This window comes from Coturnix japonica, chromosome 2 (genome assembly GCF_001577835.2).
Source record: "Coturnix japonica isolate 7356 chromosome 2, Coturnix japonica 2.1, whole genome shotgun sequence".
Taxonomy (NCBI): Eukaryota; Metazoa; Chordata; class Aves; order Galliformes; family Phasianidae; genus Coturnix; species Coturnix japonica.
Window position 1 is genome coordinate 68,707,596 of NC_029517.1, and position 72,089 is coordinate 68,779,684.

Genomic DNA, 72,089 nt, shown 5'->3' on the forward strand with positions numbered 1-72,089 from the left:
TTTCTTATCACTTTTTAAGTGACTTGCTCATGACAGACAGGAATGCAGTCCCTTCCAGAGAAGCACTGGCTCACAGCGCAGAGGCTTGCATTGATACCCTGTTGCCTGTTCCTTTCTGAGCACCCTGCACTGAAGAGCTAAATGTAGCTTATCCCAAAATACACTCTTTTCTTTTCCTAAACAACTTGATGTTCATTCAAATAAAAATAAAAATAAAAATCCTTGTTTCTCAAAGCCAGAAAAGCATGTGAGGGTTCCTCTCCCCACTTATCCCTCCCAGTTTACCTAGAATATGAATGTAATTGCTTAATATTGGTATACAACTTGAAATTCTGATGTTTGAAAATGGCAAGTGACCTCGTTAAGCATTTTTGAGTATGTCAGTGGAAAGAGGGTCTCTCAATGATATTTCAGCTATCTTCAAGATGTCCCCTCTCTCCCTACTCCCTGGAAAGATGCATGTACACTGATGGTGAAATAACAAGTGACTAAGTGCACTGACAGAAGAATTACAAACCCAGAATGCTTACCGATGGCAAAGCAGTCTTGTGTCATTTTGTGGGTGTCTAATTGGCCCGGTGCAAAATACCAAATTAAGCCTTGAATATTCAGATTAGAAGACTAAAATAGCCTCTCCCTGAAGTTTATTCTGTTCTCTGGTATTTTTGTCCTATTTTCAACCTTTATAGAGGTGACACATCCCCACTCAGCGTTACTGGCTGCGTATTGTCAGTCTGGAGTACTGGCGCTCCATCTGTGAGCTCCAGCTAGCAGCAGGTATTGTAAATCATAGAGATTCATGACAAGGCTGTGAAGTTTTCTGAAGGACAAATCACAGTATCTGTATAGAACATTACTGAATCTAGTAACCATAAGCAGCTCCTTGGTTTGTGAAATGCTGCTGTGATAACACTGTTGGGTGATGCTTTAAATTGTTGTGAAGTAAATACATAGAAAGCCCAACAAACCTTTTTATATATTTTGCAGCTCATCTTCCCCACACATTTACTCTCACAGTAAAACATTCTTGTTGCCTCCAAAAGAACTGAAATGGAGCACATGGCTTTTCGCTCACTCTTCCAATATTTTCCATCTCTTTCTTAAGAGAAAACAAGCAGCCCCACACTGCTGCAGGCTGTCACTGGTTCAGAGCAGAGGGATAAGACCCCTTTTAGGTCCAGCACCTAAATTAGCCATGGCCCAGAGGGTTTCCAGGCAGATTTGCTTTGTGGTGATACCCTCAGGATATCCTTAGAGATTCAATTTGCATAGTTCGAAGGTAGAATCATAGAATCACGAGGTTGGAAAGGACCTACAAGATCATCTAGTCCAATCGTCCTCTCATTACCATTGCTACCTCAAGCCACTAAACCATATCTTGGATGTGTCATCTGTCCATGGGCCATTGATTTGTCACGGCTAATTTGAATATATTGGGGGTCCTTTTGGCTCCCAGTGGCTTTTGGGAGTTCAAGCTCAAGGCTGAGGTTAAGGTTGACAGGCTGGATGAAAAAGGTTTAGCAAAGGGAATTGCCCATCAGGATGGGTGGCTGCTAGCCGAAAGCATTTTCATAATAGGGTGTAGGCTTATGGTAGATCGTTGCTTGGCAGTTAAGCTCAGTGAGATCCAGTTTGGTTGACAAGAGCACTAAAGTGATGATGGTCAGGGCTTCCTCCGTGTACTCTGTATGAGCCTCCCTGTACATCCTCTGCTGATGCAAGCCTGAATACATCTTTGATGCACCTACACATGCTTGGCTTCATCCTCTGTGTTTGCAGTTCTTCAAATGAAGTCTTGAGAGAGAGGAGCAGTGAAGTTATTCCTAGAAATCCTGCTGCAGTCATGCTTGTTTCCCCTTAGCTGGCAGACTCATCCTCACTTCCTCTTCGTGCCAACGTTAACATATCTTTTGGCTGTTAAAGAGAGTTTTTTGGCTTGTTTGGAGAATACCCCCTTCACTGCATACCGCTCTCTGTGCTCTGAACAAACCTACAGCTACCGAGGGCCTCACTGTAAAGGCTTTCCATCTGATACACCTCTGTCCCAGCAGGAGCCTCAGCCCAGGGCAGCACAGCATGGCAGGGGAGAACAAATATACAGTAAAGGGTTTCTGGGCTGTTCCTGAAGCCTGTGCAACATGGGGTACTCTGAGAAATGAAGCAACTTTTAGTTTTCATGGACTGCTAAAGTGGTGCTGGTTTGTAGCCTGGGATGAGAGACATGAGAGGAGGCATGTGTGTGTCCTCATGCACCAGATTTCTCTTGCTTGGGCTGCAGTGCCTTATTGTGAAAGACTTGAATGTGAAGTATGTTTGTGTCCTTGGCATGCCTGCTTTCGGAAAGAGAAGATGAGAATCCTTTGTGTGTGGCCCCACTGCAGATGTTCTGGAACCTCAGGTGTGACCCACACATCAGCCTCACCACCACAGCACACTTCTGGCACCAAAATGCAGGCAGTGACTCCTGCTGCTTCCTTCCTCCTGCCCTCTACACTGGAGAAACTTTCTCCCACCACTCTGGCTGCAGCCAACCAGCTCACCACTGCACTCCATCAGAGGGGCTGTTCCCATTGGTGCCACCTTTGGTCCACTTACGACAGCACTTAATTGCATGGTGGAGTCAAACTGTGATTGAGTGGGACTTGAGTGATGCTTTAAGAGGGGGAACACACAGCCTGAGACCTGGATCTCATTTACAGGCTGTATCTGCTCTGTTACACCAAGAAGGGCCTGCAGCTGAAGCAGGACTTCTCTCTCTCTCTAACTTTGAAGGATGGATGCAAGGAGTGAAAATGAGGCTGACCACCTTCTCAGAGCAGCAGTTTGGATTTTGTTGGTTCTGTGTGTTGGTGCCTTTGTGAGGTAGTGAGCCCAGAAGGGCAGGGTGACCTGTTCAGCTGTACAGGGCCAGTGTCTGCCCCAGGACCTCATCCCAGCTGAGGTGCTGGCTCTGGGCCCACAGACATAATGCTTGAGGGATAAAGATGTGCCTTTTGGGTAATGCTGAACAGGATGGGAGTCCCAAGAGAGGATGGTATTTGGTTTACTGCAGTGAAGGGCAATACAGAGTAACCCTTTTCCTTATTCCTGTTTCCACAGAGCTTTCACAGTGGATTTATGTCGTTGACTTCCTTTTCCTATTAGTGGGGATTTCACACTCCTTGGAGTTCAGTGTGTGTGTCAAGGACCAAAGACATAGCATGAGAAACGGGGTCTTCCTTACAGATCCTTGCTGAGACTCTGTCTGGCTCCCTTGTCAGCCTTGTCCATAAGTAATAATCATGCTTTCCTCCAGTCTGAGTAGCTTCAGGTTGTTTAGGACTGACCGCTGGCAACAGGTGAGGCTCTAGTTTAGTCCATGTTATGCTTCAGCATCTGGTATCAGAAATGTGATATGATCTAAACCGAAATATTTTCCTCTACAGAGAGGGGTGAGCCCCAAACAGCTTTCCAGTTAGGCTGTTTGCTTCTAGGAGTTTTTGTTCTTAGTTTCAGCAGGCAAGCTGAACAAAAGTGACTAAGGATCAGAGACTTCAAACATCTTCAGTTGGAGAAAGTGTGCGGTTCCACCTCTGAAGCAACGTTTCCTAAAATAACAGCCTCTGGAACCTCTGCAATCTGTTTCCCTGTCTCCCAGAACTGAGAAGTCTTTCAGCATTGTGAAGCAAGCTGCAAAATAACAGCCAGAACAAGAGAGCCTCAGTCTCTAGCATGCTATCTGGGGACCTATTGGGCTATTATTAGTAGGGGATACCGAATTCATTTTGTAAATATTTGAAAAGCCTTGCCAAGCAGCGTTGCAAAGACACATGGTTTTCTATGAGCCATATAGTCACTCAGTCTGGACAAAACACAACGAAAAAGAGCAGTTTGTGCACACCATCCTGTTTTGTTCTCTACGTGAGGAGATGTGCTTATGCACCTCTCGGGCCAACGCTGAAAATCCCGCCCCAAACTTTTGACAGAGGGGATTCTTTCTCGGGTGGAAAAGGAGTTGAGAGGCTTCCGAGCCCCCACTTTGGGACGTGGAGGTCCCAGCACATCTGCCCGAGCTGCTGAGGTGCCACGCGGGATTCCCCCGCAGCCTCCTCCCGCACACTCCAAGCGCAAGGGACCTGCAATCTCTATGTGCACCGCTAGAGGGAGGGAAACTACACGGAATTAGAACCTCCCCCGTCCGTCTGTCCGACCCTCCGCTGTAGGCACGACAGTAAATATTCTCCCAGTATTGTTTTTAATGAGGTTAACAATGGGCAAGGTTGGTTGTTTATCGCAGTTTGTGTGCGTCCGTGAAAGAGCTGAGAGCTGCGCTGCTCTGCAGAAGGGGGCACCCCGGGCGGGCGGCGGGGGCCTCCGGGCCATCGACGGGTTCTGTTAACTCCGTTTGGGTAACGTCTGTGGGAAGTGAATTGCGATAATAGGCTTAGGAGCTCCTTCCCTTCCCTTCCCTTCCCTTCCCTTCCCTTCCCTTCCCTTCCCTTCCCTTCCCTTCCCTTCCCGTTCCCTTCCCTCCCTTCCCTTCCCTTCCCTTCCCTTCCCTTCCCTTCCCTTCCCTTCCCTTCCCCTCTTTCTTAAAACGAAAGAAGAACATTTAACAAAAGGAAAAATATATTTTAATGAAAGCAAATGGTAATGGAAACTTTAACTTATGGAGGGCTTCATCTCCTTTCTGATCCTGCACAGAAATTTTGAAATTCAATTAAGAAAAACTTGATGACATTTCCAACCTTTCTTTTTTCTTTTTTTTTTTTTCCTTTTTTCTTTTTTTTTTTTTTCTTTTTTTCTTTTTAAACACAAAAGGGAGTCAATACTGATCAAAAACGAACGTGACCGTGGCTTGTTTATTGCTTGAGTCTGAGGAGAATAAATACAAAGAGACAGCAGTGAATCCAAAGTGAAAAGGAACATGCATTTTTATTTGTTTTGCTATTTTAAGTATAAGCTGTTATATATTGTTGGTAAGAGGAGAAACAAAAATCTATATATTTTATTTTACTTTGATGAAAGAAAGCAAGAATGGTGCAGAACTCTGGACAACCTAGAAAGATGAAATCACAGTGACAGTTCCCTAACACGTGGCTTGGAGGAAATTGTCCTTGTAACTGTCTGGGTTTTCATAAGGAAGGGAAGAGGACAGAGCAAAGTAGCAATGAAGATCCCTTCCCCATTTTGATGGTAAAAGAAGTGTGCACATCCCATGTGTGCTAAACCTGGCTTCTCCCAGCTGTGGAAGCCAAGAAGGGGGGTCTGGGCAGACTGGGACCCCTGGTGTGGGACTCGGAGGTGCTGGGCCATGCTTTGGGCTCAGCCTTCCTCAGGCCTGCTCCTGCTGTGGCATGTGTGAGGAGAAGGTAATGTTCTTCATGGGAAGCTGGCCCCAGCCTTATCACTGATGGCTGGGCAGAGAGGATGGGCTCAAAGGAGAGGATGAGTGCCTGTGAGGATGGTGCACCAAAAAGCTCTTGCTGGCAGCAGAGCAGCTGGCCTCTGCTGCTTGTTCAGATTGGCTGGCCCAGGAGGATCCTAATTACAGCACAACTGCTGTCTCCATAATCACTGTGGCAGGAGCCATGTGGGCCAGAAGGCACTGAAAAGGACCTGGATGCAGCAGCAGAAGATATTAGGGCTGCTGTTGTCTGTCCTAGCCACTGAGTAGCACAAAGCCTACCAGATGTCAGGGAGGAAGAAGTGGGTCATCCTCCAAGTCGGCTTGTGCAAATAATGTAATTGGCTGCCTGTGTGAGCAATGGAATTGTTCAGAGAGTCTCAGTGATATTCTGTTGAGGTGTTTGTAGGAAAAGTGCTTGAAATGTGGTGGAGGGCTGTTGCTGTGTCAGATGTTCCCTGTGCGCCAGTAAGGACAGCCACTCACCCACCCGCACCCGCTGCCGACAGATGGAATCATCCTCAGCGAAAGAATGGAAATGAGGTGAATTTGGGCCCGGCAGTTATCAAGAAGAGCTGTGATGAGCCATGAGAAAATAATGTTTTAGGATGCAAATGTTACTTTTTTTGAATTCCTGGTACGGTCCCAAAGTCAGCTTCTGCAGATACAGCTTGAAATCCAAACAGTAAGCTCAGGCAACAAGCATGCAGAGGGGATACATCAAAACAGATGTAATCTTTGTAGCATGGGCTGTTTGTTGGCAACCGAAGGTTTCTGCTGATGCCCATTGTGTTTAGGACCTGGGGTCAGAGGTGCTCCTGCTCTTCCCTTTGCCAGACAAAAGCATCAGTGGTGACACAGTGCTCTTTACAGAAAAGCTCCCGCAAAGAAGGATGGAAATGTTGAGCTGTGTCTTATTTCTGGAGCACCAGTCTTTGCCAAAAGCCTTGTGCTTGGCCACAGACATGAATAAAAGGAGCAAGGCACAGGTAAAATGCTATGTCGTCGTCCTCCCACTCACCTCCCCCCTGCCCTCCGCCTTTCTGTCACATGTGAGATTTCAGTAGCATGCAGCCTTGCTGGGAGCTGGGGCAATAATTGGGATCTGAAACACTGCTGAATGACTCACACACACTTTATCTATGTCTGTCCACACTGTTGTGGCTTTTCTTGCTGGTGACAACGTGGCGGAGAAGGACAGGGTGAGAGAGCAAGATAGCGTGGATGCGGGGGGCCATGCCAAGGTGACGAGCTGTTTTGCATTGGCATCTGATGGTGCTAATCAGTAACGATGTATTTCAGAAGGTGTCTTTGATAACCACCCTTTAATAATTTAACCCTCCTCATATTTTTGGTTATATAATTTGTGTGGGGATTACAACCCGAATCTGCTTAGGTGCCTCTGGTTTCTGACACAGCAGCAGCCTTTGAATCAGCGAGTGTCTGCTCTTGCTGCTTAATCTCTGAGGCAGCCAATTTGGGGACAGAAGGAGTTTTTACTTTATCTGCTCCAAACACACTTGTACTTTATTCCTTTGTATTAGGAAAACAGGAAAAAAAAAAAAAAAAGAAAAAAAAGGCAGAAAAAAAAAAGCAAAAAAGCAAAAAAGCTGTGTGTGTGAGCACGTGTGTGTGTTTATATAGCATGGGAGACAGAGACAAAACTGAACAAGTGTGGGAGGGTGAGAACCTTTATTGTGCAACAAACTGATGGCACCAAATATGCTGCATTTGTTGTGAGTTAAAAGGTTTATACAAAGATTTTCTTAGTAGTGTCTAAGATCTTAATAGGGTAATTAATCTTTCTAAGTGTTAGTGCCAGATTATGGGATCAGCTATTACCCCTGGCTACAGAGTACTCCTTTGTGTGTTGCTATGAACAGGATGAAGTGATGAGACTACTCCATTTGCCAAACAAAGATATGGTTGCTGCTAGCTTGTTTATGTTTGAAATGCATTTTCTGGTGTAGAAAGAGCAGAAGAAACCACTTCCTTGGGAATTTTGGTGCCCTTTAAAATGAGCCTTATTAAGAGAAGAAGGAAATGAAGCTTTGCAGAGCTTTATAGAAAAGTGCATATATACTTTAAGAGACGTAATAGTGAGTTGCTTGGTTTGACTTTTTTTTCTAATTCCAAAGCAGGCAAATAAATACATAGCTAATGTAATTGCAAGAAGCAGCTGTAGGAATAGATAAAAAGAGGTCTATACTTAAAAACTTTTGTGTGGAATGCAGAAGCCAAACACTTTATTTGAGGAATTAAAATTCAGCCTGTACTGCAATAGGATAGGGTGGGACATAGAGGACGTGGGAGAATTTTCCTAAGAAACAGCCTTTGCTTGAGCCTGTTTATTCAAAAGGGTGAGTCAAATCTATTGGTTGTTTTATTTAATAGATAAGTAAAACTCAGTGATGTTGGGGTGCAGAGTGGGAGTGAGAGAGATGAAAAAGCATGATATCACCCAGTGTCTATCAAGGTTAAAACAACTGGATCATCCTGAAGAAATGGCTGCTTGGCCAGTCTGACATTTCCCATACTACTGAATTAGTAACCTCTGCTCAAGGTCAGCATAAACTACTCCATCCATGTCATTTAGTTTCTGGTCTAGCGAAGACTGTCATTTTCTTAAGTGACGATAGAAAAGAAAACTCTGAGTGTAAACTGTAACGTATACTATAGGTGACTTGAACCTTGGATTGCTCTTGTGCTGACCCCAAAGCAGTCACCTACAAGTGACAGCTCGCATATGGGCAAGTATGCTCTGCATCTAACAGTGCTAGAGAAGCTGTCTGTCACGGAGATCAAACTGCCCAGGCTGCCATGTCAAGTTAGCTTTTCCTCGAGGCACTGAGAGAGCACACAACAGGGCAGAGGACAGCTTTGCTGTGTGGCTGGAGAGTACGGGAATTTTGCAGAAAAGCAATGAAAAGAACTGTCACAGAGGCTGGGGAGAAGGGGACTCTCACCTTGCAGATACCTGCTGATGGTGGCTGTGGCCTAATGCAAGATCTCCAGTAGGACCATTCCCTGTAGAAGGGGAAGCCCCTGCCTCAGGACAGGGGAAAGACCTGGCACTTCCATCTTTCTCTAGCCGCCATGGGTCCTGGCCTTCTGGGCTGTAGTTTATGGCTAAATAAAGATGTGGGAGTAAATAGTTGCAGGCCCTGCAGTTGCAGGCCTCTCTTCAGTCTCAGGGAGGAGCTTCTATTTATACAAGACTTGAGGAAGCAAGGGAGAACCCTGAAATTGTGTGAAACCACCAGAGTAGACTCCTAATACTCTGATCTGGCATAAAGTATGGATGGATGTTGGATCAAAGAAGTGGTCAGCTAGATCCAGCAGGTTTATTCTGCTTGTTTATATGGGAGAGGTAATTGATTCCTTCCACTGGACTGCAACATTGAGCCTGCCCATTATGGTAGTATTCATCCTGCATAGCTATGGGTGGTGGTTGTTGAAAGCCCATCTGCTGCACTGTCATCACTCTTTCTGTAGGTCACCTGTGTATTCCTCCTGGAAGCTGAATGTTTGTCTAAAAGCCACAGCAAGCTCTTGGCTATGTCCTGCTGTCGTAACACTTAGGCAGCCTCCTCTTCCATTTATGTTAAAGGGGCTTCTCACAATGTGATGCCACAGAGGTGTGCTTAACTTCTAGTATTAGGCATCTTCATTGCTTGTATCACATCTATAGCTTTCTGCATGAGCTTAAGCTCTTGTCAGTTTTTGGGATTTGTAATTTGATTTACAATTCTGTTTGATTCTGGAAATGATATTACAATGTAAAATGCTAAAAAATCTTTAAATATCATTGCAGTTACCTTATTACAAATAAACTCTGAATGCTATGAGAGAAAAAAGCCCTACCAATGAAGAGTTGAGATCACCCAGTTATAGCAGAGGACTTTCCAAGTGGAAAATTCAAATTCAGGAAGTATAGAATCAAGGTACATGCCAATAAAACATTAACTCTTTTCCCTTGGAGCTAATAACACACTGGGAATTACCAACCTCCATTCCAGCTGTAGTTGCTGTATGAGCTGGACCTGGAGAACGGTGGGAGGATTAGATTGAGTTTGGCAGAGTTTGGAGTACAGTGTGGAATAATCTGGGGTTAGGAGAGAGGAGATGCTGACTGTACATACCTGGGTGTTTACATGCAAGCCCAAAGGAAAATGCTACCTTAATCCCAGGGAGAACTTGGGAATTTCACTTCAGCACTGAGATGCAGCAAGTCTCATTGTCAAAGATTGGAGGACAAAAATTTAGCAACGGGGATTTAATGGCAGCCAGGCATGAGATACTGTTGACTTAATAGGGTTAACACTGGGTTGAGGTGATGTGCTGCTGTAGGCTATGTAGCTGAGTAGGTGTGTATGGCTTCTGTTTGGCAAAGCACGCCAACAGTACAGCTGTTGTTAGCAAAAGGAAGGCTTTGGATGCTATCCTGCAATGTACCTAAGCCTCTCCCTTCCCTTGCATCTACAACGTGTGCTATTGGGAAACTGAGCTCAGGGGACAGTTATAAAGCTGAATTTTCTTATTTCCAGTAAATTGCTTATCCAGAATGGTATATATTACTAGATAGCCCAGGCTTTCTGATAGCAAATGTATTTGACAGTGAATTTCCTAGGTTTGTTCAATAGGAATAGAAATAGTGATAGCATTTTGTTGTTGCTGAAAATAGTGATGACTTAAGCAGTGGAAGTTAACATGTAGTTTGTTACCTGAGATATCTGTTTCACTAAAAAAAGGAAATAGGATGTTTTGTGAAAAAGTGACTGTGCTCTTCCTTGTTTAAAAATGATAATCTTTTTACTTATTCTTTTTCAGTGGAATATGAATTACTGACATGTTTTGAAATATTTGTAAGCCAGCAGAAGAGGAAGGGAGTTCAAACTTTTGTCTCCATTTTGTTTTCCCTTGGGATCGTAACAGTTTGAAGTGCTGCCTAGCACATGATAAAGAGCTGGGTATTTGGCTCTGAGCACATACTCGGAGTCCTACTGGAGCTCAGGCTTCTTAAGGTGAGAACAGTTTGGACTGTCCTGAGTGCACTGGAAACTCCTGGACATCCCCCAACCATGCGAGGGCTGCAGTAGTCTCTGGAAAGCAAAAAAGGCTTCATAGGAGCTAAACTGGCCCTCCACTACAACAAACGCATCCAAATACCACTTTGTAACCTCACTTTTCGGCATCTCTATAACTTTAGGGAAATGTTGCAATGAAACCTTAACGCTATTTCAAGAAGCAGCTAAAAAAAACCAAACCACCCCAGGAGAGAAGTGACTTGTTAATAAGTCATGGGACTTTGGTACGCCTCAGGCAACATTTTCAAACTATTGCTCTCCAGATCAGTCGCTATAATTATACCACTTCCCAAACAGAGAAGAACAATGTTGGAAATTCATCTAATGTGTTATCACAGGTCTGATTCTTGGAGCAGAACAAATGGGTTATTGAAATGTAATAGTGAAATAGGTGTGACTACAGAATAGTGGGTCAAAGCAGATTCTCATATGAGTAATTAATTCCCACTATCCTACTTGTTCTATCTCATTCTTAGGTATTTAATTACACAGTTTTCCTTTCCTCCTGTCCCAACATATATCACAAGGCTTTTTTTTTTTTTTTTTCCTTTCTCAGCCTTGCAAACAGTAAAGCTTGAGAGTTTTATTGGAGTTACTGTCCCAAAAATAAAACTTAGAAAGGTCTGAGCAATAGTAGGGCCAAGCTTTGTAATTACTGCTCTGTCTGGAGGGCTCTGTCTGGACAGGATGTCCTTATGCTGGGTGCTGTGCCACATATTTTAAGGCAAGAATTTACAAACAGCAGAGCACTGAAGAAAATAACTATTCTGTGAACAGCATATAGCTCTTTGTATGAAGCTAAACACAGTGTTTGAAATGGGTTTGGTTCAGTTGCAGCACTGTGTTGCCTGGATATGGTCCATACCTGTGGATAAGAGGCCTTCTTTTTTTTTTTTCTTTTTTTTTTTTCCCTGAAGATATGTGCTGGCTAGTGCAGTAAATATATATACCATTTTTGTTTTGTTTTGTTTTGCTTTTGCAACACTACTTCTGTGTTACTAGCCTGGAAAAATAAGACTTTGAGTATTTTCTTCTAAAAACATTCTCTGCATGTTTAGGTGCTTGTAATGTTCCTGTCATTTTAGTCTTCAAACGCCTACTATTCCAGCAACTCAGCTGATAGCACTACAGAAAGTAAATCTCTCTTAAGCATTTCCCTTCCTCTGGCTAATAGCTAATCTAATAATAGTTTGACTCCTACCACCACAATAGCTCTCTGTATAAAGATGGGTAGCAGGAGAAGGCTACAGGTTTCATCTTGTCAGTGGTGTTCCAGAGCTACATGAAAGCAGTGTGATGGTGCTGGGTCAGGGCTCTGCCTGGCTTGCTTATCACTGTACAGAGACTTAAATTTTTAAATATTTATCATAATTGACATTAAAAAGACCAGGACAAACAAACAACCTTCCTCCAACAATGTGTTAACCTTGCCATCCTCTGTTAGTTTTTGGCTTTTTCTTTCTTTTTCTTTTTTTTTTTCTTTTTCTTTTTTTTCCTTTTTCTGTTAGTTTTCCTCATTAGTGTTTCTGCATGAGTTTTATATATTTATTTATTTTGAACTCTTACATTAGCCCTAAATGATCTTCCTATTAGTACAGGAAGCTGGCAGCAGACAGTCTGCAGCCTTTGGATAGCCAACTAATTAAGGGAAAAGCAGGTGTGGATGGATCTACTGAGTCTACAACTAAGTGCCAAAAATTTAAGTTATTGGTCTGTGAGTGGTAGCAGGTGGAGCGCTGTTTTATGCCCTCAATAGAGAGAAAAAGAAAGGTCGGAAGAAATTATTTTTTCTCCTTCATGATTTAAAAGCTCTTCGGAAATACAATGTGTTCATTCATTAATAGGAAAAAAAAAGTCATTGTCTTGTATGGGGTTAGTCTTGAAGACAAATAACGGCAGTGCAGGGGCTCTTACTTTCACTGACCTGGACTGGGAGATGTGTGGTCTGCACGGAAATTATTCATATTCTTAGGCTGGTGCTCGGAAACATAACTCACAAGTGACTACAGATGCTGGCGTCTATTGTTCCTTTGCGGTTCTGTTTATTTATAAACTTTCCCTGCCTTCCATCAAATGCTCAAAATGTTCTAATCTGCAAAAAGCCTCTTCCCTTAGTGCTAAACAAAAACACAGTCAACTGAACAAAGTATTATGCAAGGGAGATTGTGTCTAAGAATATATTCTCTTCTTGCACTGATTTCTCCTCCTCCCCAGTTTCTGTACTTGCTTTCTTCCTTTGTACTGGATTTAGTAATTTATTCAAACACTTCTAACCAGGGGGCATTTTTCACCAGGGTGCAGTGGCAAGAGACCGCAAAAGCATTTCACAACACATACAAAATACATTAAAGCACTTTCAGCGTGGTATAGTATGTGATAGGATAATGTTAGAATAAAAACATGTAGAACAGCCACCTAATTACTCAATTGGTTTCATTAATTTTGATCTAGAAGTTGTCTTCATGGATATGTATTAATCTTTTATGTGCAGTGTATAAATTTAAATGCAAGCAATAAATGAATGCTTATAGAAAAGCTTGCATATGTCACTCTGGGAAAGGGATGATGAGAACAAAAACCTGGCATTCAAAACCTACCATTGTTTACACTGTAAAACTCTTGGAGTGCCTGACCAAACCAATGGGTGTTGTTCTGGGGTAGTGAGGAAGAAGGGTTTTCAGGTTAGATTGATCATTGTGAATCACATCATCTTTTACCCCTGAGTCTCATTCTCAGGGCACTCAAACACAATGTGACAGTGCACATGAAACCTCTGCCCACTGAGCTATAGGATTCTCTGTTTGATAACTTGTCTTTTGCCCCTGGCTCCCCTTTGTAAAAGTAATGAGAAATTCACCAGAGCAGGGACTGGGACCAGATACCCAGCCATCCTAGCAAAGTATACTAATTAGTTTGTCTCTCTCTCTCTTAATGAATTTATACATATTGAGAAGTAGAACAGCTCCAATAGGAGAAATGTAAGAATTCTTTTTTCTCTCAAAGAACCCAGCAGCCTACATGATAGTTACATGATAGAGGAACAAGAGATCAGTTATGGACATAATTTTATTGAGGTGGTTTTTAGAGTGCTTGGGCCCTACTTCCTTTCCCATTTCATCCTGAGCAACACTTACATTTGATCACATTAAAAAAATCCATCCTGCTGGAGAAAGATGGCTGACAAGCAGATAGTAAAGGTAATATTCAACTTTAAAACTTCGGATCTGACAAGACTGGGTCCTGCTTCTATGTGTAGCATAATTTGGCACAATTTGTGGGTTGATGTTGCAGCAATTTAGGATCTTGATACTTACTGTTAATGAGTCTCTGAATAACTACATCTGTATAAATTAGTCCACAAATTGCCTGCTGCAAAAATAAACAGTTTTGATTTCCTGTGTGAGCAGTATGGCAAGCATTCACCGTGCACGTGTAGTTTTACTTAGCACTGAAGGTGTTTACCTGAGGGAAAAGTGATCATGAGGAGGTATATGTATAGTGGAACAGTGGGGTTCTGCCTGCACCTTGCTACATGGAAGTGGCACTGGGCAAGGCAGCATGGTGGAGTAAGTCTGCAGTTCTGGAGAATAAAAAGCTCCACGTCTTTAGTGCTGCCACCTTGTTTTAGTCTGGATGTTTCCCTCTTCAGCCTGAAATAATAAAGTGTGCATCCAAACTAACGTTCAAGGCTTTACTTGTGTTTTGGTAGCATGGGGCTTGAGTCCCATGGTACCTGATGCTCTGAAAGACTGAAGTAGGAAATGTTATCCTCTCAGCATGTTTCTCAGCTCAAGACTGAGGAGATTTAATAACATTTGGAAAGCAGGCAGTGGAACCAGCAATGAGGACTTTGTTTTGTATAGGCCAGATATTTTGTGCAGTCATAGGATGACTCTTATGCTTCTTTTCTGTATCTGTATTCTCCAAGTTTGGTAATTTCAGTTCTTTGTGAGTTACCCATGCATCTTCCCACCCATGTGTTAGCTCTGAGAAGGACTTGACTGTTTTTTGATGGAAACACTTACACTCCTATGCCATGACTTCAGCTGAAGATATGTGGGAATACAAAGCAATTCAATTCTCAGTCCTCATGAACTGGATGGTGCATTTAGCTGGGGCACTGTGTTTTAATATAGAGTATGGTTGTATCATGTTAGTCTCCCTGAAATGTCTCTGTATTATGCACTGTGTTATTTCCAAGAGTTGCAAGGAGTTGCCTGCCTGCTGGTGTTAGACATGTGACCTTATTGAAATCTCTCTCTCAGTATCTAGAGGCTGTGATGTGTCACACTGATGCACATTTTCACCTTAACACTCACTCAACAGCAAGCAGCTCTCTGATGTGACAGTGCACATAGATCCAAGGAGATGGATGCCTGTGTAATGTTACTTTAGTTTGCCTCGCTGGTCTGATAAAATGAAAATCCTGCCACAAAGTCATTGTGTGAGTAGTTTATAATGGAATGCAGGATTATGAACTTCAGCACTTATTCCACTCAGGATACACAGATCCTCTGGGTACCCTGCTGCATTTATTCTGGAGTTGACTGACAGCAAAGAATGTACCTGTAGAAGATGAGTTGTGTGTTACATTTGGTCACAAGCAATGGAGTCTGCAGGAGGGTGGGACTGTAGTGTGAAGGAAGGAAAAACTCAGGGTCTGTTTGAGGATCAAGTATGGCCAGGGCACATTGTCAAAGCAGTAATTCTAAAAACTCTTAATGATTTGCAGAATCATTTTGGTGGTTTCTTTGGATTGGAGATGCCTTCAAAAGCACCTGGCAGATCTTTCTGTAGTTGATCTTATTCCATTATGGGTGGCATTTGCTAGGCAAACAGATGTGAGATGTTTATGCAGCCAACTGCTCTGTCTCCTGCTGTGAGGCATGAACCTTGCTCACTGGCACCCAGCGCCATGGCTCCTCATAATGTCTCAGTACACTAAATGCAGCCAATCAGCCTGATTCAGGATTTACTCGATGGCTGCCAGCCTGGGGAGCACATGAGCCTGGCTGCAGGGTGCACTTGTTAGGATCCAAAGACAGAAGACCAACTGTCTCTCTTATGCTGTGGGAGAAAAAAGGGAAAAGATGTGGGGAAAGCATGGAATGACTTAATGAGCAGACTAATTAGTGACAAAACATAATCTGACCAGGAGAAAACAAGGAGGATTGATTTTTTTATTATTATTTTTTCCCCTAGAGGATATATTGCTCTGAAAGATTATTTCACAATAAAACAATTTAAAACTGTACTCTGCACTCATGGGTGTACATATACACACATGCAGGCATATAGCCCCACAGATTGTGTTTATGTTTCTGAACCAGGCAGTTTGATTCCACAGAGTGACATGCAAGCTTGTATGGGCTGGTAGCTTTCATACTGCACAAGAACATTTTACATAAGTTAACTTTTTTCAGTAAGGCTAATGCCTCTGTGCTCTCATTCTGGTCAGAGGCTCTGGTGAGAGATAGGAGCTCATTCCAGGTACAGACTAGAACAGCTCAAGCAAATTCTTTTTTCTGATGATTTTCTTAATGGGAGAGCTGCTGTCTCCCTTTTGAGGCCATAACAAGGGACAAGGCTGCTGTGAGCCTTAGTGAATACCCTTGATAGAGAAAAGTGAACTAGGAGGAGTCAATATTTAAAAAAAAAAGAGAAGTGTTTTGAGAGTTAGGATAATAAATTTCTCTTGGTGTTGAAAGCAGACACCTGGCTGCTAGCAAGAGCAGAGGGCTCTCAGCTGAGGGCTCTCAGCTGCCCAGCCAGCAGCATGGTCTGTGGGCACTGTGGTGAGAACAGGGAGCCTGGGGATGCTCTGCGCTTGCTTCCCAGTTATCTGCTCTAAGCTTTGGCTCTGTTTCATGCCTCTTCATGGAAATGACTACCCGTTCTGGGAGGAGCTCTGACTCTTTCTCAAACGATAATGCAATCCAGACATCAATTGGCAGAAATACCATGAGACTTCTTATTCTTGTGTATTTCCAGTGCGAATGAACTCAAAATATCCTGAGAAAGGCAACCATGGCATTTTTTTTTCTGATGAACTGACAGTGACCTGACAGTTTATTGTGGTTTCTTCTCCAAAAGATGGCTATGTAGGAAAGAAACTGCGAGATCACTTTCCCATCCTTAGCTTGTTTTCTGGCAGTACTGATACTAAAAACTTATTTTTCACAATTTTAATAATTTTAATAATATTTTATTAAAATATATTATTAAAATAATATTTTAATAATTGGTACTCCATCAAAATAGTTACAATTAAACACTCTCTTTGAGCATATGCAGATGTTAATTTAAAACCAGCTACCTCTGAATAACATGTAATACACATCTTGGGAGGCTTGCTGCTCCAGATAGGAGGGGACAAACAGAACTAACATGTTTTATGCAAACAAATTCAGAGTGCTACCTTCCTCCCTCAGTGTATGGCCAGCCTAAGATGACCTGTGCTCTCCAGCGACATCACCTGCATTTACTGCCTAGAGCTAAGCAGTGTGAAGAGATGCCATGATTATGTTTGTACCTTAAGACCTCTTTCTCTGCCTTCCTGTTTACTTGAGTCATAATTAGGGAATCCTGGTGTGACCTGATTGAGAGAGGGAAGGAAGGTGTTTCATGGGCTTTGATAGTTTTGTTTCCTTGTGTGAAGCGAACTACTGAAGTGGCACAAGGTCTGTTTGAAAAAAGACTCTGAGGATGGGCTGGAGTTACATGCTGTGTTTTCTAAATCCTCTGTTAGCTGAACAAAGTGAGTGCCTGACTTAGTGAGCACTGTTCTAGTGACTGTTACAGTGACACAGAGAGACCTTGACAAAGATCGTGGTCTGGTTAGAACAGTTTGGGGCTCATCTAATTTGCCTAGATAAACTTCAGCAATAAAGAGATTCTCTCTTCTGAAAGTATTGTAACCCACCTAGGAGATCTGGGTAAAGAAAACAAGACAACATTATTTCTTTGTGTCTTTTCAACATAGTGATGGATGGATACAGCAAGACAGGTGCAAGCGATTTAGGTGAAGTCTCATAGAACTGCAGAGGAGCCAAGAACAAAGCTTGTTCTTAAGCCTTACAGTGCAGCCTTATCAGAGAGCTCCTTGTTTTTGATTCTCAAACTGGATTGGGAATATTTCACACCACATATATCCATATTCTGAGGGGGAAGATGTAAGTGATGGGTGTCCAAACTTTTGGTTTGCCTAGGCTGCAGTGAAGAGGGCCACATATAAAATAAATATGTCTTTCTGAAAGTAATGCCTCATGTTTATTTCCATAGAAACTCCGATAGATACAGGGAGCACAATAACACTATTTGACAGCAAATTCTCAGCTACAATACACTACTTTTCAACATAGTTATCACCATTAGCTATGTGGCTATCACCACTGCTGAAATGCACCATGCACTGCCCCACTGTGCTCACATCCACTGTTTGGTCTTCATTAATATTTAGCAAGCATTAGTGAATGTCAGTGGGTGTAATATTTTCCTCTTGGAGGAATTCAGTGACATGCCTGTTTCATATGCACTTCTGTGTCAGATGCCATTCTGTCAGACTACCCTTCTGCTGCCCTCTGTCACACAGCAACAACATGTAACAGAATATTGGTGGGAAAGTTCATCCTCTGCTGCCGTACCACCAACATCCACTTCTGATGATGTGGGTCAACATAATAACATGGGGGGCATTACTTTTGGAGCAGCCCTCCAACATAATGTAGAGAATGCATATAGGCAACGAAATTTACTTCTTTTTTTTTTTTTTTTTTAAATATTTTCATTAAAACATAAAAAAATGAGAGCAACAGAACCATAAAACTAATGGGATTTGTGACTTAGTGAAACTAATACATTTGGATGGGCTTGGCCAGGATGTGAATTGGATATGTCTGGTGAAAGTTATAAGACAATATCTGCTGCTTCTTTTCTAGTTGCATCCTTTTTGGTGGCTGTATTTTTTGGCCACTTGCTCTAAACTGGTCCTTGTTTGGTGGACAAAGGGAAGGCGACCAATGTCATCCTCCTAGACTTGTGCAAGGCCTTTGACATGGTCCCCCATCACATCCTTATCTCTGAATTGAAGAGATGTGGATTTGAGGGGTAGATTTTTTGGTGGATAAGGAATTGGTTGGTAGGTCATAGACAGAGGGTTGTTGTGAATGGTGCTATGTCCAGGTGGAGGCTGGTAACGATTTGTGTCCCCTAGGGGTCTGTCTTGGGGATGGTACTCTTCAACATCTTCATCAGTGACATCAATGACAGGCTTGAGTGCACCCTTGGCAAGTTTGCACTAAGCTGAGTGGTAAGGTTGACACATTAGAAGGAAGTGAAGCCATCCAGAGGGACCTCAACAAACTCAAAAGGTGGGCCTGTGCAAACCTCATGAGGTTCAACATAGCAAAGTGCAAGGTTTTGCATTTGGGTCGGAGTAACCTTAGATATGTATACAGACTTGGAGAATAACTCCTTGAGAACAGCCCTGCAGAGAAGGACCTGGTAGTCCTGGTGCATGAAAAACTGAACGTGAGCCAGCGGTGTGCTCTTGCAGCTTGGAAGGCCAATGGTATCCTGGGCTCCATCAGAAGAGGGGTGGCCAGCAGGGGCAAGAAGGTGATAGCCCCTCTCTACTCAACCCTTATGAGGCCTCATATGAAGTACTGTACTGCATCCAGGTCTGGGACTCCCACTACAGTAAAGATATGGAGCTGTTGGAGAGGGTCCAGAGGAGGGCCACAAAGATGATCAGAGGTCTGGAGCAGCTCCCCTACAGAGACAGGCTGAGGGAGCTGGGCTTGTTCAGCCTGGAGAAGAGAAGGCTGCGAGGAAGGGATTGTAAACAAGAAGGGAATCAACTTTTTACTTGAGTAGATAGTGATAGGACGAGGGTGAATGGTTTTAAGCTTAAGAGGGGAAGGTTTAGATTAGATGTCAGGGGGAAGTTTTTTAGAGAGAGTGGTGAGATGTTGGACAGGATGTCTTAGAAGGACTCTGGTTGCCCCATCTTTGGAGGTGTTCAAGACCAAGCTGGATGGAACCCTGTGCAACCTGGTCTTGTACCATATCTAGAGGCTAGTGGCCCTGTCTGTGGCAGGGGTGTTGGAACTTGGTTATACTTGGGGTCCCTTCCAACCCAAGCCATTCTATGATTCAACTCCTCCAGGATAAAGCATCTCAGTGGCTCCTGAGCATCAGTCCTTAGCACCCAACCACTGAGGCACCAGGACAGTCAGAATCAGAATCATAGCTGCTGCTCAAAGAACAGCCTGGGAAGAAGCTGTCTAGAGGTTTCTACCTCTCTCAGAATTATTCATGCCATGGCAGTGGCATATGAATCATCTGTAGAGCGCAGAGCTGCTTATTCCCCACAGGACAGTGTGGGAGAGAAGCAGGTGAGCCTTGCCATACCAATTTTGGGTTAGTGATTCGGCTAAGCTGGTAGTTGGTATATGCCCGATACACTTACATATGTTACTCTATCAAGCTCATTGCTTTATTATTTCTTTAAATAAGCCCAGCTTAGATGCATTGTTGATATTTGACAAAGGTTCTTCATGGAGAGTTGAACTACAGTATGCTTGTTAGAAAATATAGTACCAAAGCTGCAAAAACACAATACTGGTTATATCATACCAGTATATCATATAATATCTTACCATGAAAGGTACAGCACAAATCAATACCACAGAATAGTTTGAAATAAAGTGCATAGAAATATTTACAGACCATGAAATTCTAAAATATTGCTGTCAGAGCTTGGAGAGTCAGTGCTTAAAGGTGGTTATGGAGTGCTGCCTTTTTCTGAGACAAAAGTTACAGCTTCCTGTCCTACCATAATAGTAGGCAACATGGATCTTTGCAAACTTTCTTTCCAAGATCAAGTGCTTTCTACTCCTCATCTGAGTTACCTTACTGGGGCCATTATTAGGTTATAGGTATGGGTCCCTTACTACTGTCTATTTTAAGAAAAAATATACTCTGGATAGCAGAAAATTCTGATGTGATGCTTAATGGATAGAGAAAAAAATTGTTAAAAATGCAGAAAATTTAAGGTAATTCTAAAAATAATTCCACAAGCCTTCATCCAACTCTAGATTTAAGTTGGAAAATGTAGGGATGAAAATCAAGCATGTTGTTTAGAATCTTTTTTCTTTGTACTTCTGTAGATCTGATTTAGTTTTCCTTGAGCTAAAGGAGATACAGGGAGGACGATACTTGTGATATTGTTCCATACATCTTCTATTTGTAGCTGATGCAGATTTTTTTCTGCATTATTACTTGGGTATGAGTTTGCATGGTGTGTCGAATATGTTGGAAAGACTTTATTTAACTCTTGGGAAGGAGAAGGCACTTCATTTCTGTATTAAGAGCAGAGTGGAGCCAGAGGCAGACTGGCCATGGCTACCTTGATTCTTCAAACTGTGCAATAACATGGTCTGCAGTTACTACCTGGTCAAACGTAGCCTGCAGAGTTCAGGGTGCATTATGTCAGGTCCTGTAGACATGCAAGAATGCAACAAAATTGTGTTTGTGCTTGTTTCACTCATCTGAATTTTCTGGAGAAGGGAGAAAATGGCCCTAATACCTGTGCTGAGGTAAGCAAATATGTTTTTTAGCCAGCATGTATCAGAAAGTGATGTTTTCTGTGAAGGTAACTTCAGGTTAATGAATGCTTCTTGGCATCTTCAGCTTCCATGGCAGAGCAATGAAGCTGTGCCATTAAGATGAAAAGAAAATCAGATATCGATTTCTGTAGGTGACACAGACAAAGTACTAGGGGACAACAACACTGCGAACACATGCTTTGCAACATGGGGAGAGAGGTTTCTGGCAACTTCCAGGAGAGACAGTGGCAGTGCTTTCCATGGTGGCAGGATGCTCAAAGTAACTTCTCCCAGCTGAGCTTGATGCCTGTTCCATCTGACAGCCCTGCAAAGGCTGTGGGGAGGACACTCATCATCTAGTGATTTGATGCTGCCCAAACAATATGATACTGGTAGCCTGATCCAAATGGTTCTTCAACAAAGCATTTTGAAGGGAGACCTTCTACTGAAGATGGTGAAGCCAAAGCTGTAAGATAGAGGGCCTTAGAAAAGAGGGGATGAGGTGGGCATATGTTGCACCTGATCTCTTTAGATGCTGGTTGAGTAAAATGAAGTTACAGAAGAACATGTAGGTTTGGAAGCAGCCAAGGAGGAAGAGCCAAAAAATCTGGAGGCAGCAGAAACTGGGCTTCTGCTAACACCAGAGACCAGTCGACCCAGCCCAACCATATTGTTGCTATTTTATTAAAAGGGCTGATTTGGAGAATGTTGTGTTAGCAATTCAGCATCATGCCTTGGAGCCTTGATTTCAAGCCTTTATTTATATGCTTAATTGTTGCTATGGAAATTCAATATTTAAAGAGGTAATTATTGCTGATCTTGTTGCATGTGTCCATTTCTGATGTCCAGCTGTTAGCTCTTTAGCTCCAGTCTAGCAGATTAATTACCACTATTGATTACTTTGAGCTTCTCTCTTCACACCTGCAGTCTGTGTAATTAGCCAGTGGCCTCTTCTGAAAATTAGGAGCAGTTTCATTTTGGCATCTTGCCATTTCTTAGCCATGTGCTTTATACAGATGAACAAAAGCAAATCTATTTTAAATAGAGATATCTGTGTGAGGAACTCTTTGCATTTTTGAACTGTGGATAACTCAAATTACTGTGTTAGCAAATATTGTGCCCCATTGGAAGTCCACTGCGAGTGAAATAAATAAATAAGTAAAAATTTCCAAAGCACTTTTTCATTCCCATGCCCCACCACTAAATGCCATCTTGGCTTTTTTAAACTTTAAAGAAGTGTCTGTACAGGTTTTTTCACTAAAAGGGACCCAACCATCTGAGGACAATCTATTCTCCTCTCTGCCTGGAGTTGCCCTTTCCCTATGGCTTGCATGTGAAATTCCCTGTTGTTTTTACTGGATGTTGCCATGGCACCTCAGAGGAGTGTTAAGTAGAACCACATGAAGGTATGCCTGTACCTAGGAGGCCTTCATCCATCCTTTCCATTTCCAAGCACTGTGCTTGTCTCTTGCTGTACGTTGTTTTCTAGCGGCCATTCAAGGACATGACTCTTCTTGAAAATAAAAGTCTGTGCTAAGTTCCCTCTCTTAGCACATCATTGAGGTAAAGTCTCCCATGGTTTCAAGGCTTTAAGAAAGAAAACATGCTTCTTGTGCCATACTGGGGTCATGGCTTCCTTCTCTAAAAAGGAAAAAAATATTTATGTAAGAAGTGTTGCTAGGCATTGGTCATGCTAATGCTGCAACTCAACATAAGCATTATGCTGAGAGGGTGAGAGAGTAAGGAGAAAACCTTGTCCTCCATCCAGTCTAGGTTTATAGCAGACCAAGGACAGTCCAAAAACACAATATGGGTGGCCTGTGAACTGAAGTGTGCTGAAATTCAGCATTTGGGAACTGAGTTTTGTATTAGTTCTGTGTGAATGGCCACTCTTCATGTATCAGCAGTTTAATGTGCTGTGGCTCAAGGTGGTAAGTCTCAAGAGTCAAGGCAGCAATGAAGGCTCTTCAGGGGTCAAACACTGCCCTGAAAGTTGTTCTGAAGTTCAGGGGAAGTGAAAGGATTCATCACCTTCCTGGTTGGCTAAATAGTTGCTTTTGCCTATTTGGAATAGCACCGGCCTTGAGACCAGAAGGTCCTCAGCTGGAATCTCATCACCACCACTGTTTCTAGATTAAACTCTAAATTGTGTACTGTCATTTGGAAGCCTTCTGTGCAGGGTCTTACTGAGTCACCAGTTATTAGGAATGCCTCCTATTATCACAGCCCTAAAAGCTATTTGAACAGAAGCCTAATGTGACTGTGATTTCCAAGGACCATTTGCTGTTATTGCAGCTCTGCTTTGCTGTGAGTTAGAGAAACAAACCAAAAAGTTGCTTTCAGATTATATGAAGGGGAGGGACAGGGAAGCAGTGGCGCTGGAGTGACATTCAGCTGCCAATGAATGTAAATTTACAAAAAATAAACAATCTTTGTATTAACTAGAGCACAGTTATATCTACTGCAAGAAAACAAACAGGTTTATTTTCTTCAAGCAGATACATTTCCAGGATTTTTTAATTCTTCTCATTGTCCAAAGTGGCAACAAAAAGTAGCTGCTGAAGAAGTATGCAGAGCCTATGCACTGCCATACATCATGGTCCAGAGGGACCTTCTTTGTAGAAGAGAAGGACATAGGAAAAAAGGCAAATGTCTACTGTCTGGGACAGGAAGGCAGTCACTTGTGTCTACAGAGTGAGAACTTACACATAAATATTGGTGTGAAGACACACAGATGTATTTGAGAAGAAGTCAGTATAAGACAGGAGTCTGATAATATAGTTTAGGAGCTGGATTTCAGAACAATCCTGACTCTACCTTATTGTTGACTTTTCAAGACTTCTTAATCTTAAGTTGCCCTCCATGAAGTAGAAGTAAAGTTTTGACTGGAAAAGTTCTGATTAAGATAACAGGAAGATAGATGTTTCCTAAAATAATTGTAAGGTTCTCTTGTATCTACAGTTAAACACATTGTGAACAGCTTGCTCCTTTTTAGGGGGACTGATGTGAAATGGCACTGGTTCATTACAGCTAGCGATGTTAGGCTCTACATTTGTTGAATATATGGCCAAATATTTATATTAGTTATAGGTAATGCAGTCATATACACAATTCAGCCCTGGCTTTCCCTTATCTAGCCTAGTGCTGGTGTGTTTGGCAGGGATAAGAGGCTACATCAGAGAGTCTATTTAGAGCATGAAGTGCCAGACATCTTCTCCATATCAGATGGTCAGTAGCCAGCCCGACTCACTGAAGGACAGATGGCTGGCAAGGGAGAAGACAACTGAAAGCTGGGACCATTAGAAGAAGGCAGTGGTGCTGCCAGCTATTTGCCTTCTCCATTTCCATTTGGGTTATATCCCTTTTAAGATGATGCTGCACTGTCTCTAGCAAACAGGTAAGTGTGTTGGGAAGGGAGTATGGCTGGCTGCAGGGTAGGTGGCCAAGCAGAAATGAAAGAAAACACGTTTGTTTCCATGTGAAGGTGTCCAGGTTCTCACAGTACTTCAGCATGGCTCAGGCTAAAGTATACAGATGCTTTCAGGCCTGGGTTACTGTATTCGGAAATCTCTGAAATTTAGGGCAGAAATCCGGGATATTTTGAAGTGACAGAAGTCCCACCTACTGCAGGAGAAGTCACAATCTCTGGCCAGTCCAAGGTGCAAAAAAGACATCTGGCCATGCAAACAATACAATTCAGCTGACAATCAGCAAGGTAACAAAGAAAAAGTCAAGCCAGCATGTCCAATGGAGCTATCTGGGTACCAGCTACCCATGTCATGTGTTTTAACTCACCAACAGACATTGCTTTCACCTAAGTGCAGTCAAGCCTGGGACAGTTTTGTCCTGTCTATGCAAGGAGCTAGATCCTATTGCCTGAGAGTGCAGGTGGATTGGTTGACCCCATATTGATGATGTGGTAGACCCACCAGACTTAACAGTCTTTGTCTGTGGTCAAGGCAAGAACGCTGAATAAAAGTGATGACAAGTTGGAAGACTTCTGGGGCAATTTTACTCCTGGAAAAGGTAAAGTCAGCAGTAACACCCCTTAGGGTGTTGCTGGTAAATGAAGAAGTACCTTATCTACAGGCTGTGAATAAAGCTTTAATGAATGATGATGTCCTCTCGTTCTGAGGTTCCTGACAGAAGTTTGCTCAGCAAACCATTAAAAGGTGCATTATCAAAAATGGCTGAGTGCCCAGTTTGAGAGGATCTGAATATGGGAGCTTTTGGAAATGGCTGTATCATTCTGCTGTCTGTATATTTAGGCATGTAAACAGTCTGACAAGTTGCTCCATTAAGGTTGTTGTAAAGATGTGACTTGAACAGTCTATCACTCTTTCTGAGAGGCTTCATCATTCCATTTCTCATTGCTGCAGCTTCTTTCCTCCTCTTTATGAGGTGTGAGGTACTGCCTCCTGTCAATGCGTGCAGCACAACTGGTTCTGATTGAAGTCTCCCTGCAATGCAAGCAGTAAACAGGAATGAGAGCAAAGGGTGTGTCTGCAGCGACAAAAGTGAGGTGCTCACAGCTAACAAGTAGTGTACCACAGGTTTTTTTGAAGATTTGAAATGCTATCTATTTCTTGTTTGTATCAATGTGCTGGCTATACATATGCCAGGTGTGTTTTTCCTTCAGTGAAACCATCAATATTTCCTATGGTGTTGTGCTGCGCTGTCTCTTCCTCCTAAGGATTTAAGTTGTTAAAATTGCAACGTATGTGGTCCCTCTCCAAGCAGATAACACATGGTGATTGTACTTCATCTTCTGTCACCTTGGAGGTTTTCTTTATCCAGGTGCATATATGAACTGCCTTTGAGCCCTGCTGGTTTTTGTTCAGTAGTCTCAGAAAAATGTCTGTTGCTGGAGGACACACTGGAGAACAGAGCCCTCAGGCTTTATGCTTTGGTAAGAACTTGAGGTGCTTGTTGCATCCTGTCCCCATGTGAGATGAGCTCAGGAAATCCTGCTGCCTATAAGGAAGGGGCTGGAGGAGTGGGCCGTGCTCAGCCTCAAGCTGCTCCTTCTGCACTCTGTCTTTCTATCTATGCATCTATCTTTGCATCTATGTTATTTTTCTCCTCTTCATAGCGTCATGACAGCCACTATGAAGAAAAGAACAGCATCATACCAGCCACTAGACCAGGTTGCTCAAAGCTCCATCCAAACTGGCCACGAACACTTCCAGGAAGGGGGCATTCACAACTTCCAGTGTCTCACCACCTTCACAATAACTATTTTCTTCTTTCTTCCTAATATATACCCTGTTTCAGTTTAAAGCCATTTTCCTTGGGTAAACAAGGACAGGGTAGGGGATCCACCACTACTTACGATATATCACCCTGGTGCATTTCTTGTAGGTATGGCAGGGAGTCTACCAGTCTATCTCCTGCTCACTCTTCCTTATGCTCCCTAATCTCTCCACCTCCTGGCTGAGCTCTCCTGCCCCACACCCAGGTGGGCACCCAGAAGGCCTGAGCTCGGCAAGTGTGGGCCAGCTGCCGGTGCTCCCGTACTTTTGGGGTACAGCACAAAGGGTGCGGCAGTGGTGGCCGCTGTGATGTCTGCAGGCCGCTGCAATGGCCAACCCTGACTGTGTAGGGCATGGGATGGTTGTGATCTGTGGCCTGATTCCCTCATGTGGAAGAAGGATAAGGGTTGGGAAGACCTGGAGAGAGCTCTCCTGTGCTGTTTATTTTGCTAGTCAGAGAAAAAGGCTGCCACTTGGGCACAGTGTTTTAACCCATCAAGGGCTGTGCACCACACAGCCTTTCACTCTCTAGAATCAGTGAAAGAATTGGAAAACTTGGGTGTTGAAACAAATACATGTAATAAGACAGAAACTATACATAAAATAGCACTAATAACATATATATGCTATATATATTATATATATTTTATATATACATACAAAAAAGTGATGCACAATGCAATTGCTCACCACCTGCCAACCAATCCCCTGCCACTTCCCCAAACAGTAATGCCTTCTCTCCCCTGCTTAGCAACAACTGAAATAGTGGTGTGCTATCAACACTCTTTTTTCCTAAATCCAAAACACAGCATCATATCAGCCACCATAAAGAAAATTAACTCTATTCCTGTTAAAACCAGGACAATACAAAATCCTAATCTTGAAAGTTGTTGTTTTGTGGCTCTCTCTTTCTCCCTCTGAATATAAATGTGTCTGCATCTACACGTTTGTGTTCATGCAGAACATTTCAGAGAGGTTTTTGTCCCTGAATAGTGAAAACTTGAGCTGATCTGTGTCCCATCCACCACTCTTGCCCTAATGAGCTGAAACTACATTAGCAATATCCCAGGCAGATAAATTGACTTTAAACCTTGGTTTGATGATCCTACTAAGACATTCAATTAATTCTATTTTGCTACAAGCTAATTTATGACTTAGTGTTTGTATAAAAAAAAAAAAAAAAGAGTTGAATGTACAAATCAGTGGGAGACAAGGGGTAATGAATTATTCTACCTTCCTTCATGCTCCTGTCTTCACATTTCACTACTACAAGCATGGAAGAGGAAATATGAAAGAAATGTCTTTTGATGTATGAAATGTGGGTATTTTCTCATACTGAGCTGTATCTAACTGGTGTAAACACATAATCAAGCCCTCTAGGAGATGCTAATTAGCGCAGTAAATGTAAGTTTATTAATTCCCATTACGTTTCCCTTTGTTTCACCAGTGAATGTGTCTTTTCAGGAGAACAGATTTGATATGGTGTGTCTGTAGAATTTGTTTGCGTTCATGGCAAATGAAGACAAGTAGCCTAGCAAAGCTGTGATGAATTAACAGTGGTCCATGTGATCAACGTCTCTGTAACGGAGTCCACAAAGTGCATGGGTTTCTCTGTGATCTGAGGAAAAACAACAACACCGACAACAAAAACAAAACAGAAAGCCCCAGAGGATTTGCTAACAATTTTCTGCTCCATCTTTTACTTAGTGTGTTTTTAATGAGCCCTCCAAAAGCACAGGTACTAAAACTTTTCCTTTTTGATGTAGCAGAATAGATTGTCAAGACATACTGCAGGAGAGGTACTTCAAAGGCAAACAGACAGCAAATAAGATTATATTAGGTGAGGCTGTTGGGTATAATTGAGCTCCTCCCATCTTTGGAAAGTACTGGAAGATAGGCCCTTAACGATTCCCTCTTCCTGCTCCTCTGATTTTTTATTATAAATCAGTACTCTTCCTGTGATGTTCACATTTCTATACTATGCCTTTAACACATACTTTGTTGCCTCTGTCAGGTACCATGAATCAAGATTATGCCCAATGATAAATAATAAGGGTTCAAGTGAGCAGTCCACCTGTGTAGACCTTTATGGAGGAGCAGCATGGGCTGTGGAGAGGGTGGAAAAAGCATCTGATAGTCTTCCATCTTGGGAGCCATCCTGTCTCCTCTGTGAAGGAGACACTGGAAACGCTCATGCAGGATGGTGCTGGACCCTCTGGGAAGCCTCCGACTGTTGGAGCAGCTCTGCATCCCAAGTGGACTTTGGTGGCAAATGATTTTGTTGGGGTTATATCATGGCTTGATGATACTCTCAGGACCTACTTTCAAGCTTCATATGTAAAGAAGGGCTCTGTATGTTTTAAACTAGTTTGCTAATGAACAAAAATCATAGGAGGAGGTATTTTCCCTCTGTATGGAATGTTTCCTGAAAGTCAGCCCCTTGCTCTAGTTGTGAATGAGCTGGGAGTATCTGTGACTGGCCTCTACCCACCTCACTCTCCTTCCCTTCATTTGATCACTTGGAAAGGAATTAAGCAATAACTCAGTCAAGGGAGTAGAAAATGCACTTGAATTGTCCTTCTTCCATGAATGTGACTAATTGCTTGCTTTATGTATAAGTTTCCAACTCCACATTATAAACTTGGACATCTCTGGAAATCTGTTCAAGAGAAATAATTCCTGTAGCTTCTTTCCTCTAAAGCATGCATGTTGCCTATGTGCTTCATTTACTGTAGATGTCAAAGGCGGGCATGGCTGACTGTCCTCTGGGACTCTGTGTAGCAACAGTGGGTGTTGCTGTTATAGGTCTTAATTAGCTTTAAGTCACTGATTTATTTTCTGGTGATAAATAATCATAACTAGTATATAAATATGCAGTTCTGCTCTGATCAGAACACTGAATTAGAAGATTCTCTCCAAATGTTTTCCTGAGGTGTGAAAAGAGTGGAAATATATATATATATATAAAACTACAAATGTGTTCAATGTAATGCCTCAGCACAGCTTGAGCAGAACTTCACGTTTTTAGTAAGGTGGCTTTCTGCTGGAATCTGGTAGCAGAAGCATGGCAGAAGATGGACACTAGCTTAGAAATTCACTAGCAATCTGGAGATAGAAACCGGCATGTCCTCTGAGACACGCTCCATATATGCAGAATCTATCTGAATAAATGAGCCCCTTACTTAACTGGGAATGTACTGTATATTCCATCTGTAGACTGAATGATTGCTCCATTTCAAGCCTCCTGACTCCCATGGAGCCATCTGGTACATGCTAGTTTGTACAAATAGGTGAGGATTCCTGCTAACACAACAGCCTTCAACTAGGCAGAGTTCTGATATTTAGCACTCTGCTTCATATCTGCTTGCAAAGCCATAACAAAAACCTGAAAACTTTCAGTGTTTAATATTTAAACGAACCTTACTTTTTCTCCTGGAAAGCCATTTGGGACAGGAGCGATTAATGCAATTACATCAGAAAATAGGTTGAGCTATTAATACATCCACTAAGTAGACATTCCACCTTCTGTGGTTTTATATTTTTTCACCCATTGCTTTCTTAGGGCTGAGCAGGGAGGAGGATGGGTGAGAGGAAGAAGGTATGTGTCATATAGATATTTTTATACCACTTTGAGATATTGTCAGAAAATTAAGCTAACAGAAATAACTTTCATAAGCAGCAGTGGGCTGCTCATGGATGTATCAAGAGGTATGTAAATGCTGCATTATTTTGATTGTCCTATCATGTGCTAGATGTTCCTGTGGATGTTTGCTTTATCAGTGAAGAGACTTTCACCTGTAGCCCACATGTCTGTGTTCTGGTTTGGCTTTATTTCTTATTTTCTATGTTAGTCATCAAGGCTAGCTCTTTCTGAGTGGTAGAAATGCAGCTGTTCCCTTTTAACAGTGAGTACATGGTTTGCCAGTGCAGAATTGGGTCTGCGCATATTCTCACTATTCATTTTGGTGTAATCTTATTTAGTTTTAATAAACGTTGCCCCACAGACATGGGATCAGTTACAAAGTGGGATCTCTTCTCACACTTCCATTGCAAAATACAGCCTTCTAAAAACAGCAGTGAGGAGCTCCTTTTGTCTGGTTTGGGTTCTTCACTTAAGTGCTTGTGGTGCCTGATTAAATTAGTAATCAGAGATATAGTCATGCTATTTTGTGACTCTGAGAGCCTTCATTGTGGATTATATTTACACAGTGCAATTTCTTCCTAAATTGAGCTTTTTGTATTCAAGGACTTTGAGAGTCTTTCAGACTGAGATAAAGCCCAGTTTACTACATGGACTAGCTCTTGCAGCAGTGCCAAGCTCCTAGGCAGGAGCACTGGGCAAAACAGTTCTTCATTTGCACAATAAATATGACTATATAAAGGTTTATGTGTGATACAGTGGTTTTGCTGACCCTTTACGCTTAAATACTGCAGTATGACAGACTGGCAGTGCACTGAATGCCTTCATGTCATGTTGCCTCCAAATGACAATTTCCTTTCTTGTCAAAACATGGAATGGCTTGAACCAAAGCCACATAAACGCTAACAGCATATTCTCTGGTATAAAAGATACTTGCACAGATCCAAACCCTGTGGCCTGTCCCTGGTCAAAACAATAGGACTGGAAAGCATTAGGCCCTTTCAGCTTGTTTGTTATGTTTAAAACTCAATATGTGGGCTAAGACAGTGGCTCTGTTGCATGCATGTAGGTGGTCTCTTCAGAACAAGGACAGGAAACTGAATCCCTCCCACATCAACTCAACTGCATTTACTCATTTCTGAAGAAGGTAGCAGAGACAACCAGGTGCTCCAAGGTGGGAGAAACTTGGGGCCAGGCTGTGCTCTGAGTCAGTCCAGAGAGGGCTTTAGCCCACAAGGGATTTCTGGAGGCTTAGCCAGAAGTTTCACTCTGGGCTGGAGGAAGGTATCTCAGGAAGAGCGTTCCTAGTCGGTTGGTTGCTTTTATTCTTCTAGAACAGGCATGTCCAACTCATGGCCCACACACAGCCCACACCATCCTATGGCCGCTCACTGCCCCACACCATCATGGTGGCAACTCTGCCCCACCAAGCAGCCAGGCCCAGCCCAGGTGTGCACCCACTGCACACAACAACCAAACACTGGTGTACAATCAGTATGGGCTGAAACCAGGACACAGGGAGGGAGCAGTGCAGTTCTGAACTCAAGTGATAGCAAATAATTGCATGCATTGTGTTAACAGTGGATAAACACAGTCCTGTGAACAGCGAAAAGTGCACTGCCATGCTTTCCATTCTGGTAAACAAATTTGAGAACAGGTTTTAAGATAGCCGAAGAAATAATCCATTTTGGGGTATATTTGTAATTCCATTTTCAGTTGACATAAATACACTACCTGCAGATTTTCAAATGGATTGTATACAGTTGCAATCAGATATTCAACTCCAATATCTGATCACATCTGACTTCTATAAGCCCTCTCTTACCAAGACACTCTTTCCACCCAATACAATTCCTCTTCAGTGTGGCACAGGGAAGACAAAAGGTTGTACACCCACACTCTAGAAGCTGACGGGCTCTCACGTGAAGAATCTAACTTCCTTCTCCAGTGACATTAGATTGAAACCCTCTGACAGATTCCCAACCAACTGCAGTGGGTACTGATTTATTATTTATTTATTTTTAAAATCACTTTTACAACATTACAACTTGTTTGGATATCTCATCTTGATACTAACATGAGGTTTCTGTTTATGAAATCATTAGTGGGACTTGAGAGATTTAATTCTGTTATTCGCTTTGCTATTCTGCAGCATCACTTCAGATCTCTGTGCCCTGTTTTCCCTTTGACCCATTGCTTCTACTCTGTAAAAATTCTTTGGATTTAGATTTTTACTATCTCACTCTACTAGAAAATCTGAATTTATCTCACATGGTCTTTATTTGAGTTGCTGTAATGTAAGTAATATTCGATTAGTGGAGAATTTTCAGTAGTTATTTTGAAGTAAACTACCAGCTACAGCAGCCATTTAGCCACTTACAATAGTAAAGTCTATTTTGGATGAATTAACAGACCAGATGAACAGATACAGCTCCTGCACTTGTAACGAAAGTCATTCATTCTTTCCAGAAAATTACTGTACCATGTTACAGATTGTTGGAAGGATGCTGCCTATTGGCATTTTATTTCTGCTACATAAGAGTTGCACGCCACCCTTAAGCGAACTGAAGAATCCTACAGGATAGCAGATTGATCAGGAATGCTCCCAGACTGGATGAATTTTCTTTGAGTTCAGAGGGTTTCTGTTGAAGAAGCTGGAAATACATTTGCCTTTTTAAATTTCTCTTCTAATGTAGATGCTGCTGCAAGCTTGTTAAAGAACATTTCTGGAAAAAATTCTGAGCTGGTGAAAATGAAGAGTTGCACAATAGCAGCTATACTTGACATGCCCTTAATGAGGCTCCTGCCTCCACTCTCAGTCAAAAGCAAGTGGCTAGAGAACAGAATAGGAAGGGTAACATGAGGTAATGCACCTTCAAATTACATCCAATGGCTCCATGTCTTCTGATCTTGGCCACAGGGTTTGTCCAGACTCTGGGCACCGGACATGGCTTCACTAGTGCAGGGATACACAACATAAAGGTGGCAATTAGTGAGATGTGAGCTTCCAGAGCTGAGCTTTGTCTAACTGCAACATGCTGTCTTTTGTATAGTCCCATCTAATCACTCAAACCAGCCTACATTCTTCCATAGATGTTTTAATTTTTAATTCAGTATAGCACTGGTGATCATATCTGATTTTGCTATTTCTTTTTTTTGTTAAGTAGTGTTTAATGATCTCCCCTTTTCATAGCAGAAGCCTGACTGGTTTAGGATTTGGTCTCTATTAGACACTGATTTGGACTTTCCCCAAGCTTGGCTCAGTGTCCCTTAAATTGCAGGAGGCTACCTCCAATTTAACTGAGGCATAGAAAAGTACAGTGCATAGGTGCAATCCTACACAGCTCTTTACTTGGTGCATACAGCCTAGATGTGATGCTGAAGAAGCCTGTTCCTAGGGAGTCTCTGTGTTGTTCAGTGTTAATGTCAAGTCATCTCAACCCAGGCTTCCTACTCAGCCCGAGTGCCTCTACTGACAGCTTGCTGCTCTTGCTTCAGGTCCCTCGGTTTCTCACATTCAGGTGCTTTTATTTTCTGTGGCTGGACATAATGGAGCTCTCTTGATTCAAATGCCAAGCTAGGTTAGGAAAATAATATTGCAATGCTATGAAGATTCCTTGTATTCCACTGTGATGATGAGATTATTGTCCCCACTGCCCAAAATGCTAACTTTTTCTCCTCCATCACCAAAGAAACCCTGACACCCTCCAGACTATCAGTGCAGAAATTGAAACTGTCAAAGAAAATGCTCCTTCCCTAGGTAGCATCTTTTGTGTTGATTAATGAGCTTTTTGAGGACCTTATTGCTACAGCAGTAGAACTGCTTGGTGGCTTGTGCGGCACAAAAAAAGTGGGACTAAAATTGTGATGAAAGAAATACAGTTACTGGGTGTTTGTTAATTCCATCTTTGCAGGAGGCTAGCAGCTGCTTTTCTTTTCTTCTTTAACAGATGGAGTGATTTCTCATGTAGTGTTACAGTAATGACCAACGTGACACAGAAGGAAAATTCTGTGACAATATGGTGAGCAAGATCTTATTGACAGCTCCACTTGGTTGTAATTTGTAAGCTCTATATTGTTGCTCTACTCTTTTTTCTCCCTCTCCCCTCCCATATTGTTGCTCTACTCTTTTTTTCTCCCTCTCCCATCCCAAATGCTGCCTGTTTTCTGCCATATAGAATTAGATTTCAAGCTGTCTGAAACAGTTAAAAGATTTCTAGCTGATAATTCTTCAAAATCTTTACCAGAATTTATAGCCAGTTGTAAGTTAATAAAACAAATAAATAAATAGCGCTACATTATGGAGTGATGGTGTGAAACTTATCCTCTATTTCATTCTACTGTTGAGATGGCTGCCTTGATTTCTCCTACAGGTGCTCTTGTCCTGTTATGGATAGGAGTCAATCTCTTTGCTGCGGGCAGTCTAACCCTCTCATGGAGGCAGTGCAGCCATGACCCAGCAGAACACCAGCTGTGTGTTGTGAGGTGTGTGGGCCATGTGGAACCAGGAAAGAGTGCTTGCACCCAACACAATCACTAAGCAGTGTGCAGGGGCTGGAAAGAATTGCAGAGAGACAATGATTAACCAAAACCTGCTGCTTCCGTATCACAGAGGGAATCAGAGCAAATTCCACCATCAATTCATAGAGATGAAAATCCAACAGGAGGGCGCCCACACAGATACCACCTTTTGAAAGGCAATATAAATTCTGCATCATTATGTGTATTTAACTGTATGCATAAGGTAAAGATCTTTCAACACCCTCATAAACTTCTCCATAATTTGTATGGAGAATATATCACAGTGTAATATATACATGGGAGAGCTGGGATGCTGTTCTACTCTTGCTTTGAATTAGTCAAGTTTGAAACTTGAGAACAAAGGGAAAGAGGAGGTGAATTTTGGTCAGCTTGAATATTTCAAATAGCATTCTAGAAATGCTTTTAATGGAGAACAATGCAAAATAATGAGGATGCTGACTGTCTGTGGATGATGAGGAAGACCACAGAATGATCCAGTGGACTCAGAACATATTGGGCTGGTGAAGAGGACAGGTGAAGCTTATGTGCTGTAGTCCTGACATTTGCAGCTTCAGTCTGAGAATCTTCACTGCTCCTGAGAAGTGTGGATGGACAAATCCAGTTCTTGGAAATGGTTCTATAAGAAGTAGACCCACAGACTAGTTTCCTTGCTTGCTACCTAAATGCCAGTTGCTCTTCCAGTTCTTTAGACATGGCATACATTGCAAAGCACAGCCATTTCTTTATCAGAGGGAAATACACCCCTATAAGAGAGATTTTAATTTACATCTCATAAATGAAACTTCGTCCTTGTGGTGTCCTGCAGAACGATATTAACAGGACTGTTTTAATCTCTGCAGTGGTTTTACCTTTAGTTTTTGGAATTGTTCTAAACTTGTGATATTATTTTAAAATTGTTAGAATAGGGAGGATTAGCCTGATTCTATATTTCACATTAAGTACCTTTTAAAATTTCTCCTAGTGAAGGGCTACCAGCCTGCTGCTTAGTGACTAATAAATTTGATTCATCCTCACTCCCCACAGGGTTATCCTCCTTCTTACTAATGTTTGACATTTTACGTTTTAATTAAAATCACCCTACAAGCAGCAAACCACTAAGAGAATGACAGAGATTCTTACTGCAACAAGATATAAGTAAAAGGCCAATTCACTAACTATATCTTCAATAGTGCCTGTTACTAGTTCTCAACGTGACTACTATGTGATATGACATACAGGAGAAGATGCAACACCTATCTTATTGTCCAGGGGGTTTCCAATCTAACAAGAATCTATCATTTAATGTCTGCATGTCAGGAGGAGTGACCTGGACTTGTGTTGCTTGATTGGTCCTGTACAGACCCAAGTCAGGTAGTAACCTAATAGAAGGGAAGGATAGCAACAAGGAGCAGTGAAAGTCTGTTCAATTGCCATGAAGATGCTGTCAAATTGTGTAGCAGCTGGCTCCTAGCTGTCCCAGCTGTCATTTAGGGGCTGTTTTTTAAGTGAGCCTCCCTTTCGAGGGAAACAGATATGGGTAGAATCAGTGGACGGGTTTAGAGAGGGTTTTTATGTAAGGGCCTGTACTAGTAAGGATGGGAAAAAAGCAGCACAAGAAGGTGAAGAATAGACAGGAAAACTGGTGTTGGCAACTGGAAAGAGATGGTTGGCTGGACTTCAGTAAGGAAGCTGTAGCAGATATGTGAAGGTGTGAGACACACAAAGTGGGAGACCAGCATTACAATGTGCTTAGAAAGAAAAGGAGATGAAGTTACCAGAATAGGTGGATACCCTTTGCAGAGGTGACTCTGTAGGCCCTGAGACAGGCAGTATATAGAGGCCTGGAAAAAAGTCAACTGTTTGAACAGAACAAAGGAGAAATGAAAATACACCAATGGAAATGTTTTTACTGATTTGCACATGAGGCAAGGAAAGATAATTCACTGCACATGCTCTCTGAGGTACACAGCCTGATGACAACAAGATGGTGGTGCCAAGGGATAAGGACAGGGACACAGCAGCTCTGTAAGTACACTGAGAAACTAGTTCCTGACCTTCTAGGTAAGAGAAGGAAAGATACTGATATGGTAATTTGGGAATGGCATCAAACCCAGAATGAGACTCTGCTTTCACCTCTGATGGAGATCCCTGGTACTAGTTGTGAAACTGCTTCTGAAAAGCTTGCCTCATTCAGATGACAATGACTGGATGTGTGTGATATAGAAAATGTCATTTTCCTTTCCCCATGCAGCCTAAAAACACGTGGCTGTGTTGTCAGAAGGCGGTAACACAAGCCTATGTCTCAAACAAGGAAGCATCATCTTGACCCTCACTAGCGTGCCTCACTCCCTCTGAAAACCAGCAACAAAAAATATTTTTCTCATACATATTTTGCCTGCTGTTGAGGATTTTATTTTAAACGACTTTAGAAAACAAAATGTGCAGGGAAGCCTGCAAAATCCTGCAAGTTACAGGCTTGCTCAGGCTTTTCTGAATTACGATACAAACCTCCAAGCAATAGTGGAGAAATGACTATTTCCTTTCATATATTATTCTTGCTGCCCTTAGGAGATGAACAGTGTGAAATATGTGACTTCTGAACAGAAACATACCTTATGGAGGGGATGAAGGCTTAGATATATCAATATGAATAAATGGGAAGAAAGACTGACAGAATGATTTTACATTTCCAGCTCATTCCTTCTCCTTTCTGGGACAGAAAAGTCTGGGAAACATGGTAGTTCCTCTTAAGGAGCTTAAATGATGTTCATTTCAGCTGTACCAAATATCGACGATCAAGAGGGACTAACTGGCCTCCAGGTGCTCCAGAGAGACAGTTGGTTTTGGTTTACTGGAGTAGCTGGTAGATAGTAACAACCCTGTTGTTGGTACGTCTGTTGGTAGTAAGAGCTCCATGAATAAAAGGTGTTTGTTGTCAGAAATATTGTTTGTGTCTCCCCGTGGCTCGATGCTCTGAGAAGGAATTTATAGCAGAGCTGTCTTCTTCTATTCGGACATCTAAATTTTGTGTTTTCGCTTTTGTCAGTACTGGTAGAACCAAAAGGACTGCTTAAAAATGGCACCTTTGTGCAGTTATGACAAAAAGGATTCTTTCAGTTTTCAGAATCAAGTTCAATTCAAGAGGGTTTGGGTGTCAAAATTACAAGGGAAAATAGGAATCCTGCACCATTCTGCAGGAAAACAGGTACAACACCGCAGGTTCCTACCATCCACCAACCATCCCTCAGGCATATCTGTCAGAGGTTTGTCTACACAGAGATTTAGAAGGAAACAAATTCAAACTCACTAAATGTCCTGAATTTAAAGTGGATTGATTAAATTGCATTAAATCCCTGTGTAGATCTCCTTGCTCAGAATTAAAGTGGAGTGAGATAAGACTTATAAAGGCCAACTTAATTCTGAAGCTGACTACTACGTAAGATTTAATACATTTTAGCTAATCCATTTTAGCAGCTTTTTCAGATTAAGCATACTCAATGTTCTTCTTTGGGAAAGTCCTTCAAAAGAACAAGACACAGAAGGACACTAGTCTCAGAAGTTCAGTGTTTGTAAACATCCAGTGCTGTTGTTCATATGGCAAATAATTTCCACCTCACTGAATAGACTCACACAGACCTACCTGAGCTGGTGCAGTTGGAGGGGCAGTGGGAAGGATTGACCAAGGGCATCCCTACTTCCTGAAGGAGGATCCTCTGGGAGATGGCACAGCATGGCATTAAAGCTTTGGCTAACCTGACAAGAGTAGGGATTTTGATTGTTAATGTCTGTACCAGCTAAAAGCATCCTCCTAACACAGGCATGAAATTGTGTGATACCTGCACCTGCTCATGCGTGTGCATGCAGCAGAGGCAGGACATGCTGTGAATGTTCATGATTCCTCATCTACCTGGGTTGAATCATTTTTGGGCCAAATTCTACCTGTATTCCTATTCATAAACCAACAGAACAAACACCGTGCAGCTCCTCGTAGTCTCTTCTTCATTAAATGGACAGAAGCTGGAGTTTAAGCTTTGTTACTGATTTTAAAGAATATATTGAAAACAATAACTTACAAGAAAATGGGAGATCATGAATAAATAATAAGGTGCATAGGTGTACAGGGAAAATACAGGAGTTCATAAATATAGTTAAGAACACAGTCATACAGTAAAAGGAAGGGCATAAAAATGTAGATGACTAAAGCAATATGTGTGCAAAGGAATAATAATCTACCATGCATTAAAATATGCAAGTACTGGGGACTAAATTGCTTTTACTACTCTATACATTTTTTTAAAGTACCTAGAGGCCTTCAGGTATGAGTGCTAAAATAAAAATATTATTATTATGGATTTTGGGGGGCAGATGAGTTGGAACTCAAGGATGTCCCCTGTGCCTTAGGTCTGTTTCATCTGGTTAAATGTGTTGGGTTAGATTTTTCCCTGGTCTGCCATATCTACTGTTGAAAGCACTTTAGAGAAGTGCATATTGAAGCTATATCTAAAGAAGCACTGGATTCTGAACAGGCACTCAAAGCAAGGCAATAAAATCAAGGATTTTCTCTTAGGTCACTTTAGTTTTGGGTGAGGGAAGCAATTCCTCCATCACATCAGTCCAGTGAATCTGAAACAACAGTGCGTGAAAAATATCATGGCAAAATAATGTCTCCGTGTGGGAGAAGTTCTAATGCTAATCACTGACTGGGCTGCCACTCGGCATTTGCTAGTAGATTTTGTCCTAATTTTTTCATTGATTATTATTCTCCCCTAGTGTCCACTAATGTAACTTTTCTCCCTGTTTTGCAGGAAAATTTGAGGCCAGCATTTTTGCTGCATTACCAAATTCACGTAAGAAAATTCTTCATTGGGCCGCCTGCATGCAGTATCCTACATCATCAACCATAATCTCCATGCTGATGATTATAGAGATGTATCTTGAGTTTTGGAGAATGACACTGGGACCACAGTGTCTCTGGTGGATCTGCAGCCCCTCCAGCACCCATACAGCAGCATGTGTACTCTGCCATTATCACTGCCACAACTGGCTTGGGGGACACTTTGCAATGAGAGTAGGGTTTCTTTAGAGCAAGGAGAGGAGCAGATGAGCTAACATCGCTCACTGCCTTCCCATCCCAAAGGCTGCCCTGGCATGAAGACGGAGAATCATTGCCTGTCCCTGGGGGCTTGCAGATCATGCAAGACATTCCCTGCCATCATTTTGGGTAGTGGTGTGTCCTCCAAGGGCAGGGGCACTGGGAAAAACCCTTGTTCAGGTTCAACTGCTCTGTGCCCTTGATGGCTCCTGATGTTAAAGCCTGCCTTTCTGCTCTGATTTCTGTTCTGCAAAAGGGCAAGTGATGTTTCAGCCATTGGTCAGGCAGGCTGTACAGGCTGGAAGGTAATGCACTTTGAGTGAAAGAAATTGTGTATGTGTCTTGATTTGAAGGGACTCGTGCTGGTTGCAAAGTGCTGAGAGCTGCCTGCCACTTCCCCAAGTCATACCTACAAACATCCACATGAGGAACTGCCACAGCTAGAGCACTACTGATAGAAGAAAAAGCAGTATGGCCTGATTTTTCCCACATTTACCGCTTCAAGTGGTTAGTTTTGCTACCTCCTTGTTGCAGAGGGCATGTCCCAGGTGCCCTCTGGGCTTGCTGCAGCCACTGCAAATTGTACTGGGGAGCTGGCTTGTGGTAGAGAGCAAAAGTTTACATTTGTCAGTGCAAAGCAAGGAAGCATGGGATTGGAGAACACTGGGTGATGCCATATAAGCACCATAGCCCCAAGTCTAATGGTTAATAGAGTCATTAATTCTGCTGATTAACTTGGCCTTAGGGTTCATGGAAATGACATGCACCTCCTTTTTTTCTTTCTTTTTTCTTTCTGTTTTATTTTATTTTATTTTTTAAACTAGGAAATGAGGGAGCATTTAAAAAAAAAAAGCTAATTAGAGAGAAATCAGGAGAAAAGAAGCAGGGAGAAAAGAGAGACAGTCTGAGCATTAATGAGACTGATTTGGGAAGAGGATGTGACAAGCTCTTCAAAAGCATTATTGTCAAATGTGTCACTGTTTCATAGATGGCTAGTGCTACCTTTGAGCTTCACGCTGATAGTTAATGATTTGAAACTATAAAAAGATTGAAAAGGTAAAAGGGAAAATGTCAGACTCAACTGGATTTTAATGAGGGCCCCCCTTCTCACTTTTCCCTTTTTCCATGTGAAGCAGCCTTGGAAAGTACAAAAAACTTCCCCCCTGCCCAATTTGCACTCTCAAGGCAAAAACTGCTTGCAAAGGCAAAGGGAAAGCCCAGAGGTTCACCCGTCTTGCTCTGTCCACCATCCATCTTCTCTTCACCAAGCCATCGACTTCCCCATCCACTGCCAAGCAGCAGTGGGGTTGCGGCAGTACAGGCACAGGGCTGACAAAAATAAGCCAAGATTGATGGAGGAGACAGCTATAGCTCTTGTTTGTTTTTTTGTGACGTGCTGAGCAGAAGCAGTCTTCACACTGTGAAATGTAACAAAGAAATCTAAAGTGATTATGCAGGTTCATTTGTCAGTATCAGTGCTCCAGCTATTGCTGTGTGCGACAATGAGATGACAAGGCATTTATTGCTGATGGTTGGTTATTAGCCGCATTATAGGAAACATTAGCACAATCTAGGATACATAGACCAGGGAGACAATAGCTTTCTGGGCTCCAAACTCAGCAGGGTAGCCTTGTCATTAAATTTGGTAGTGCCAATTTAATTTTTTTTTAAAATAAATTGAAAGGAAACTTTGAAAACAGAATCTGTAACCCTGCATTTACCTTAAGACTGATCAGTGTGTTTTCTTTGGGTTCCACCTTTTGTATCAAAAAGGCTGTGCTGCCCAGTGGGCCAACCACTGTCCTACAAAGAGATGTGCATCTGAAAAGCTTGATGATGATGCTCGGGGCTTGTCCAATCCCATCACTGCTGTCCAGCTTTGACCTCTACAGTGCAGAAGGAGGGAACTTTTGACAGCCAGTCAGTACTGAGATTTGCAGTACAAACAGAAATTCTGGTGGTGACTCCTTCCTCTTAAAGAAGGGTTTTCTTATCTATTTCATTTACATATTGACTCAGTGAGCAATATATTCTGCTTATTTTTTCCCGACCCTCAGCTTATTCTGTGCTACCCTCAGATTTTCAGAATGCCCGGGATTTTGGCAGTGACAGCATTTAAATAAACTGTAACAGTTGTCCTGGGAAAGTCGGAGGTTTTGACAGCTGCATAAGGGATCACGGGACTTCAGCCCATAAAATACCAGTGCAAAGGGAATTATAATATTTTTGAAAAGCACTATCATTTAATATCATTGTAAATAGCAGCAGGAGCTGGATTAGATCAAATTCAGGCTAATCCAAGTATCTTTGAATCCAAAAGTGAAATGTTGTTGGTATCACTGCCAGATCTGGGTGAATCAGAAAGGGGGGGAAAAAAAAAGAATTTTAGAAAAATTATTCTAGTGTTATGAAATTTGTCATATTCTTTGCCCACTACGCTGTCTGCCTAGCAGTGAATTTCATCTAAATTGTTTGTTTTGGATTCATTAACAATAGTGGTAACCCAAAGAGATTCAGACTCAGACTTTAAGATTCATAAGGCAGATCATAAATTTTGTAGCATTTTTGAGGTTAAAAAAATAAATAAAATCCAGTCATTTCCCTTTAAACTACATTGACCAAATGTGAGTCTGACAAAGAACCACTGTTGTGAACTCTCTTAAATTTACTGAACAAGATGATTTTGCCATTTGTTAGACACTATTCCACACAATCTACCTCTGTCCAGCAATTAATTTTGCCCTGAAGTACCAAACAAATATCATTTCCCAAATTTTCTACATCACAGTGCCCTTCCCTCATTATTTTTGCTTGTGTTAATTGTTCGTTCTCTTAACTTCCAGATTCCAGTTAAAATCCTCTGATTTCACTGAAATCAGAAAATCCATGGAGCTGGTAGCGCTGTGTGTCTCTTCAGTTTCAATGAAAGAATGTGTGTCTGTTGAGCTAGGGTCCCTTGAAAACAGAAATATCCCCCACAAGATGGACAGATAACAATATCTGTGGTCCAGCTTCCAAAGAGAGTCCTTCTTTTGTAAGAAAAACAGCAAAGAATTACATTTGACCATATTCCAACTATCATATCTCCATGAGAGGTTTTCAAAGGGTAGCTGGTAGATTTGAATCTGTGGTGGAAATCCAGTATCAAATAAAGATTTATTGAGGCCAGAAAGCTTGAAACTTGTCACAGAAGAGGCATCTGAACTCGCAGAAAAGAAAGCAATCTCTATTTGAGAGCACACAGGCATTTCTGATGCCTGATGTGGAGGGTCTGATGAATCAGCATTTCAGCTAGTGATTTAATGCAGCATTTGGCAGCTAAGCTAAAAAAATGCCCTTTGGGGTGAACTTTGCTTCTGAGATATACACAGTGTATCTATAATGTGTGAAGGTTTTTGAAGTTATAATGGAGGCTGCTTTAATTTGAGGCAGGCTCATTAAAGAACATGGCTTAAAAACTGAGATTTTCTTCCTTCTAGCTGTATGCTGTAGTACATGCTAAGCTTAGCAAAGCCAAAAAACAATTCAGAAGGTATCTATACTGGAAGATAAAATGCAGCAAAGAGCCAGCACTATGGCTAGGTCAGATCAGATAAAGGTTGCAACCAGCACTGCCACCCATAATGTGAACTAAAGGTATTAAAGAGTATGTTAAGATGATGAATCAGGATTTAGTTTTCATTTAAGCCAAGAACTTTCGAATAATTAGCTGTTAAATATCATTTGGTGTCAATGGAATTCTGTTATCTGAAATGGAAACAGTGGAAAATAACATAAGCAGGCAGTAAGCAAGGCTGTGAGTTGGTCTCACCTCCGATAACAGCCATTATGTGCAGCCAGGCACACACCCTGCCCTTTGTAAATACTGACCACTGCTTCCAGTCTTTATTCCTATGATCATGATAAGGAATTTCAAGTCTGGCTTTATATGTAATTTGCAGCAAAAGTAATGCCTCCTATTTATTTCCATGGAAACTACAATAGGCACAAAGAGCACAATATTACCATTTGATAGAGCAAATTCCCAACTGCAAAACACAATTTTTTTTTTCAGCATAGTCACCTCCATTAGATATGCACTTTCACCAGCCATGAACAAGAGTCTGCGTGATGTGATTGTAACAACCTTCAGCAGCAGAGGTGACCCAGTGTCACTGTTGCCACCGTTGAAATGCACCTTCAGTGCCCCACTGTGCTTATATTCACTGTTTGGTCAATACTGATGTTCAGCAAGCATTAGTGGATGTCAGTGGTGTGTAATGTTTTCCATGTGGAGGAGTACAGTTCTTTCTTTTTGCTTCAGTTGCACTTCCGTGTCAGACATGATTTTGCTCCTCTGCTACCATGTGTCACACAACAACAAAATGTAATGGAATATTGGTGGGAAGGTTCAACTCCTACTGCCATACCACCACCATCTGCCTCTGATACTGTGGGCCAACATAATAAAGTAGGGGGCATTATTTTTGGAGTAGCCCTTATATATGCTAATTGTGCAGCAAGGGTTATTGTTTGTATTTAAACTGAGACTAAAATGTTACACTGAGACTTAGACTTCCACCCTACAAGAATTTGTAAGTAAGAGTGGAAAATAGCTGATCAAACAGCAATAGAAAGTGGAACTTCAAAAGAAATATCATTTTCATTGTGTGATACTAAATTTGCAATGAGTATTGACCAGCTGTCTATTACAAAGAAGACATGGGTGCTTCAGTCAAAGGTTTTTTACTACTAGTAATTAATGATTTACTATTCCTCACTGCCTGTGTGCGACTGTCTCTCTGAAGGTCTGCTAAAGCCAGGGTGCAGCAAAACCAACATCCTAAGAGTTCATAACCTAAATGCTCCATAGAGCTGGGAGAAAAGCCATGTCATGTAAGCACTGCAGTGAGAACACCCAGATTGGCAGCTGTCAAAGAGGTCTGTCTGTGTGGCAGGCTCTGCCCAAGTGGCTTCAGCAATCCCTAAGCTAAGGCCAAGGTTAACTTCTCTTTCTAGTACATTCAGTAATGTTCAAAGCTGGCCCTGGATGTTTGTGGCTGGCAGATGAAAGCAAAGCTTGTTGCAACGGTGTTGCTCAGGGTGACCTGTGCAGCTTTGCTTTTAAAGGTTAGGTGGTGAAAACCCTACTCTGCTGCCTGCTGGAGTGAGGTTTTAGCTATAAGGTCACTTTGTTTTTCACGCTCTTGGAAATGTTACCTCCACCCGTCACAGGGAATGTAAATCAAATGAAAAAACACCCAGCAGGGTTAGTGGGGTAACACTAAATCAACACCAGCTGCAACAGCTAGGGCTGAATGTAAAATTTACAGTGAGGCATATGTCTATTGCTCCTGAGTGTTTAACACTCTTTTCAATTAAAACATGCAGAGACTGAGTTGATTTTTAATGGTCTAAAGAAAAGCAAACTTGAAGGCCAAACTCATCCCAGTTTTCTGTTGAGTGTTCATGGTGTATCTAAATCAAGTGTCTATTGCAGGCTGGATGAGGATGGGGAGGAGGGCAAACTTTCCTTTCAGCAGTTTGAAAGAACTGCTGACTAAAATCTGCATCTATCATCTTGTTATTGAAAAGTATAAGTAAAAGGTGAGAGAAAATTGTGTCTGATATGGGACGTTTAGTTGACAGACAGCTCATTGTAACAGATGTGGCTCCTTTTAAATAGCACTGTAAATGAGATCCCAGGAAGACAAGGACAAAGGCTAGGAGAGAGCGCTTAGACTAATTAGACAGAGAAATCTATTTCCTTTTTAACTGGATGCTCCTCTAAATGTGCAGAGATTTCCAAGTTAGAAAGTGCAAGCAAAGGATGGAGGCTACAGATATCAGTTCATAATCTGCAAGGCATGGAATAACAATGGTTCCCATTTTTCAAGTACTGATCTTCAGTAGTTTGTTAAAACTGCTTGTCAACTCCTCACTGAAGTACCTGCAGATTAATGGCATGGCTAAAAAGCTTTTCATCTGCTGGTATGGGAGTCTATAAAGAAAGGCAAGGAATGGCCTCAGAATTTGTGCTGTCTTAGAAATTAACCGGGTAAAGGTTTAGTGGCCCAGAATTTTGCTTACTCCAAACCTACAGGATAAGTTAGAATAAAGGTAAAAGACAGAAATGGAGGTATGGTTTCAATAGCAATTAGCTATATAGTGCCCTTCTGTGTGTTCTCTGTGTTGGCCACAAGATATTAAAGGCAGGATCCCTCTCACTTAGCTCCAGCTCTTTCAGTATCAATCATTCCTTTTTACCATTATAAATATGCATTAAACCAAGGTTTTCCATCCTTCAACAGTTTGCTTTTAGAGATGGGCATCTACAAATTTTTCCTTGTCACGGAATCACAGAACTGTAGGGTTTGGAAAGGATCTCCGGAGACCATCCCCTGGAGTCTCTGCTCAAGCAAGTTCCCTATAGAGGGTCACACACGTAGGTGTCCAGGCAGTTCTTCAGTATCTCCAGAGACAGAGACTTCAAAACCTCTCTGGGCAGCTTGTTCCTGCACTATTTCACTCTGACAGCAAAGAAGTTATTCCTTGTATTAGAATGGAATTTCCTGGGTTTCAGTTTCTGCCCATTGCTCTTTTTTCTACTGTTGCTTGCCTCCAAAATGGAACCGCCCCATCAACTTGACTCCCACACTTTAGTTACTTTTAGAGTTTTAAGATTCTGTCTCAGACCTTCTCTTCTCCAGCTTGAATACTGGAGATGCTCCAGTGCCCTAATAATCTTTGTGCCCCTCTGTTGGATTTTCTTTGGAAGATCCCTGTTTTTTTTGAACTGGGGAGCCTAGAACTGAACACAGTACTCCAGATGTGGCCTCACCAGGGCAGAGTAGAGGGGGAGGATCACCAAAGAACATGTCTGATAAAGGCATCTCTAGAGGGTGATTCTGTCTAACAATGACTTCCCACTGACTTCAGAGGGCATGGCAACAGGTTCAGCTTAAACATTTTTCTACACTCCACACTTCTCAACAGAAATAAAAAATAGTTGTTTTTTTTTTTTCACCAGAGATTTGTGGATTTGTGCATTTGCTAATATTTGATCTTTCTCTCTGTTCTACATAAAACTAAAGGAGGGGAATTGAGAAAAAGAAATAGAGAACTTGAGAAATTAATTCTTGCTGCTCATTTTTCAGCTGAGCAGCTAGCCAATATTTAGTGCCCTGGACATTATGTAGGGTAAAAGCAACAGAACTGAGCATGTTTAGTACAACTTTTTTTTAGTGCATTTTTATAAATAAACTGTTCTGCAGTCTTGGAAACTGGGAGAGTCAAAGGAATGGCAAACATTTAGCAGCTCCCACCTGCTCCAGCAGCTTTTCCCTGGCCTCCTTGGGAGCCTTTACTTGCAGTCACATTACAGTGCTTATTCAGACCATGTGTTTGCAAGCATTTTTTTTTTTAATTTTTATTTTTTGCTGTGTTTTTGTGTGCACCTTAACGTTAAGTTGCATGTGTTAGGACGGCAGTAGTAGTGAAGACAGAGCAACATGGATTTCAGAGTGCTGTATGAAGCAGAATATGGTCCCGTGGTCTGTGGATCATCTTTAGTTTGGTTGCTGCCACCTATAGCATGGGCTACAGTATTTTCACTGCTCTTGTGCATGCCAGCAGCACCGACCAGGATGGATAAAATAACATTAGCAGAAGACTAGATAAAACTAGATAAAAGAGATTGAAGCAAAGAGAAATAGAAAGTAAATGCACTCTCCAAGGACAAAAAGGCTGAATGACTCCTTATCTCCTTACCACAGCCATATCCGCTATAGAGAAGTTGGAGTGGGAACATGGAACAGCAAGCTCTGATCCTTCCTACGTCTCCAAATATAGGGAAATGTGTAGGATAGGAATGTTGTTTTAGGAAAGATTTGGTTCTTCTGTGCTGTGCTCCTTTGAGCAAAAGGAGAATTTCATCCATTGGAGCAAGAGAGCAAAACCCTTTGCCAGTATGGTAACAGGCAGCTTTCTAGACAGTCTGAAGAATAACACAGTGTCTTAGTATCAGAGCCAAACAAATGCTATTTCTGAGTGTAAGTGCTCTCAGACACTTGCCAGTGATGCTTAGCAGGCAAATTGCTTAACAATTACAGGCGGGGTTCTGCAACTGGGATCTGTGCAGGTGCAGGCTCCTGGTTATAGGCCAGGCTAATTTTGCAATGCCAGTGGCTAAAATTACTTTAAAGGAAAAACATGATGGAATTGTGTTTTGTTTCTCTGTGCTTGTGTGCATGTATTTGTATATACATGCATAGAAATGTGTGTGGGCATGCCTAAACGTAAATACAGGCATGTCTGAACTGTGCTTTGGCAGTATTTGGAGCAGTGTGAAAACATTGTTGGGGTGGGAAAAATTAACCTCAATGGACCACACTGAGTTTGATGAGTCTGAAATAAAACAAAGCCACCCCCAACACTGCAAATTAACAGTACATTAAGTAATGAGATAGCGGACTTTAAGAACTCAATGAAGTTGTTCTGTGTTTTCGTATAGCAGGGGATAACATGGGCACAAAGCATACTGCAAGCATAAGCTGGACATAGGTCAGGATAACAGCCTCAGCTGGACTTCTCTCTGCATCTGGACAGGGTGGTGAACACTCAGGGTAATGTTTTCCAGATCTAGCAGCCTGTGGACTTCATTGGCTTATACAGACACAGAATAGGAAATGTGCAGTTATTTATATCCAGATTTGGTCGGAGACTGTCTTAACCGAGGTGTTAAGAGAAATAGCTGTAGAATAGGTTCTATGGAATAGAATAGGTTCCCTGGGCAACCTGATCTAGTAAAGGCGTATGTGTGGTCGCCCTGCTAGGCAGGGGGGTTGGAACTACATGATCCTTGAGGTCCCTTCCAACCCGGGTCATTCTGTGATTCTGTGATTCTGTGCATCCTGTATTTTGCTTTTATATAAAAAGCCACCTTGCTTTCTCTGTCAGCTGTAGTATCTGTCTACAATTAGGAGAAGCAGTATCTGTCAAATAATTGGTTATGCACATTTTGATTAATTTCCTGAGATAATTCCACTCTTGTGCTGCTCCTCAATCTCCCTGTGATTTCTTTATTTTCTCATTTGAGTAGAACATGCAATTAATTAGGCTCCAAAATCTTGCAAACAGCTTTACAAATATATGCAGTATGGTTTATTTCCTTAAATTTCTGAAATAGCAGTATAAGCAACACATGGTATTTTCAAAATGTGTCTCATAAGTTCTATAGCATAATGATGATTGACTATAAATGAAAAAAATATGGTAGAGCATCTTTTTTGAAAGTTTAGTTACGAACTGAAGAATTGTGCTAGCTCATAATTGTGGTGAGCCTGCTTTGCTGGTGGATCATTCCTAAAGCAGGTTAAAGTTGTGAAAAACATTTTTGGTGAGACGGAACATTTTCACAGAATAACAGAATTGTAGGGATTGGAAGGGACCTCCAGAGTTCATTGAGTCCAACCCCCCTGCCAAAGCAGGTTCCCTATACCAGGTCGCACAAGTAGGCATCCAGGCAGGTCTTGAACATCTCCAGAGAAGGAGACTCCACAACCCCCCCGGGCAGCCTGTTCCAGTGCTCCGTCACCCTCACCATAAAGAAGTTCTTGCACACATTCATGCGGAACTTCCTATGCTCCAGTTTCTGGCTGTTTCTCCTTGTCCTGTCTCCACACACTGCTGAAAAGAGTCTGGCCTCTCCACTTTGCCCCCCACACCACAGATATTTATAAACCCGGATCAGGTCCCCTCTCAGTCTTGTTTTCTCAAGGCTAAACAGACACAGTTCACTTAGCCTTTCTTCACAGGGGAGATGCTTCAGGCCTGTCACCATCTTTGTGGCCCTCTGCTGAACTCTTTCCAAGAGACCCCTGTCTTTTTTGTACTGGGGAGCCCACAACTGGACACAGTACTCCAGATGGGGTGTTACCAGGGCAGAGTAGAGGGGGAGGATCACCTCCCTCGACCTGCTGGCCATGCTCTTTTTAATGCACCCCAGAATGCCATTGGCCTTTTTGGTCATGAGGGCACACTGCTGGCTCATGGTCAATCTGTTGTCCACCAGGACGCCCAGGTCCCTCTCAGCAGATCTCCTCTCCAGCAGGTCATCCCCCAGCTTGTACTCATGCATGCAATTATTCCTCCACAGGTGCAAGACTCTACACTTGCTTTTGTTAAACCTCATCCGGTTTCTTACTGCCCAGCTCTCCAGTCTTTCCAGGTCTCGCTGAATAGCAGCACAGCCTTCAGGTGTGTCTCATAGTTTCATAGTTTCATAGTTTCATAGTTTCGTGCGGGTTGGAAGGGACCTTAGAGATCATCGAGTCCAGCCCCCGGGATTCGAGCCTCTGTGTAGCAGAGCGGCACTTCTACCTCTTGTGCCACAGGGGGGATTTGAACTCGTCAGTCAATGCTCCCAATTTTCTATCATAGCAAACTTGCTGAGAGTGGCCACTATCCCCTCATCAAGGTCATTGATGAAGATGATGAACAAGACCACACCCAGCACTGACCCCTGGGGAACCCCGCTAGTTACAGATCTCCAACCAGATTCTGCACTGCCAATGATGATCCTTGTGTGCTCTGCCAGCCAGCCAGTTCTCAACCCAGCTCACTGTCCACTCATCTATCCCACACTTCCTCAGCTTTATTATAAGGATGTTGTGGGAGACAGTATCAAATGCCTTGCTGAAATCAAGGTAGACTACATCCACCACTCTTCCCCCATCCACTCAGCCAGTGACAACATCATAGAAGGCTACCAGGTTGGTTGAGCATGACCGCCCCTTGGTGAATACATGCTGAGTACTCCTGATAACCTCCTTTTCTTCCAGGGACAGAGGTGAGGCTGACTATTCTGTAATTACCTGGATATTCCTTCTTGCCCTTTTTGAAGACTGGAGTGACACTGGCTATCCTTCAGTCTTCAGGCACCTCCCCCATTCTCCAAGACCTCTCAAAGATGATAGAGAGCAGTTCAGCAATCACCTCTGCCAGATCCTTCAGCACCCATGGATGCACCCCATCAGATACCATGGATTTATGAACATTTTGAAACATGTGGTTTCTTCATCTCTCTGTGGTTTGTTAAATGCATTTGATCGATTTATTTTTTTTTTAAGTTAATGTGCAGAGTTTTCAAAATTGTGAATTTGGCATTCCTGTCAGACAATTATGAAAATGTATTCAATCAAACAAACAAAAGAAAAGAACTCCTAACTTTTAAAATGAATTTTCCCCAGTCACGAGACCAAGTGAAAAAAAGGAAAAATATTTGGAAAATATCAAGGAAAACCCTTCCTTTTCTGTAACATCCTCATCAACCCCTTCTTCCTAATTAGGTGGCCTGTAGTAAATACCCACAACCATGTCACTCATATTAGTCTGACCCATAATTCTCACCCACAAGCTCTCCACTTGTTCATCATTCATCCCTAGGCAGAGCTCGATACATTCTAGTTGCTCTCTCTCAAAGAGCAACTCCACTGCTTTGCTTTGCTGACTTGTCTTTCCCAAAAAGTACATTAAACTATCCATAAGAGCATTCCAGTCATGTGAACTGCCCCACTGTATCTCTGTGACTGTAATGAGATTATAGCCCAGCAACCACACACTGATATCTAATTCATCCTGTTGATTCTTCATTGGTTTTAAGTGCTCCAAATAGTTTTAAGTGAAGGAGGGAAGATTTAGGTTGGATGTCAGGGGGAAGTTCTTTGCTATGAGAGTGGTGAGGTGCTGGAACAGGCTGCCCAGAGAGGTTGTGGATGCCCAGTCCCTGGAGGTGTTCAAGGCCAGGCTGGATGGGGCCCTGGACAGCCTGGACTAGTATTAAATGGGGAGCAGGGGGGTTGGTGCTTGATGATCCCTCAGGTCCCTTCCAACCCAGGCCGTTGTGTGATTCTGTGATTCCTTGCTGTATGTGTTGGTATACAGGCACTTCAGAGAAGAAAAGGGAGCAGAGGATGCAGGTTTCCCTAGAGGGATGCAAGAGGATCCCCCATAGCTATACACACCCTTGAGGTGGCTGGCCTTCTGGCTCATGTCATGGGAGGCAGCTAAGGAACATTTGTCACTGTTCTGGTTGGCCTGGATAATCTCTAGATGCTTGCAGTGATATGAGGGTTGCCATTTAGGACCTCACTCCCTAAGTCCTTCAGTTTAAAGCTCAGCTCAGTAGGTCAACCAACTAGCCTGCTGCCAGAGGTTGCCCTGCCTCTTCTAGACAGGTGGATCCCATCCCTCCCTAACAGGTTATAATCTTCATAGAAAGTCCCATTGTCATAAAAACCAAAACCCTCACGCTGGCACCAGCCACATAGCCAGGAATTGATATGCATTATACATCTATTTCTGGCTTCCCTCTTTCCTCCAACTGGCAAAACTGAAGAGAAGATAACTTGGGCACCAGTGTTCTTCACTTGCACTCCCAGGGCTTTATAGTCTTCTTTGATTCTGCCCATATTCCACCTTCCAGTGTCATTCATTCCCACATGGAAGAGCAATAGTAGTAGTAGTCTATGCTCTTGACAAGCTGTGTCACTCTCTTGGCAATGTCCCAGATCTTGGCTCCTGGGAGGCAGCAAATCTCTTGAGACTCCCTGTCAGGCCAGCAGAGGGGAGCTTCAGTGCCTTTTAACAGGGAGTCATCCACTACAAACACATGGTGTTTCTTTTTACAATACCCACTGCAAGCTGCTGGTGTGGTTTCTTCTTGCAGATCTTGGTCATGGGTGTCATAGGCATCTATAGCTGTAAGAGCTTCATATCTTTCTCTGGTAGTGAAGCTAGAAAGTGGGGACTGAAGTATAACCCTGTTTTTGTGGGCCACCAGGGAACAAGACCCCCTTCTCAATGTTGCCCACTGCTGCAGTATGATTATTAAATAAACTATCTATCTGTCTCTCAGCACCTTTATTACTACAAAGCCTTTTAATTGCTTCTTGAGATTTGGCCACTTGTAAAAGGTCATCTACTGTTGCTCATCTTGTGCAGGTGCTTACCTTATCACTAGGAGAAGGTTTGAGGCACTCAGTACAACCGAAAGCCCTTGTGTCCTGCCTAGCCATGCCACGGGCACTGTAATGGATGGTGGTGGCTCTCAGTCACTCTTGCTTCTTGCATGCAGTGATGGTTGCAGGCTGAGCAGAGTCCAGGCCCAGGTCATGGTTTAGGCTGAATAGTTGATTTTCTGCAGCTTAGCATAAATATATACATATATATGTATACATACATATGTATACATACATACTTAATATCTTGTAAGCCTCTGGAATAAGGATAACTGGAAATAGAGTGGATTATTTTCTTTCAGCATTCATTTTTGGGATCAAAGTAGTTACCACAGCCTATATTATATGTACTCCTGTATTTGAGCATTAACGCAGAAGTGGAGGCTGAGGGGGTGAGGGGAGAGCTCATGATGGCCTACAACGTTTTCACAAGGAGACTGGGGGATTGGAGGGACAGAGCTGATCTCTCTCTGGTGACAGCAACAGGACCCAAGGGAACAGCATGGGGCTGTGTCAGGGAAGGGTCAGGTTGGATATTAGGAAAAGGTTCTTCACCAGAGGGTGGTGGGCATGGAACAGGCTCCTTAAGCAATGGCTGCAGCCCCAGGCTGCTAGAGTTCCAGAAGCATTTGGACAATTCACTCAGACGTGGGGTTTGAAATTTGTGTGGTCCTGTGTGGAGCCAGGAGTTGGACTTGATGATCCTTGTGGGACAATTCCAACTTGGGATATTCTATGATTCTATCATTTTTCTGGTTCATATGTGTTGCTGATTATCTTTCTTTATTAAAACCTTGAAGAGGATCCACCAGCATTCTAGGAAAGATATAATAGATTATTCTGTGTAACATTAGATCAAAATGAGGGATGAATTCTCAGGCTTCTTGGAACCATTTGGAAATTTTTTTTTACTGATTTGAAAGGGGCCAATACTTCTCCATTGTACATTATAAGAAATGAGCCAGGCTTGATGGGTTTGAGCTCATCATCTAGTCTGGAGTCTCATCTCAGTCCAGTCTTCACTGTTAGTTTGTCCTCTTTTATGTCACAGAATCATAGAATGTCAGGGATTGGAAGGGACCTTGAAAGATCATTTAGTCCAATCCCACTGCTGGAGCAGGAACACCTAGACCAGGTCACCCAGGAATGCATCCAGGATGGTTTTGAATGTCTCCAGAGAAGGGCACCCCACAACCTCTCTGGGCATCCTGTTCCAGTGTTTTGTTACCCTTACTGTCAAGAAGTTTTTTCTCATATTTATGTGGAACTTCTTATGTTCCAGCTTGCACCCACTGCCCTTTGTCCTATCACTGGATGTGACTGAGAACAGCCTAGCTACATTCTCCTCACCCTTTACAAATTTATAAACATTAACGAGATCACCCCTCAGTCTCCTCTAAGCTAAAGAGACACAGCTCTCTCAGCCTCTCCTCAAAAGGGAGATGCTTCACTCCCTTAATTATCTTTGTGGCTCTGTGCTGGACTCTTTCAAGCAGTTCCCTGTCCTTCTTGAACTGAGGGGCCCAGAACTGATACAATATTCCAGATGAGGTCTCACAGGGGTAGAGTACAGGGGGAAGAGAATCTTTCTCAACCTACTAACTACTCCCCTTCTAATACACCCCAGGATGCCACTGGCCTTCTTGGCCTCAAGGGCATGGTGCTAGCTCAATGTCATCCTGCTGCCCACCAGCATCCCCAGCTCCTTTTCCCCTACAGTGCTCTCCAGCAAGTTTGACCCCAACTTAAATAGATTTGATGTCCCCTGACATCTGGCTGCATGCTCAGCTCCTCACCACTCTGCCTATCACACACCTGGGATTTGCTGTCCCAAGCATTTGGTGAGCTCAACTGAAGGATAGTGTTGCTTGCTGCAGGACAGCACTGCTGCCTTCGCAGTGGCATGAAGCGACACCGAGAGCTCTGGGTGAGGCCAGTCCATCTGAGTGCACAGAAAGTGGAATTGCCACAACCTCCTGCTGTTGCTGTGATAGATAGTACCATAAAGTGGATGTGATGTGGTTATTAGGCTGTTATTTGGTTCATACTGTGTGGTATTGATTGGTGTTGGTTCAGTGCTTGCTACATATTTTATCAATTGACCTTCCAGATTGTATTCCTGCTCTGCTTCTTTTACTTCCAATTCTGCTTTATCTCCAGTTTTGTAGCTCCTAATTTCCCTGCGGTTGATTTCTCACAGTATCCCTTTACTATTTTATTACACAGAAAGACTCTCTGTAGCAAAACTATGCTTTCCTTCTTCTGCTTTTCTTCCATATGTTTACTTTTTTTTTTTTTAATTAATTTATTTTTTTTAAGAAACACTCCTGCTCTTCCCTGATACATCAATTCCATTAAGAGATTTAGCTTCTAAAATATTTGTACCCACAGTAGAAAGAAAGAAGGCAAAAAACAGGTATTTTGCAGTAAAACTCAAGGGTGCAGAAACTGGTTTTATAACAGTTCTTGTCAAATTGGATTTACAGAACCAGACAGTTTAATAACATAATGCCTTCACGAACTGTTCTCCTGGCCATCTGTGGAGCCCCATGGTTACATCAACTGAAGATCTGATAGCCTATTTCCAAGATGCTGTTTGCAAATATGCTTAAAAATGTGAAAGAGGAATCGTAGTTAAGAGATTTTAGCTGGGTGCAAGTCACTGGGGGTATTAATTTTCCACTTAGACTGAAAACACAGTTAACATCATTGTTCTGTTGGTTTAGTTCTGTCTGGTAGGAAGGCAAGGGAGAGAGAGAAAACACCTTTCTATGTCTATGCAATTGTCTGCATGGTGAAGTTAGGTTTGGAACTGGGGAGTTTCTGTCTCCCAGCTCATCAGAGCATACTGCTTGTGCACTGAAAACTGTTGACGTACAACTCTGTTGTGTTGAAGGAAGGGATTCAAATTTTAAGGAGTTCAGTAGAGAAAAAACAAACATTCACCAGTCACACAAGTGAAAGATAAATAATATACTGAAAAAACACTGTGTGTACAACAATTACCCTCAGCAAGGAGATGCAGAGCACCAGAAAGAAAGGCTCTGGCTTTTCAAGCATTTTTTGACATCTGGAAGGGACACAAATCCTCCAGTATTAACATGAGGTGTGAATCCACACGGATATGAATTAAGATAATTTAAGATCTCAGATTCATATGCCTGGCTGAAGCTCAGAGGTATCAATTAGGAAATGCTTTCTAGGATCTTATTACAGCCTTTGTGTAGGTGAATTTGAAGCTCACAGCTCAGAAAAGTGGTTGTTGATGTCAAAAGGGGGACAGGAATTTCAAAATATATATTATTAAATTACGATAAGAAAATATCTGCCTGTGAGTAGTGCACGAGTGTCTGTTCGCCATGCAGCTTCATCTAATACTCTCTTTAATGAGCAGGTTCATGGGAGGTTTGGTAAATCTGAAGATAAAAGAAGTTTGAGAAAGGCTGCAAGCACAACAGGGGAAAGAGCTGGAATTAAAAATGATTTTTACAAATTGGAGAAACTTCCTAAAAATAGTACGGAATTCCATAGAACATCATGCATAGTAGTTGGAAAAAATGATCTATTAAATATAGGATGAAAAACTTCAGTTTCTTTCAGAAGGAATTTAGGAACTATGTTGAATCATGAGCTAAGCATGTGTGAGCATCAGCCTGTTGTGAAAAGGAGAAAGTCCATCCTCAGATGAATGCGTATTTCGTGTTCAGTATCAGTCATTGCACTTCAAGAAAGCCATAGATCACTTGGAGAGGATAGAGCATCCCAGGATGAGTTCTTGGGCTGCCTGATCTAGTGGTTGGCAACCCTGCCCATGGCATGGATGGAACTAGATGATCTTTAAGGTCCCCTCCAACCCAAGGCATTCTATAATTCTATGACTATGAGTTTAGCAATGCACTGATATCTAGTAAATGTGAACTAAGGAACTGGTCTAAGATGATAAAAGGAGAGCAGACTTGTGGGACAAGTAACAGTTTTCAAGTGGAAAGAGGAGGGAATGTTCTCTGAATCTGTGGAGAACAAAAATGAAATATTGGTCATAAACTGCAAAGAAAATTAGAAATCAAGAAGCTGTGGAGCCCTCCTTGTAGAACTGCTTTCTATAGCAGGGAAAACAAGCATCCAATGTGAGTGGTATTGAGATACAGCTTCTCCTGCCATGGAATATCTCAAGGTGCTTTCCTTCTCCACCTCCAGTCTCTGTATTGAAGCCTACAGGAACAATGCCACACCTACAGAAAGCATGGGACATTTATATGGTAAACAGGCTGTGTGAACCTGTATGTGTCTGCATTTAGATCAGTGCAACAGCAGGCAGAGCACCCAGCTTTTATCTTACAAGTGCAGGCAGTTAGCATTCAGGCATTTTTGTGATATATAAATGCATAAAGCTCTTCTGCTCTTAAATAATCAATTGTTACTTCACAGAATAGTAACAAGGCTCAGTGGTGGAAACCTTTAGCAAAGAAAAACAAGTTCTTAGAATCATCAGGATGAAATAAGTTGGTGTCCTTCGTAGAAGAAACTAAATCAGAAATTTTTCTTAACTGTGATCACAACCTTTGTTGTGAAATGCTAGCTGTGTTGTCTTACACATTCATTAATTGGAAGTCCTGTCCCTTGGTTGGTGTTGTTTTGTGGTGTCTTTAGTAATAAAATCCCGCAATCAAAGGTTTGCTCTCCACTCTGCTGGGATTTTCCAGTGCTTCTTACATGCGTGGTGCTCCTACACTGTCCTGAGAACTCTCAGGTGGTAACACTGATGCAACAGTCATCAGTTTATCTGACCAGGAAAACTATTGAAAACTTTGTTTATTTGGTCCAAATTTACATTTGAAATACATTTCTAACTTGTATGGCCATTTCCAGGCTATCTGACTGAGGCCAAAACCAACCAAACAAGAAAGAAGTTAAACCTATTTGGTATATTGTGAAATTGTGAAGTCAGCTCTCCATCTCAGCGTCGCAGAGGAAGGATGTGAAGTGCCTTTGCAAACCCATCTTGTACCAACACTGGAAGGAAGGAAAATGTACATTTTAGACATTTGTCTTTCATTCAGTATGATAATATTCAAGTGTGTTTGTGAAACCACTTCAGAACTACATTTAAACAAGAGGAAAAAAAAATCCTACTTCAATTCTCTCTACACCGATCAGCCTGCCTGGTACTTGTACAGTATAAGAGAAGCAACAGAAGTATTTTCACAGCCAAATCTCTTGCCAGAAAAGCAGTATGGTCCATTTTCTTAAAACCACTCTAATGTGATAAGCCCTACATCTATATATTTATTTCCCAATGCATTATTATTATTATTATTTTTAATCTACCTTATTCATTGAAATGATTTTCACACTTGTGTTATTTCACAGTGCCCTACCACTGCAAATATGCTTCAATTATGGCGTCAAACCTGAATACTTTCTCAGTTTGGATCTTTGCGTTTCTCAATTATACGAAAACCTAGGTCAGGAAGATGGCAAAGAGTTGGTGAGGCTTCCAGCAAAGGCAGTTTTATTACATGTGAAGAATAATAATAAATATATCCATTTTGGTGTCCTTCCAGCTTGCTCTCACTCAGATTCTGCAGCTTGCTTATTGCCTCTCTCTGAAGTTGCACAGCTTCCCTGGGATTTCAGAAAAATGCAATGCTTTTCAGTGCATCCTCTAAGTGCCACAAATTGTGGAGAGCTCTGGAGGGGCAAGATAGCCGAAGATGATCCAGCAAGGAAACCGAAAGAGTTTCTTTTAAGACTGTTGTAAGGTGGAGAGAAAAGAAAAAAATTAAGTTGATGTCAGGAAAATTTCTTGTACGTCAGGGAGATAAGAGGAGAGGAAAAGGGAAATACATGGGAGAAAGCATTTTCCAGAGCAGAAGGAAAAGAGGTGATAGGGTAAGAAAAGAGAAAAATAGAATCTGTGGTTTTATTTTTGGGCAACAGTTTTGGAGCTGGAGCCCTGAGGTATTTTAAGTGTGTTGTTTTGAATTGCTTATTGTCACAACGTTCTTCCTCTGAGCAAAGTGCCATTCAGTTTGAAAGTGATGGATAGTATCCAAAGACAGTTTCTATCAACTGCTTGCTTGCTTACCAACCGCCAGGGTAGGTGAAAAAGAAAGTGAGAGAAACTGCACTTTTTTTTTTCCCCCCTCATACAGGAGCCAGGAACAGCAGAAAACCATCTGTCCCCAGTCTTATAAATTGAGAGAAGGCTTGCAAGGAAGTGCCATGAGTGACTGCGGGACTGACCACACCGCCTATGGGCAGTAAAGACAAATCAGCCTTCAAAAGTTGGTGTGGCCCCAGCAGGTTTATCTTCCATCATTTGAATGCAATACAGTACCTCCATACGAGCAGATACTAACTGCATGTGTTTTCAGGGCGAGGATTGTGTTTTGCTCTTTTTTTAATGATCCCTTCAAGCACTGATAAATTTAATTCGATCTTCTGCAGTGTGAACAGAGAGTGAAATCCTACATTGCTACACAGTGGAAAGGGAACAGCACTATCTTGTAATGTACTTATTTGTCTCTGTGAGGGATGGCTGCCAAGCTTCTGTGAATAGACGTTTTTTGGCTGCCCTCCCTTAAATGAGCAAAAACGCCGAAAATTTATTCCCACAAACCCCAAAACTTCTCTCTGGTATTTTATGACATTAAAACTAACATACAAAACATGCATATACATATGCAAAAAATTTGCCAGAATCAAAACTGCCTTTTTGCAACCACATCTTTCCCAAAAAACTCAGAAAATGCTTGTAGGTTAAGTCATGACTTAACTAATAACTAAAGTATCAGTTTTCTCAAATATTTCAGATTTATTTATTTTTTTTTTTTGTACTTCCATGACTGTAAAATCATTACCATTTTGAAAGACAAAATTAAGAAGTAACTTTACAAATACTGTGCATAACCCATGCACTGGTATTAAAACTATTTCTGAGAGAGAGGAAAAGCAAGAGGAAAGGAGAGTTAAGTACAGCATTTAAGAAGTAGGTAATAGTTCACATTCCATATTTGGAGTAGGTTTTTTTTTATTAAAAGAAAAGCAAATAAAAATGACTGATTAAATGTTCCTTGCATCTTTATAAATCTGCTACACTCCAAAGAAGGCCAGACACTTGCTTGGAGTGTGTGCCTCTGAGTAAGCGTGTGTCTGTGTGTGTGTCTGTGTGTGTGTGTGTGTGTGCGTGCGATAACTATTTCAATGTACAGAGCACATTTCCAGCAGCAGCAGTAATAGAACTGATGAGTACAAGATGAGAAAAAGCTTTGGTGATGAATGATCAAATTTTCAGAAACATCTCACCTCATTTGATTTCTTCATAAAATCCATTACAAGAATAAATAGTATTTTCTTACCTCAGGCATTCTGCAGTTGTTGGTCACAGGATGATGGTTTTCTGCAGTATCTGAAGTTGGAGGTTTGTTGTTTGTTGTCTTTTGTTAAATAGTGTGTCATCTGAAAAAAGAAAAACACCCACATTTTTTTTCTGAAAGAACATTGTGGCATTGGGAGGCTGACAGCATAATCAACCAGTCAGCACTGGTGTATAGGTAAGGAATTTATAAGAAGAACTTCTAGCTAGAGCCATCTATTTAATAACCGAGGTTAGGAGAAAAAGGGCGAATGACACACAAAAAATAACTGTACTGATATAAATGTTTCTCTTGTTGTTTTTCTTCTTTCTCTGAAAATAAGAGCTTCAATAGTTTGTGTTGTCCATTTCAATTAGCTTTGGTGAGGCTGAGGGGAGAATTGTGAATCCCACAGAGGGAAGGGCTCTGCAATTTGCAGATGCTGAACCACTGTGCAGTTTTCTGCAGCTATTGCTGTCCCAGAAAGTACTGTCAATTGCTTCTGCTTTTATAGGCTTCTTTTAAAATAGACTTCATCCTTTGTGGAGAGTGAGGAATGCGAATGATCTCCTTTTTATTCTTGTAACTGGCCTCCAACAATAAGTGCTTGGAGAGTCCACCTTTCTGCAGTGGCTTGTAAGGCAGTCAGTGTGGTTTTCTGTCCTTATAATACAGCGCATTACTGAATGCAGCAACACTTCTCAGTTCCTGAGCCTGAGTGCAGGGTTTCTTTGGGTTATGCTCAACTGCGTGACAACTTCTGCAAGGGACCACCAGGCCCAGTCAGAGCTGTGGTACACACTGCCACCTACATTTGCTCCAGATTCTGTGATATATATCTCAGCAGGTAACATAGATGCAGCCATAGTGAACAGCATTGGCATTAATTACAGTGCGCTAATGGTTAAGCCTCAGAGGGGCTCACAAATCTCTGCTGTACTGCAGTTCCTGCAGGTGAAACAGCACCATGGATGACTGCAGGGACTTAGTGGCCTTTCTTGCTTTGGCAAGTTCTCATGTAACCTAAGAGCTCCCTTCCTCAGCAGGCTCTGTCTTGCTGGTACCCATCACTTTCTGATCCTTCACCAAGGGTTGGGGAGCCCTCTCAAATTTTCAAGCTCTGCCTTACATAAATTACAAATTCTTCTAAAATTTCAGTCTCCTCAGATTCTCAGTTGCTTTAAAACAAAAGTGTTTCTGTTTCTTTTCCTCTTTGCGGTGAAACACCATTCTAAGCCTTTTCTGCTGACAGGTTTCCAGAGAGAATAAACTTTAGACTAGGTTTTACTCCTTCATTACCTTCTTAGGTATTTATTTAATTCTTTAGACTGCTGAACCTGAGTCAGAAAGGGTTGTAGGTACGCATTAAAAAAGTGCAGTTTTCACTGGTCTCAATAGGGAAAACACTATTGAACTTTTGTAGGCCATTTGGGCTTTTAACGTGTAGTTCTGCCTGAAAATCTTCATGGAAGTGCTGAGAGAAGGAAATTCTACATCATGAAAGATGCAAAGGCTGAGAACTCGGAAAAACAAAATCCTCTGCATTTAAGAGAGCAATATGGGTCTTGTAATGGACCAGTGCCTATACAGTCCTCCCGAGGCTTCAACAAGGTGCTGAATTGGAAGGAGCTGTGAGCTGCTTGGAGTTTGGACCAGACCTCAGGCCTCTGTAGGTGAAAGGACACTAGAGACAGCCTGTAGGGCCAAGCTGGTCTCCCAGAGCAAGTTGGGTGCACCAAGCTACCCAGGTTTCTTGGAGGAGGCAGAGGAAGAGTCCCTGAGCCAATCCTGCTCTTACAGTTTTGCAGGCTACTCCCTGGGGCCAGTATTCTGGCAAGTCCCATGTATTGCTTGTAGGTGATGGGCAAATATTTGTGTCAGGAAGGTTGAACCCTGAACCTCACGTACAGTTGCTACGTTGTCAGTGAGATTAAAAATAGCTAGCTGCAGCTTCTGCCATTTGGGTTAAATGTTTTAAATTTTATTGCAAGTAGGTTGACTTAGCATATTCGGACACTAAAATTTCTGTGTTGAAGGAGTCGAACTTCTCTCTCTTCCTTACTCCCCCTTTTAACTTGCTTTTTGGCAGTAGGTTCCAGAATAAACATCTGCTACCCTTGGCAACTAAAGGCACCTTCATTTACAGATCGATTCTGTATAAATACCAAACAAAATGTATATTATAGACACTTGGCATGGGTTTAGTATAAGATTTGCCTCAAGCTAGTTATTTCTCCTTTGGTTTTACAGCAAAAGTGGAAGATACATACTGCAGATACATACTTTCCATCTATGTGATATTCTCATATCTAATTGAGGTCTGCTGGCCACCACCCGCTGCCTCTGCTTCTAAAGGTATAGACTGCAAACTGTAATCCAAAGTGATTATTCCTTTCCAGTTGACAAATAATCAAGTAGAAATGGGTTGCATTTTACCTGGACCTCTCAGGATCTACTTCAGGCCCAGAGTATGCTCCCTAACCCAGAAAATGTCATGGGTGCTCTGAGTAAGTTACTGCAATGAGTTGCTTGCTCCATAAACTTTGTCCTTTCTCCCCTTTGGGTCTTGATCTGCCCATAAATGCATTGCCTTTTTATTAAGTGCACCCAGCATCTCTCTAAAGGATTCTTTGTCCACAGATCTGCTGGAATGCTGTCCAACCAACTGGAGACAGAGGTTACATGGTATGTTTCTGTTATTTGACTGGACTTTTAGCATCCTTCTTCTGGGATAAATATTTGGGTTTGCAGTTTTGAAAATTACTTACCACAAATATTTGCCTGAAATTTGCCTGTGTAGGGAATGTTTCTTCAGTAAACACATTTGCCAGCATGTTTTCAGTCAGTAAATACCACAGAAGTGTGAACACAGTTGAACTGAAATAATATCTAATATAAAATAATTTGGGGAAGGCCGAAATCATCTTTCTGTCTTGTATTTCAGGGAATCCTCTTCAGTTCAAACCTGGGAACACTCTGCGCAAGCCGGCACCTTTGGGGCTATAAAAAATGAAGCATGGTTTTTATAGTACAAGATACAGTGATGTGAGCACGCTTAGTGCAACCTGGCAGTGTCCCTACACATGGCATCAACCAACCCATTTCATGTGGCCAGGCACGAGCAATGAATTATTGTGTTGTGAGGCCCTGAACATGAGACCTTGTGATAAAACTGCTTTTAGGAGGGGCAAGAGGCAGAAAATTGAGGTCTTGCAGCAGCCCTGGTAGAGACAGTGCAGTGTTGAGCAACAAAGAGCCGGTGAGACTTGGCCTTTTCCTGAGGTAACAGGGCCCAAGAGAGGCAAGCACACTGAAGAAGAAGAGGACTCATCTCCTTCTTGGTGGGGGTCAGCCACCAGCCAAGCTAGTGAGAGCAACCATGCATGCTTGGGGATGCCTCTTTGGGTCCTTTGCCCACTACTCTGAAGTCTTCTTCCATGTGATGCTGAGGCATCAGGTTCTACAAATGGTATTTCATTGTGTGTTCTCCTTTCCTCTGTTGTTGGAAAAGTGCTGCACTGCTGTTAGCTTTTGGAGATAGTTTAACTTGGGGAGAAGATGACAGGCTGTTGTGAGGTCTGTCCATGGTTGCCAACTCCTGAGCAGTGATCAGCCTGCAGTGCACCAGGCAGGGACTGGGACTGTCAAGAGGAGAGTGCACCCCAAGAGCCGTCATATGCAATGTCAGCAGAATTTGCTAAGGATGGATTCATAACCCAGTACTGAAGCTAATTTGTAAGCTTTAGGGGAGCAATGGCTCGCTAGAGCAGAAATGTCATTATTCTTATTAGCAATGGTAGTTTTAGACCAAATCCTCTGTCCTCAATCCCCCTGAGAGTTTGCTGATTTTCAATTAAGAGGCGTTGTGACCCAAGTTGGGCAAAATGTTTGTTTTTGGACAAGGGAACATCTTCTCTGAATGACATGGCTAGAAACAGGAGCAGTAAAATCTTATTTTCATTCCAGGGCTTTCTGAAGCTTGTCAGGGATGCTGAAGATAATCAAAACCTCATCTTATTAAAGATCCTTCTCTTCGTCAGTATGTTGTCTACTGGAAAAGTGGGAGGCTCAGTCAGTGATGCCAGAGCAGACTGAAGGCTCATGGAGAAGCTAATTATATTTTGCTTTTTTTTTTTTTTCTTCTTCTTTCATTGCAGAAAGACAGAATAGTTGTGAATAAATTAGGAAAGGGGAGGGTGAGGAGAGCTGAGAGTTCATTAATATTCATATTTAGCCACAAGTACACAGAAAAGGTGACAAGGAGCTGGCTCCCTGGAAACCTATGCACCTTGGCAGTAGATGGGAAATTGCATTTAATTATAGCTACCTTTAGCTCTGCACCTAATGAGCATGTTTGAAACCATGCAGGGTTGCAGTACACTAAAGGAAGATCCAAGACTGAAACAGAAAATGAAAACCTTTCCTCCTTCTTCCCTGCTCTGCTGAATGTAAAATAATTCTGCCAAGGCCCAGGAGACCAAGTGGACTTTTATTCTTGATTTCTCAGAAATTAAAAGAGAAACCCATCCAACAAAAAGAGAAATCAAATAAGATGGTCAGTAGGGGGAAACTAGCATGTTTTAATGGGAAGTAAAAGGATGGAGACTTATTCCATTCTCACTTTTCCTAGTAAGTGCTGTTGGGGTCTTGAGGTCTCTTTGTTTTCTCGCATTTCCTGCTGTGACACATACTTTTGTTTTTTATATAGCTTTCAGCATTTGATTCATTATTTAATTTCTGGGGAAACTGCAGTCTGTAAAGGTTGCTACCTTGTAGCTGGGAAAGAGGGGAGCCATGTAGATTTCTTTCACATACACTGCTTAGGGTTGCTTTAGCATGTTGGTTCCCACAGGAGCTTTAAATCCTTGTAGGCAAGTCCTTCTCTAGTGCATCAGCGTGGGCAGAGATTGAAGCCAAGGGACATTCCCCATACCAATTCATGTGAGTTTAGAAAAAAACAGAATCTGGTTTATCTTTGGCCTTTCTTCTAGCAAAATTTGTATTCACAGAATCATAGAGTTATTTAGGTTGTAAAAGACCTTCAAGATCATCAAGTCCAGTCATCAACTCAACCAGTGTTTTCAACTATCTTATATTACATTCCTTGTAGTACAAATATATCCTTTCCTTCACCAGTATGTATCGAACAAAACATTTGAAGCTGCTTTTAACCTTACAGCAAGGAACTGATGTTTGCAGTACATGCCCAGTAGAAATTACTTTCATTTCAGTGGCTGAGGCAGGGAAGCAAATATTCTGAAATACTCCTTGTATTTTTAACACATATTTTTAACACATTTATATTTTTGGGGCCACTTCTCACCTTCATCAGTGCCTAGGGCAGATGGAGGAAATCTGACAGTTGACAATGCTGCTGGTTTGCTTACAGCCTGACCTGTGAAAGCCTGCTCAGGCAAAGCTCATCCTCCAAGCTGTGCCCGCTTTGGGGTGCATGGGGAAGGAGTTGCCAAGAGCCACGTGCAGAGCCAGGAGCCCAGGGTGAATTCAAGCAGTGCAGCACCAAGTTGATGGTCACAACCTGCACCTGGGTTGTGTTTTATGTTTCTATCAGCTTCTGCCTTTTTCTTCCCCACCCCCCCCCCCCAAAAAAAAAATGCTGCCTTTCCTGGCTCTGTCTCTGGGGAATTTTGGTAAATCTTGGGAGAAACAGAAAATCATGCACATCCCTCTCACCTTCACATCTTTGTAAGGAGAGACCTTACCAACAGTTCCTGTTTCCACGCTCCTAGCAGACAGAGAATGAGGATGCTTCAGGAATTCCTGATATAAATCTCTTATGGATACACAGCAGTTCCCAAATTGCATGTTTTCTCCCTCCTGCTCCTTTGTTTTGTGTTTTGTGATTTGATGTTTTGCAGGAATTACTCTCAGCTGCAGAAGCCGTACATGTTTTTTAATTTTTTTTTCCTTGCCAGGGGTGTTTTCTTCTGCTTCTGCTCTTTTGGATTCACATGGCATTACTGGCGGCATTACAGTCTCTTTGGGGTGATTTAGAACAGGACAGATAAAAAGGCACAAATATTATTCCCTGACAAATAAGCAAGCCTAGATATGCCTCAAAAACTTTTAAAACATTTAAACCCCTTATTCACAGGCAATTTATGTAGCTGACTACTGGGCAAACATAAATCCCTAAATCCTTCTTTTTCTTTATTTTCATCAGCATTGTTTGGTTTTTCTTATGCTTTTCTTGTCAGCTTATTTCTAAAGAGCAGTAGGTACCAGAGCGCTTTCAAAAGCTGCATTATTTTTCTTTTTAGACATCTGCATAAGTTTTATCTCATTTGCCACATATTCTGTGATCAAAAATAGACTTTAATAATGAAGAAGAAGGAAACCTTTTATGTATGTCTGTCTGTGGAGGTGTGCTGGGTACCCATGGTTGGATGCTGCTGTCTGTGTGTTATCTCCTATTTATCAGAGCCCAGCCCCTCACCAAGCTGTCAGCTGAACAGAGGGGATACAGAGTGACAGGCATTTCTGAGCAGACTTTGGGATGTGCCAGAGCCCCAGAGTGAGTCATGATGTGTGACAGACATCCAGCGTGATAACCTACATTGGCGCTTCACAGGCTGTGGGATGCCTCTCTTTGGGAAAAATAGCTGGAGAGGGGTGGCCAGCACACTGGGGTCCTACTGGCTGGTGCTGCAGGGATGGAGTCACTGCTGAAGACAATACAGGCCAGTCTGGAGATAGTCATGGGAGAATTTCCTTTCAGTTCTTCTCAGTCTTTCAGATGTAAGGTCATTGTGAGACCTTGCATCATGTGCATCACTGTAGTTTGCTTCAGGGGCATCTTTTGCTGGCTACCTGGCTTGACAGCAACTGGTCTGAGGAAGTGTGGGAAAAGCAAAAAATACAGTCTGTGTAAATGTGATGTTTTTTTTCCCCACAATCCTTTTGTTTAAAAATGTGGGGAAAATTAGAATTTTGAGCAATGCCCAGAATCAGATGAAGCAATTGAGCCTTAAAAGAAAGCATTGAGGCTCTGACAGACTGCTGCTGCACTTCAGTAAAGGTGCGTGAGGAATCTGTGTGCTCAAATTATCTTGTCCCAGCAGATTCTCCCCTAGGATACAGCCTCCCTCTAGAAGCTGATGTGCTGCACAACAGGGGTCCACTGCCTCCCCACACCATTGGAAAAAGGGCCTCTGTGCATTGGAACCTCTCTTGAGACACTTCAGCTATATTTGCAGCCAAAACATTTTGATTTTCAGTGAAATACATCAGAAATATTTTCTTTCCGGGTTTCAATAAAGTGTGTGACAAAAATGTTTTGGTTTTGAATGTTTTCTCCTCTTTGAAGGTACATCGGTTCTGTGGGGGAAGGAATATGTTTAGTGTTCTTGGTGACACAGTTTTCTGTCAAGAAATCAGTTCATCTCCATGAAAAAAAAAATGCAAATGAGAGTGGAAAAACAGCACTTTTCTCTGTTGAGAGGAGAGGGTGAAGGAAGGTCTGAATTCCAGACCTGCTGCTTCATTTTCAAGTGCGGGAGGTCTTCTGCTACCATGGTCATTAAAAAATAATGGATTGTCCTCTAGCTTTGGGGATGCACTCTCAAAAACTGTGAATCTACAAGAAACCCCACACCACTTTTTGGGGGGGGAGCTGGGGCACTTTCTGGTTTTGAGCCTTGAAGCTCATGTTTTCAGACTTCTCGAGACACACAGCGGGAGCGTTATGAAAAATAAATAGAAAGGGATTTCTAATAGAACAGCCTGAGTTGGTAAAAGTGGCTTCACCTGCTCTGCGTAGAGATTTGTGAAGCAGAGCTCTCCTGTGGAAAATGCAGCACAGCCGCTCTTGCTGTCATTGGTAAGGTGTTTGTGCATTTCAAAAGAATTGCATATCCTTTGTATTAACTGTGTTTTTATCACTCAAGGCAGCACAATTATGCTCCAGCACTGAAACGAAGAGGTGAATTTTGGCTGCGGTTACAAGATGATACCCACTGCCCGATCCCAAAGCACTCTGTATACGCCTGTAGGAGTACATAGGGAGGTGCCCCCGCAGAGTATCAGGCTGCATCAGGCACAGGAATAGCCGTACATACTGAATGTATTCAGCCCTCAGGCACATATCCATATGTTTGGATGCTGGTGGGTGTTTTTTAAAGTTACTGTTTTAAAAATAACCACACAGGTGGCCAGCAAGCGTTTGTTAGAAGGCACAGCATGAGCACCGAAGCAATCTGACTGCTTGTGGGTGAGGAATAGCAGAGGAGTGCTGTGTATCCCATGTTTTCTAGATAAGGCCTACTAGCCTTAAGAAAGGGCTAGCTTTTTCTAGTTAGCTTTGGGGCAGTGTGCATGTCTGTCTGACTGCTGACACCAGGCTCTTGTTTCAGGGAAAGCAAAAACCTCTCTGGGTAGAGCCACTTTAGAAGAACAACATCAATTTTGATTGTGTATTTTTGTACAAACCACATTTTATGACTGGGTACAGAGATTATTTTCTTGGTAATTGAAAGCATGTATAAAGAGGGCATAAGGCATGGGGGCAAGGGACTGTTTGTTGCATTTTTTCTGGGTAATGGAAATCCATTGGAGCTAGAGCATGCTGTTACAGCACAGCCCTGTGACGAGCAGCAGGATGGAGCTACATAGCCCTGGAGGTCAGTTTGCAAAGGCCACAGGCTCCCCAGGGAGGTGCAGTCCCAAACCACTTCCTTGCAGGATGATGGATGATCCAAGATTTCCCCTGCAGACAGCCAGCTTCTCTGGGCTTGATTTCCTCCCTCTCCTTCACATCCATGGGAGCATCCCCTCCTGGAGCACTGGCTTGCTGCAATTTCTTCAGGGCAGCCCATGACTTCTGCATCTCATCTCCAGCAAGTGCACAGGCATCACAACTTTTCATTGCCTCTGCAAGATGCATAACAGTGTTAACTGAGGAAAACAATCCTTACGTAGCTTTACTGGCTCATTAGCTGCATGTCTGTAAGGGCATAAGTGACATACGAGAGAAGTTAATTAAAACAGCCATTGCTGAGAGGAGTGAATGAATGCTGGTGGTCATATAGGGTGGGAGTGGGACTCTGGCAGTGTTAATATTGAGCTATAACAGGGATATTTAGATGCCCAAGCCAAGCATTAGCAACAGGCCCTCCCATATGTTGAGGGAGTTGTCAGCTGGTAAAGCTGGAAGAACAGAACGAGACCAAGAATTTGCCTCAAAACAGTGTAAATCCCTCACTGGTACTCTTGTCCAAGCTGACCTGCCCAAGCACATCTGTGCATTGTGAGAAGAGAGCTGCACAGGCTGCAGTGTTTTAACCTGAAGCTATTTGGGGCTGGTCTGGTCAGAGCTCTGCAGTAATGACAGCAATTATCTATCACAATTTGCTTCAAATATAATTGAAACTCAAGGCAAATGAGTGTGACTATGCTGATACTATCAACATGACTGCAGAAAGGTTAAAAAGACAGTAACAAACAAATTGGCTTTCTGTTGTGAAGCTGTGGTGCTCCACCTGGAGAACAACTGAGTAATGCTTGGGGTCCTTCATCTGCACCCTCACATGGCTGCCACTATGGGACATCCATGGGTGGGCTCTGTGTGGGCTGTATGGTGCAGAGCAGTGTCCCCTGGGGGTACCTGATACTATTAAGCTGTAATGTATGTATGCAATCTGCAATAACCATTATTACAATAGCACCTTGTGCAGGCATGCACATTCACCTGTGCCCATTATGGCCCATGCACCATTTTTCCATTCTGCATTGTGGGCTGTTTTGGGAATATCTTCCCCCACCAATCTGATGCATCCTAATTTTTGCAATCTCTGGGTGATGTTTACACTGTGTTGCAGTGAGAAGCCCCTTAAATCTTCATAGGCTTTCAGGCATGCATACAGACAGTCCAACATGATCAAACTCCATTGTGCGGATGTTCACATTTCTTCTCATTAGCGATGTGCAATGTAAAAGGCTTGCCTTGAGTTTCTTGAAGACGGCAGTAATGAAGCTCTGAAGAAATAGTCAGGGGACTGGAGCTAATTAAAATGCAGCAGGGTGTAGAAGTAAAGGTAGCAGCAGCTCGCTATGCCATGTCTCTGGCAATCAGCAGTCCCTGGTTTACCCACACTAATTGACAGGAGACGCAGCGCTACTGAGTGTGCACACAGCCAGCGTTAATGGAGTCAGCACACGCTGCTCTTCCTGCCTGACTCGTCTCATTATCGACCTTGAACTGGCAAAGGTCACTTGATGGTGCTGCTTTCATCAGGATGACAGGTGTCTGAAGATCTTCTCTTTGTAGTATAATAATTTGGCAGTTGTCTTATCCTGTACATGAATTAGTGGTCTGATCTTGGAGATATGATGGATAAAAAAGATGGGCTCACTATGGTGAGGCGCTGGGCTGCTGTGCTTTCGAAAAAATAACAGGTACTGAAAGTCCCGGAGGAAGGAAACAGAACTACATTGTGCATTCCCCCTTGGAGAGGATAGTGCCTGAAGAAGCAAATAGGCAAATTTTCACAAGTGAAAATGCACTTGGCCCACTGTTAAAAATCGGCAGCTTGTTTGTGCTGATGAGCACCAGGTGCACTGCTGGCACTTGACAAACATCGAATAACAATAATAGCAACGGTCGGAGCACCTGACACCTGCAGCAAGCCACGAGTGACAGCATTCTTGGGGAAACATCTCATCTAAAGGCAGTGCTGTCTCCGGGAGATGCATCATTATCGCATACTGCACCGGACTGCAGCTTGCATGTCCTCCTTTTGTCACTCCTCTGGTACAGATGGTCTCAGCAAAGACAGAGGAAGCTGACAGCAACACTTCTGCCATCACCCTCTTCAAATCAGCAAACTCAGCATTTTAGAGCGTTGTTAGCAGATCACGTGCCTTTTCCAAGTGGCAGCCAGCAGCCTCCTTGTCCTGGAAGCTTTCTGCTTGGAAGAAGAACCTGCTGGAGCCTGGGCTTGCAGCTCCTTTCCCCTCCCCTCTCCAACTATAAAAGATGTGTATACAAATGCTGTCATTAGGCATCTTGTTTGTGAACATAAAAACTGTGCGAGCATGGGGTGAATCCAGACCCAAGACTAGAGGAGACTCTATTGCTTTGTAGTGTAGATAGGAAAGGCCTCATTGTTTAAGAGCTGAGAGGTTTGCAGAAGATCTCAAGGCTTGTGAGATGCATTGTGAGACAGCATTTGACTTGGCTAAATCTGGGAGGGAAAGGTTCAAGCTTCCAGACATGCAAAGCAGCACCTGCAGAGGGGCTCCCTTGAGGAGGATCCTGCTCCTTGCTGTGGTGTGGGAGACCCGAAACTTGCTCTGGCTCTGCCAAGGGCAAGGGGAGATGTTGATCCCCATGGTGCCCTTCCTGGGAAAGATAGGGTGGCTGCAGTCATCTCCAGAGCTGGGAATGGGGAGATAAACCATAAATCCAGATAAATCCAGCTTGTCCTTCCTCCACCTGTTGTTTCTCAGGATCCTTCTTATAATATCCATCTCTGAAAGCAATGGCTCTTTGCTGGCATAATTACCAGAACATTTCTTCATTTATCTGTGATTACAGGGAAACTAAAGGATTGTCTGGGGAACAAAATAATTTTCAAAACAATTTATACCAGCATTCTTGTTAAGTATGTTTGGAAAAACTACTAAAACAAAGTGCATCTGTGATGTCTGCAGTCCTGCTACAAAGGTAGAAGAACAGAAGCTTTCTGCCAGGCTAAGCCTGAGGTGACAGATAGGATCATTCTTTAAATGGATAAAAATGTTTGTTATTGACCCTTCCCAGTCTGACAAGCTTTCTCAGCTGCCTCTTGGATGACCAACAGGTGCACAGCATGCTCCTGATCTCTCATCCACCCAGCACTTGCAATGGTAGTGTGGAAACCCCTGGGCTTCCTACCACCCCTAGCACACAAAGGAACTGTTTGCCCTCTGCCCTCAGTGCTGTGTCCTGTCTGTCATGTCAGGATGCTTCTCCTTCAGGGACATGAGAGCAAGCCTCCACCTTTGTGCTGGGCTGTGTAGGCAATTGTAAAATAAATGTTTTGGGGGAAAAAAAGAGAATAAGAAAAAAGAAATGGCTTGCCTAAGTGCATACTGAGATCGATAAAGCCTGCAAGTATGGGCTCCTGCTGTGCAGGGTGGCAGCAGCCTC

The 72,089-nt window shown here is 42.4% G+C and overlaps 2 long non-coding RNA genes across 2 annotated transcripts; one reads left to right on the forward strand and one right to left on the reverse strand.

The window, feature by feature from the left end:
• The first annotated feature begins 6,115 nt into the window (after positions 1–6,115).
• LOC107309705 lies at positions 6,116–37,504 on the forward strand. The gene is made up of 3 exons (XR_001553296.2): positions 6,116–6,630; positions 33,923–33,994; positions 34,346–37,504. It is a non-coding gene; the product is annotated as an uncharacterized LOC107309705 (long non-coding RNA).
• Positions 37,505–57,378: 19,874 nt separating this feature from the next.
• On the reverse strand, positions 57,379–60,611 carry LOC107309708. Its single transcript, XR_004306121.1, has 3 exons — positions 60,237–60,611; positions 59,945–60,044; positions 57,379–57,596 (listed from the first exon to the last, which is right to left on the reverse strand). It is a non-coding gene; the product is annotated as an uncharacterized LOC107309708 (long non-coding RNA).
• Positions 60,612–72,089: the final 11,478 nt, after the last annotated feature.